Below are 72,089 nucleotides of genomic sequence, written 5' to 3'. Positions count from 1 at the left end.
TGAAGAACAAGGTCATGTTTTTTGTACTGCATCTTAGGAAATTTCCCTCACTGTGCATCCTACACAGCAATACCGGGCAGAATCTTCAGGCTTCAAGCTATTCAGTTGCAGGGACACCTGGCTTTTTGAGGTGTCTCTTGTGATGGTGATGCGGTTTTTGAGTGCACTATTATAGTGAGTGCTCCCACTGCTCCAGATACCTCCAGTCCACTCCAGGCCCTTTCCCAGGGGCTGACGGATCCAGTGCATGTTGTAGCTTGTTAGAGAGAATCCAGACACTGTACACATCAATTGCAGAGTGTCTCCTGGCCTCTTAAAGCCATCACCAGTCTCTGTGATTGCATTCTGGGGGGAAATATCTGTAACAGAAGGAAAGATGAGAAGAATAAAAATAGGAAATGTGTTACAGAGGAAAATGTCAGATGGCCCACTTGAAGAGGAAAAGGAAGGTGTTCTCACATGCAGGGTAGATCAATAAGAAGCTTAGCAGAAGGTTTGAGTGCATCACTTTAACAGAAAGCAAACACTCTCATAAACTTGAAGTGGATTTAAATTATGTCACAGACATCAAATACTGCACCCTCTACATGTGGCTTCCTTTTAATGAGGAAGAAACCAAGAAATCATTTGCATAATGTCACCAGTGCTGCAAATATGAGCAAAGGTACAAATGAGGACTTAAGCAGTAGATGTGATTGCAACCTCAGACCATCACCATAGGATAAGAACAAGAGGGGAATTGTACCTTTAGAAATAATAAAGAAAAACCACCAAGTCACTTAAATCAATGGAAATGTGCCTTATTCTTACGTGGTATAAAGTGTTGGTGCAAGGATATCAGATTTACCACCTGCTATACCATTAAAGAGAACTTTATGAAAATGTTCTTTAGGTAGCATATGACACCATCAAAACTTGCAAAGATTTATAAATTAAAGTCCAATCTGTGTTGGAACTGCAATAATGTGGAAGGGACAATGATTCATGTTTGGCTGAACTGTGAGAAGAACAAGAATTTCTGCGGTATTATACATGAAGAGTTAAAAGAGATGCTTAAAATCACCATAGAAAAGAAAGCAGAGGCGTATTTACTAGGTTTATTAGGGAAGGATATCCCACAGAAAAAGAGACGTGGGTGGCGCTGTGGGTTAAACCACAGAGCCTAGGGCTTGCCAATCAGAAGGTCGACGGTTCGAATCCCTGCAACGGGGTGAGCTCCCGTTGCTCAGTCCCAGCTCCTTCCCACCCAGCAGTTCAAAAGCACATCAAATGCAAGTAGATAAATAGGTACCGCTCCGGCAGGAAGGTAAACAGCGCTGCTCTGGTTTGCCAGAAGCAGCTTAGTCATGCTGGCCACATGACCCGGAAGCTGTACGCCGGCTCCCTCGGCCAATAAAGCGAGATGAGCGCCGCAACCCCAGAGTCAGCCATGACTGGACCTAATGGTCAGGGGTCCCTTTACCTTTACCTTTAAAGAAAAAGTGGGGCAAACCGTAAGTGTGGATAAACCCAGAGTGAAGGGGTCCCTTTACCTTTACCTATCCCACAGAAAAAGAAAACAATATTTTTATACACCACTGCACCCGCCAGAATAGTTCTCACCAGTAAATGGAAAGGTGAGACAATACACAGAAAAGAAAACTGGATATGTAAATTAAGCGAATTTATGGAATTGACTAAGTTATCAGCAGCCGTAAGGCTCCAGACAAATAAAAAATTAAGACTAGAATGGCAATGTTTCGAGGAGTACCGGTATATGGAAAAACACTGCTCTAAAAATAATATGTTGATATGCATGGACTAAGTATGTAAAGCATAAGCGAGAATAATAATTAGAAATGGTTATAAGAGATGTATTATCCAAAGAATAAAATGACTGTATTTAAATTTGAACTAAAGGAAGTCGAGTCATGGTGGAGGGAAGTCATGGGGGTATGTAGGTTTTATATCTACAGTGTATATGTATTTTCTTTTGTTTGATTTTGTATCAGTATTTGTTTGTTTGTTTTATTTTCATTTTCTGTATCATTTATTAAGGGGGAAAAACATGTTGGTGCAAGGAAAAATAGGTATATAAAAAGGAGAATGACTGGATGCCAGGATACAAGTTTGGGGCAAGTACACCAACAAAGATTTAGAGTCACAAAACATAAAGCAAAGTATGTAAATATAACCTGTTAGACATTTAAAATATGCCCTTTAAAGTGAGCTCCAAACCTTTTCTCTTCCCTAAGCATAAACGAGACCTAACATTTGGTAAGTTATAAATGGGGTCTACTGAATCGTAACCATTAAAATATTGGTGCTCTTCGCTTTTCAGATTCACCTTCACTGCTGGAGCTAGGCAGGGCAGAACAGGGAAATCTGCCCCGATTGTGTGGCCCGGGCAATGGACCCCTTCCCCCCCCTCCCCACGTTATGCTACTGGCACCTGGCCCTTCATTTTCCTGACCCCCCCTTCCCCTTCTTCTTCCAACCAATCCTGTGCTCCATCTTAAAGCTCTGAAGCTTCCCTTGCCTACGATTTTTGCCTTCTGGTACAGGTTCCCATGAAGGGACGCGGGTGGTGCTGTGGGTAAAAGCCTCAGCGCCTAGGGCTTGCCGATCGAAAGGTCGGCGGTTCGAATCCCGGCGGTGGGGTGCCCTCCTGCTGCTCGGTCCCAGCGCCTGCCAACCTAGCAGTTCGAAAGCACCCCCGGGTGCAAGTAGATAAATAGGGACCGCTTACTGGCGGGAAGGTAAACGGCGTTTCCGTGTGCTGCGCTGGCTCGCCAGATGCAGCTTTGTCATGCTGGCCACGTGACCCGGAAGTGTCTCCGGACAGCGCTGGCCCCCGGCCTCTTGAGTGAGATGGGTGCACCAACCCCAGAGTCTGTCAAGACTGGCCCGTACGGGCAGGGGTACCTTTACCTTTTACAGGTTCCCACAAACTACTACCCTCCTTTCCTGAATCAGGTCCCTAACCCCTGGTGCACACTTGTCAGTGTCCTGCCAATCCCAGACAGGGGAGGATTTGACATTGTTGACATTGACATTTTTCTTTACTAAGCAGCAGCAGTTGTAACTCTTTAACAGATGGATTTTGAAAACACATGGAAGAGGTATGCTGGCAATTCTATTTTTGCAGTTCAACATTTGCAAACAAAGACATCTGTTGAGCACAGAATGCTGCCTGGAATAACATCATGCATTTGCTTTTGACAGAGCAGATTATAGACAGCTTTGCACCCAGCTGCTGCAAGCAAACATGTGAATGACTTGTATTCTGTTTTCATGAAGCTGAGTTTTTGTATTGCCCCTTAGAACATTTTGCTCACTGTGTCCCTTGAACAGTAATACATTGCAGAATCTTCAGGCTTCAGGCTAGTCAGTTGCAGGAACACCTGGTTCTTTGAGGTGTCTCTTGTGATGGTGATCCGGTTTTGGAGGGCACTGCTATAGTAAGTGCTTCCACCACTCCAGATACCACCAGCCGATTCCAGTCCCTTTCCGAGTGGCTGACGGATCCAGTGTACTCCATAGCTTGTTAAAGAAAACCCAGACACTGTACAGGTCAGTCGCAATGTCTCTCCTGGTCTTTTCACGCCACCTCCAGACTCAGTAAGGGTAATCTGTGAGGAAATGTCTGTATATGAAGAGACAAAATGAAACATGGAATGACATGGAATGACACAGCAAAGCAATGGAAGAGTGGGGAGAGGATTTTTCTCTTACATGCTGGGAATAACATTAGGAAAATCATCAAGGGTTGCAGTTCCATGTTCAATGGCGTCATCTCCCAGGCCCTGAAGAAGAACTGAATCATATGAAGGACGTTGAATTCTGCATTGTCCGCAGAGGACTTCTTTTTATTGAAGGCCCCCCCAGGATGTAATTTGCATGGGGCGTCAGTGCTGTTATTATAAGCAGCAAGCAGAGGCACACATGCAGGAGGTGGGGTTGCCATGCCAAGAACAGCAGCCCCACATCTCCATCCAATTTCAAAGGCCTGTTTAAAGACAGAGAAGATTGGGAGATGGAAAGCGGCACCTTGCATATTTCATGGAGCGCACAATATAGAAGCATTATGGAATGGCCTCTAGAATGATACTCATTTACCTTGATTCCCTTAACAAAACCACATTCCCAAATCAAAGACTGGTATAACATACCTGCAAAGGAAACTGTCTTTTCATATATGATATGTGACTGTAAACATTTGCTAGGTTGCACCTTTGTTGTTTTGGTGACTTTACTGTATGCAACACCTTGATTAGCTGCATTAGTTAAATAATAATAATAATGATAATGATGATGATGATGATGATGATGATGATAATAATAATAATAATAATAATAATAATAATGATTTTTTACAAAGCAAAGAAACTGAAAGCAGCTATATTGAGGCCTTTCAAAAGAAACACTAGCCCTCACCATTTGCAGATTCCGAAAACCAAGGGAAAATTGGCAGCAAAAACTAAAGTTGCAATGCTTGCAGAAATCATTCTTTAATCAGTAACTTTTGGTTAATGTGCATTTCACATATTTGCAGTGCAACAAATTCCATCTGTTTCAGCAGTTTAAATATGTAAAAGCATGCATATTTTAAGACAAGGTTGAATACACAAACACACACACACACAACACAATAAAAGAAAGATAATTTATTATTAAGTTTTCTTTTAAAAATGCATATAAATGTGGGAATGAAATGGAAGCTTTCAGGAAAATATATAAAGAAACAAGTTTTTTTCAACAGTCGTATCTTTCATCCAGAAGAAATATCACCCCCATCTAAAAGGGATATCCTAGACAGCTTCTTCCTGTAGCAGATTTAAATTTCTCTCTTGGTAAACTCTACTGCCAACATCATGGAGTGTCAGCACCACCAACAGCAATTTTTTATCTGTGTTTAACATATTAGGAGGTTGTTCAGATGAGTTTATAGTACAATAATAGTCAGCTGAGAATGTAATGTCCTTGTGCAACAGTGACATGTTTAGAGAGAAATGAATCCCGGAGGTGTATTGAGCAGGTGGCTGAAGAGTCATGCTGACCAGTCTATGTTTGAAGTTCAACATTTGTAGATAATTTCCCTTGATTCTATTTACAGAACCACATTCCAAAATTAAAGACTGGTATAACATAGAAGCAAAAGCTATATTCCTTAGGAATTTAAGCAACAGTTCCTCAGGAAATCAATCTTTAATCAGCAACTTTTGCTTAATGTGTTTTTCACAGATTTGCTATGCAATAATTCCATCTGCTTCAGCGGTTTAAATGTGTAAAAACAAACATTTAAATACATATTTTGAGACAGACAAACACATACATAATAAAAGAAATATAATTTATCTTAAACCTCTTTTATAAACAAAGTCATATAAATGTGGGAATGAAATGGAAGCATTCAGGAAAATATATAAAGAAATAAGGTTATTTTAAGGTTGTCTTCTTCATCCATTAAAAATGTAACCTCTATCTAAAAGGGATATCCTAGATAGGTTCTTTCTTTGGCAAAATTAGATATATCTCCCCATTTTCTCTTGCAGGTGGTATTAGGCCTTTGGACTCCATTGCCCAAAGTCATGAAGCGTAAGCACCACCAACAGTAATCTTTTCTCTGTGCTTACATTGTAGGAGGCTGTTCAGATGACTTTTAGCACTGTAATACCCAGCTGAGAATGTAATGTGTCAATGTAATGTGATCCCAAAGGTATATGGATCAGATGGCCAAGATTAGCTCTAGCTGTGTTTACTTTTCACACTTGACATAGTTTGAAAACAGTTTGGAGAGTTGTGGTGACCAATATGTTTGAACTTCAACATTTGTAGAGAATTAATTTGTTAAAGAACCATTTGTGTGGCATCATACTGTGCTTTTGTGGTTGAGTGGCAACACAGAATGGAACATGGCCTTGCTCACAGCTGCTGCCCACAAACCCATGATTGACTTATATCTTGCTTCCAGGAAGCTGAGTTTTTGTACTGCCTCTGAGAACGTTTTGCTCACTGTGTCCCTGGAACAGTAATACATGGCAGAGTCTTCAGGCTTCAGGCTAGTCAGTTGCAGGAACACCTGGTTTTTTGAGGTGTCTCTAGTGATGGTGATCCGGTTTTGGAGGCCACTGTTATAGTTAGTGCTTCCACCACTCCAAATAACCCCAGCCCACTCCAGTCCCTTTCCGAGTGGCTGACGGATCCAGGATACTCCATAGCTTGTTACAGAAAATCCAGACACCGCACAGCTCAGTCGCAATGTCTCTCCTGGTCTTTTCACGCCACCTCCAGACTCAGTAAGGGTAATCTGTGAGGAAATGTCTGTATATGGAGAAGAAAAATGAAACATGAAATGGAATGGAATGACACAGCAAAGCAATGGATTGTCTACAAGAGTGGGGAGAGGATTTTTCACTTACATGCTGGGAAGAACATAAGGAAAGTCATCAAGGATTGCAGTTTCATGATCAATTCCATTATCTCCCAGGACCTGAAGAAGACCTGAATTACACGAAGGACCTTGAATTCTGCATCCTCTGCAGAGGACTTCTTTTTAATGAAGGTCCCCCAGGACCTAATTTGCATGGGGCCATCAGTGTTGTTATTATAAGCGGCAACCAGAGGCACACATACAGGAGGTGGAGATATCATGACAAGAACAGCAGCCCCACATCTCCCTCCAATTTCAAAGGCCTGTTTAAAGACAGAAGATTGGGAGAGGGAAAGCAGCAGATTTCATGGAGTACACAATATAAATGCAATATGGAAAGTCTTGCAGAATGATACTCATTTCCTTTGATTCCCTTAACAAAACCACATTCCGAAATTAAAGACATCTCACCAGCAAATGAAACTGTCTTTTCCTATGTGATATGTGACTGTAAACATTTGCTGGATTGCACTTTATTCTTCTGGTAGCTTTACTGTATGCAACACCTTGATTAGCTGCATTAGTTGAATAATAATAATAAATGATTTTTTACAAAGCAAAGGAAACTAAAAGCAGCTATGATGAAGCTTTTCAAAATAAATAATAGCCCTCACCATTTGCATTTCTTGAAAACCAGGAGAACATTGGTAAGAAAAACTTAAGTTGCCGTGCCTGTGGAAATCATTCTTTAATCAGTAACTTTTGGTTAATGTGCATTTCACATATTTGCTGTGCAACAAATTCCATCTGTTTCAGTGGTTTCAATATGTAAAAGCATACATATTTTAAGACAAAGGTTGAATACACACACACACACACACACACACACACAATAAAAGAGATATAATAAAATTATACACAATAAAAGCAAGATAATTTATTATTAAGTTTTCTTTAAAAAATGCATATAAATGTGGGAATGAAATGGAAGCTTTCAGGAAAATATATAAAGAAACAAGTTTTTTTCAACGGTCGTATTTTTCATCCACAAGAAATATCACACCCATCTAAAAGGGATATCCTAGACAGCTTCTTCCTGTGGCAGAATTAGATTTCTCTCTTGGTTTTCTCGACTGCCAACATCATGGATTGTGAGCACCACCAACAGCAAATTTTTATCTGTGTTTACATATTAGGAGGCTGTTTAGATAAGTTTATCAAACAGTAATATCCAGCTGAGAATATAATGTCTTTGTGCAACAGTCACATGTTTGGAGAGAAATGAATCCCAAAGGTATATTGATCAGTTGGCAAAATTAGCTCTAGCTCTGATTCCTTTCCACTGTTGACATAGTTTGAAAACAATCTGAATAGTTGCGCTGAGTAGTCTATGTTTGAAGTTCAACATTTGTAGAAAATTGTTTCTGTTTTGGAACAATTGGTGTGTGGCATGATATTGTGCATTTGTGGATAAGGGGAAACACAGGGTGAAATATGGCCTTGCTTCCAGCTGCAGCTCACAAACCCACGATTGACTTATATCTTGCTTTCAGGAAGCAGAGTTTTTGAAAAAGTTTTGCTCACTGTGGTCCTTGAACAGGAATACATTGCTGAGTCTTCAGGTTTCAGGCTAGTCAGTTGCAGGAACACCTGGTTTTTTGAGGTGTCTCTTGTGATGGTGATCCGGTTTTGGAGGGCACTGTTATAGTAAGTGTTTCCACCACTCCAGATACCTCCAACCCAAAATAATACCTTTCCTGGAGGCTCACGGATCCAGTGTACTCCATCACTTGTTAAAGAAAACCCAGACACCATACAGGTAAGTCACAATGTCTCTCCTGTTCTTTTCACACCACCTCCAGACTCAGTAAGGGTAATCTGTGAGGAAATGTCTGTATATGGAGAGATAAAATGAAACTTGAAATGGAATGGAATGGCACAGCAAAGCTGTGAACTGTCTACAGGAGTGGGGAGAGGATTTTTCTCTTACATGCTGGGAAGAACATCAGGAAAATCATCAAGGGTTGCATTTCCATTATCAATGGCATCATCTCCCAGGACCTGAAGAAGACCTGAGTTACATGAAGGACCTTGAATTCTGCATCCTCTGCAGAGGACTTCTTTTTAATGAAGGTTCCCCATGACCTGATTTGCATGGGGCCATCAGTGTTGTTATTATAAGTGGCAAGCAGAGGCATACATGCAGGAGGTGTGATTATCATGCCAAGAACAGCAATCCCACATCTTCCTTGCAATTTCACTGGCCCATTTAAAGACAGAGAAGATTGGGAGAGGGGAAGCAGCACTTTGCAGATTTCATGGAGCACTCAATATAAATGCAATATGGGAAAGTCTTGCAGAATGATACTCATTTCCTTTGATTCCATTAACAAAACCACATTCCAAATTTAAAGACATATCATCAGCAAAGAAAACTGTTCTTTCACATGTGATATGTGACTGTAAACATTTGCTCGGTTGCACCTTTGTCCTTTTGGTAGCTATACTGTATGCAACACGTTGCTTAACTGCATTAGTTGATTAATAATAAGAAAAAAAGGATTTCTTACAAAGCAAAGAAAACTAAAAGCAGCCCGCCGGGTCCCAGGACCACAGGCTTCTGCCACCTGTGGTTTTTCAAGATGGGTCTCCGCTTCGCCGCAGCGGACGACCCGTTTTCAGCGGAGCTTCCCTCTCCCGACTAGGAAAGGGCAGCCATTGCCCTTCGCGCCGCAAAAACTAAAGTTGCAATGCTTGCAGAAATCATTCTTTAATCAGTAACTTTTGGTTAATGTGCATTCCACATATTTGCTGTGCAACAAATTCCATCTTTTTCAGTGGTTTAAATATGTAAAAGCATACATATTTTAAGAAAAAGGTTGAATACACACACACACACACACACACACACACACACAAGCCAATAAAAGAAAGATAATTTATTATTAAGTTTTCTTTTAAAAATGCATATAAATGTGGGAATGAAACGGAAGCTTTCAGGAAAATATATAAAGAAACAAGTTTTTTTCAATGGTCATATTTTTCATCCACAAGAAATATCACCCCCATCTAAAAGGGATATCCTAAACAGCTTCTTCCTGTAGCAGATTTAAATTTCTCTCTTGGTAAACTCTACTGTCAACATCATGGAGTGTGAGCACCACCAACAGGAAATTTTTATCAGTGTTTACATATTAGGAGGCTGTTCAGATGAGTTTATAGCACAGCAATAGCCAGCTGAGAATGTAATGTCTTTGTGCAACAGTCACATGTTTAGAGGGAAATGAATCCCAAAGGTGTATTGAGCAGGTGGCTGAAGAGTCATGCTGACCAGTCTATGTGTGAAGTTCAACATTTGTAGAGAATTGATTCTGTTAAGGAACAATTGGTGCGGGGCATCATATTGTGCTTTTGTGGTTGAGGGGAAACACAGGATGAAATATGGCCTTGCTTCCGGCTGCTGCCCACAAACCCATGATTAACTTACATCTTGTTTTCAGGAAGCAAAGTTTTTTTACTGCCTCTGAGAAAGTTTTGCTCACTGTGTATCGTGAACAGTAATACATGGCAGAGGCTTCAGGCTAGTCAGCTGCACAAACACTTGGTTTTTGAGGTGTCTCTTGAGATGGTGCTCCGGTTTTGGAGGGCAGTGTTATAGTTAGTGCTTCCATTACCCCAGAGAACTCCAGCCCACTGCATTCCCTTTCCTGGATGCCAACGGATCCAGTGTACTCCAATGCTTGTTAAAGAAAACCCAGACACTGTACAGGTCAGTCACAATGTCTTTCCTCAATTATACCATATTGTTTAAGTTTGACATAATATAACTCTAGTCTTTCATCCTTTTTTTAGTCATTTTTGCATACTCTTTTTAACTTTGTCACTAATGCCATATTATTACTATTCCAATCCTCTTCCACCGACTCTTCTCCCAGGTCTCGATGCGCTTCGCAAGACGAATTTCCCTATGGGCTTGCTTCGCAAGATGAAAATGTCTTGCAAGTCTTGTGAATTTTTTCGCTCCCCCCCCCCTTTTTCTAAGCTGCTAAGCCGCTAATAGCCTCTTAGCCACTAAGCCGCTAAGCCTTTAATAGCCGCTAAGCCGCTAATCCACTAAGCCGCTAATAGGGTTGCTTCGCAAGACAAAAAAACCGCTAGACGAAGAGACTCACGGAACGGATTATTTTCGTCCTGCGAGGCACCACTGTATTCCCAGAAAAATATCTTTAAACGAACCATAAGGGCAGTGGCAACTAAAAACGATCTAAACTCTATGTGCAAATCTGCATGTGCCCCATTGTATTTTAAACTTAGAGAGGCCAATGAACACATATCTTATTTTAATGAATTGACTTTTGCACAACTTCAAAAAGCTTTTACAGAGCTATGACTAAATACAATAAGCTCTGCTTATAGAGATGGGAGATACAGAGGCATACCAAAAAACGAACGTGTTTGCATTAGGGGCTGTTCTGAAGTAGAGGACCTTATGTATTATATCTTGCACTGTCCGTTATATAATGATGCAAGAAAAAGATTTTTAGTACCTATAATGACAGGGTCCCCTGGCCAGAACCCCTTTGACATGATTTTATATCTCCTCGCAGACACAGATAAATATGTGACCTGGCGTGTAGCACTTTTTGCAACTGCTGCTAGGAAAATTAGAGCAAATTATATAGCCAAGGTAGCCATTAACTGTAAAGGAGATGAATTTATTTGATCCTATCTATCTACCTCAGGCTATGCTCTATTTTTGTCACCAAACTCTGTGAGTATAAATTGCACACTGTATTAATTGATATTGTTTTTAACATTAGTGACCATGTGATGATTTTAGCTTATGAATTTTATTGTTTAATGTTTTTTAGTTGTACATGGGGTATTTTTATAGCTCTGTTTAGAGTACGCAATGTTTTAATAATATAAATGTTTTAAGTCTTTTTTATCAATTCAGTATATTTTCTTTTAATTGTCAAATAATTCTGTGTACATTGCGGCAGCCTTTGGCTATGTGCAATAAAACTGACTGAGACTGAGGCATATGCATCCCTTGGTTGGGAAAGTGCGTTACTTTACAATTCAGAGAAATGTGAACCTTAAAATATGGCTGTGTAATGCACACTAAAGCAAATTACTTCCCCATCTCTGCCTGCACATCTCCAAGGCCACTGTTAGAGTGAACCTTCTTGTATTTCATTGATTCTGCCTTGTCCCACTGCATCTCCCACCCAGGTAGTACAACAGTGAAGAGGACGCTACTGCCTCCACTTCTCCTCATGGGCCACAAATGTACTTTGTACATATAATTCAGATATCTCCAGAAAGGTAGCAGTTGAAGGGAACACCCATGTCTACTGCATATCTATTGTATGTCAGAGCAGACATTGCAGGCTTGTGGATGTGCTGTCACAGCGCTGTCAATTAAAAAATGTACAGAGCAAGGAATTAACTTTTTTATTGTCAAAAGTACACCTACAAGTTAGGAAAAGGCATGTCCATTCGGCCTGCATCTCTCAGCTACTCCTAGGTGTGCAGCCGATGAAACAGATGCAGCAACAGAGAGGCCTCACTCCTAACCTCAGTTTATGTATCTTCCCCACCTGAGCTGCATGCAAGCAGGCAAAAACTGAGCCTGCAGGTAACCTGTTTCTGCTCCTGTATCTTCAAGCCTCTTCTGGTTCTGGGAAGAAGTGGAACAGGAGAGGTAGAGGCAGGAGAAGGAGGTATGGAAACCTTTGATTCTACACCAGCCTGACCAATCTCTCGCTCCTCCTTCACCTGTTCTTCACTCTCCAATCCTGCAGCTTCTCCTGTCTCTGACTCACATTTCCTGGCCATTGCAGGCTCTGTTGGATCACTGACCCTTCTTCCAAATCAGTCTCCAACCCCAGTTCTCCTGGTGCTCACTCATCCAACCACCACTCCTTGGTGTCCAGCCAGTCCCTGACATGCGCTAACATTCTGACCAAGTATAATACCAATGGACACCAGACACCAAAGTTCTCAGGTTAACTCATAAAAGTACATACCCAGTAATGTCAAGAACCAGGGGGAAACTCTCTGATGTTCTGCATATTAATTTCTTCTTTATACATTTGACAAAAGGTAGCTGGGATAAATAAGCATCAATTTTATAAAATTATTTCTCTGTTTGTGAACAGTTCATTAATGCCTCCTGGGGCTGAAAGAAAAAGCCTTGGAAGACTTCTATAGTTTCTCCCATGCCAATTAAGAACACTAATTAAGGTTTTAGAAGTTGTTGGGTGGTTGTTGTTGTTTTAAAAAAAGCAAAGTTAACTTAGGAAGTAGCAGGAATGGTTGACTCAGTATGAGGGAGCTTCCTAATTTCTCCTGCATCCCCACCCCTTGCCCAAAACTCCTTCAACATTTCTAATTTATAGAATTGTTTTTTACATGCATAGATCTCTTTTATTATTAAATTGCTTTGAGATGCTGCTTAGGAAGTGATTCGTGAATGAAACAAATAAAGCAAGCAGAACTATTTTGGCATTAAGTGGTATATAAACAAACCAATAATAAAACAACCCAATAATAAAAGAATCAATAGTGATGAGGGATTCTTTTTTCCTATCTCCTTGTTGCTTAGGAATTTAGGACAGGCTTCTGTCCACTTCATCACACAACACTTAAATAATGGTTGGAATTTGCTACCATAGCATGGAGTGATAACTAATAGCATAGACAGCACCAAAAGTGGATTACACATATTCATGGATGCAATGACTATCAGTGGCATTTTTAGTTATAATGGCTTCATGGAGCTTAAGTTGTTTTTGTTGCTGCTGTTGTTTAGTTTACTTACTCATGGAAATAAATCAAATTGACTTACAAACATATTACAAATACTAGAACCATTTTTCAATGGACACAATAAATACCGTATTTTTTGCTCTATAGGACTCACTTTTTCCCTCCTAAAAAGTAAGGGGAAATGTGTGTGCGTCTTATGGAGTGAATGCAGGCTGCGCAGCTATCCCAGAAGCCAGAACAGCAAGAGGGATTGCTGCTTTCACTGCGCAGCGATCCCTCTTGCTGTTCTGGCTTCTGAGATTCAGAATTTTTTTTTTTCTTGTTTTCCTCCTCCAAAAACTAGGTGCGTCTTGTGGTCTGGTGCATCTTATAGAGTGAAAAATACGGTACATAAATAAATACCCAGAACACAGGTGAAAGAGGCCACAAATGCTCACTGGAGAGAACATTCCACTATTGGGGAGACTGCTGAAAAGGTCATTCTCATATTGCCACCTCTGGGCCTCCCATGGAGAGGGGAGATGGAGTTGGGCCTCAAATGACAATTGCAGGGTTTGGTTTGGTTCGTGTGAGGAAAGGTACAGGGATCCTGAGGCATGGATGATGATGATGATGATGATGATATTTATATCTCACTTTTCCCACTGACAGGACTCAAGGCAGCTTATAGCTAAAACAAGAACCACTAGAAAAGCATAGAAAAGAGAAACAATGAAAATGTAATTAAACATTACAATAAAAACACCACAGTGCTAGCCCTTTCATTAAAAGCAGTCATTTCCCAAAGGCCTCTTGGAACAAGAAGGACAGCAAGGAGGGAGGCAGTCTAGCTTCTATAAGGGGGGAGCTTCAGAGTCTGAGGGCAGCCACTAAGAAGGTCCTTTCCTTCATCCTTTACAAATGAGTCTGTGAGGATGGTTGGACTGAAAGAAGGGCTCCCCTCCCCCCAAAAAAACAAAGCATTTCAAACCACACTATGCAAGAATCTGGAATTCTTGAATCCATGGGAGCCAACTCCTAGGGGCTGAGGTTCCTTCGCCCTCCCCCCAATAAAATACTTGAGAGGGCCCTCCCCCACCAAGTTGATGGGCATTGACATTCAAATGGTGTGTGTCTGTTGTGTCTTGTGAACGATTATGTGGGGCAGGGCTTACCTCACCCCCATATTTTATTCAAATTGCCCCCCCCCCCGCATGAATCTGATTATGTGGTAATTTGAACAGTAGATATTTAATAGACGGGAAAATATAAAAATACAATCAACCCCTCATAATAATTGTAATTTATTTATGTATTAAAACAGTATTATTATATTATACTAGAGTGTATTGTGGTTAAAGATCAGACAAAATATGTGTGTTTGTTTGTTTGTTTGTGTGTGTGTGTGTGTGTGTGTGTGTTCTTTATAGCTAAAATTATTTTGGCTTTTTCTGAGGAGAAAATAAGGAGGTCAGAAACAACCAGAGAAATAGTTATACAAAGCGATTGAGTTGGGCGGGGGGGGGGGAGAGAAGAGGAGAGGGTCATCCTGCAAGGCTTAAGGTTATAATCTGCATTTGGTATGTATGTGTTTGTATTTTTGTATTCATTTGTACTCTATTATGAAACTCAATAAAAATAATTAAACAACAGCTGAAGCAATTTGAATTGATTCCCAAAACTAATTGTTAAACAGTTTCATCAGAACGGGAGTTACATGCTCAGATCTTCTTTCCCTGGTGAGCAACCTGCCCACTGAATTCTGCAATAGCTGTGGCTTCTGAACTATATTGAAAGACAGCCCAACAACAGTAATGTAATGTTACTATGCTACCAGAGCATAGACCATTGAAGGTAGCTTGTCTGAAAATATTAGAGGGCTACTAGTTTCCATGTCTTAGATTGTGGGCTTCCCAAAAGCACCTGGCTGGATACCATGGGCTACAAGATGCTGAACTTAATGGACCTGTGCTGTGGCCCAACCAGTCTTTTCCTATACTTTAAATAATGATTTTTGGAAGTAGGATTGCAAAAGACCTTTATCTTGTCAGAGTCAACAATAGTTGTCTATGTGGGTCAATGAATGATAATATAGATTCATATGAAAGGCCCTAGGTGTCAAAGTATATTTAAAGCATATGACAAAATGTATTAAGGCAGAAATCCTAAAAAGAAAAATACTAAGATCTAAAAGCTATAGAAGTGGTTCAGGAGAAAGACAAAGTACATTAGAACCAGCATTATAAATATTAGGTTTTAAGTATGATGTTCTTCCTTGAGTAAAATCAGCTTATTTCTGGAGAGAGACGTTCTAAGGCAGCTGCTTCCTGTAGTAAAATTAATTCATTTCTCTAGTCCTTCTCTTAATTATGATTTCTGTTAGCAGCTCATTTTGTACACTTGCTTTTATTGTCACACTTGCTTTTAGTGTCCACACATTGTCAGAGTTTAACTCCAGAACCAACAGCATAAACAGCATCAATAGCAGCAGAAAAATAAAACTGGATCAATCTCAGAGACTGAGAGTCTTCAAGGGTAATTTGATACTAATGAAAGTATTCAAAAGACCTTACAGGATTTAAATGAGACAGCTTTCTCTTTAAGCAGTTGCCTGAAATGGAGAGAAGGTACATCAGAAGGACAATCCCAACAAATGGTGTCCTCATTCCATGAAATTCAGGGAATCCCAATAGAATGAACTCCGTGATCAATGTTACATTGGCTGCCTCCATTTCCTTGTTTTCCTCCTTAAAAAAATAAAAATAAAGTTTCAGCACAACTTCTCATAAGTACACAAGGAAACATATGTATACTGATATGCATTTTAGCAAACAGCGCATGAATTTATCACTAGGTGTTATGTTTAGTTACATAAAATGAATATTTCTTCACTTTCATGAGATGTATAGTTTTCTAGAGGTGGTTCATGAGGAAGTAGAAGGCAGCATCATAGGAGAATTCAGTGATTGATGTAACATTTCCTTCTTCCATTTCCTTCCTTCCTTCCTTAAAAGAACAATAAATTTAATAAAAACTGCTCATCACCACACTAGCAAACATATCTATAATAATATGTTTTGGTTAACCCATGGCTGAATATATAAATAGGTGCTACGTTCAGTTACGCTGTATGAATATTGTTCCTTTTTGCAATAAAAGCAATTAGGTAACAGCTCAGAATGAATAGGAGCAGTTTATTGTTTAGTTTTTATTTAACTTTATTGAATTGCAGCAACAAAAACCAAACAATATCACAAGGGGGAAAAAAGAAAAATAACAAATTACACAAAAGAAAAAAATAAAAAGCACACGCCAAAAAATACATAAAAATATGGACTTCCCTCCACCCATGTTTGACCTCCTTCCCTCAATCTTCTTTTATTTGTTGTGTTATTAGCATTACTTTGTTTTTGTTCCACTTACATCCATTTCCTCAATATTTCTACCCTGTAAACTTTACTCATTGCATATTGATATATTTATCCCAGAACAATGTTTTTTCCCCCATGTACTTGAATAGGAGCAGTTTAAATGAAACTCAGTTGGGACTGTGTCTTCTGCTGCATTGGGAGGACACCCTCCCCCCCCCCATTAGGAAAAATGGGGCAGTGCCCTACCAACCTCAGTCTGCCCTCTGCAATTCCCCCCCCTCATGCTGTCATACTTACATCCAGTCCAGAGGGTGACACTGCCTTTCAAATTCCTCCTCATTTGTCTCAGTGTTGCTCTTATAAAAACTCAACACAGACCAGGATGAGGACAAAACTAGAATTAGTTAGATGTGGCTCCACCTAGTGTTGGTCTTCCTGTCTTATGTCCTGTGGAATCCAGTGAGCACTGTTTTCCCATTAACTTGTAAAGGTAAATTCAAGAACAAGGGGGAAAGCATCATGTTCCACATATTCTTTTCTTTTGCAAGCATTTGCCTAAATCTAGATGAGAATACACGCACATGTACGCGCGCACACACAAATACATTGATGTGAATGTTAAAAGAAGAAGAAGCATAATGACAAATGAGTGTGTCACTGTAATAGTCCTAATGTAAAACATCATTCTTATGAATTCTCCTGCTCCCATCTCTACTTGTGAACTTTTCATCAATGCCACATGGGATTGCAAGAAAAAAGTCATCCAAGATTTTAATAGTTTCCCCCGTGCTAATTAAGAACACTAATTAAAGAGTCAGAAAGTTTTAAAAAAGGAAACAAGGGCAACTCATCAAGCAGCAAGAATGCTTTGTTATGTTTTTATGCATAAGATGAAAATGAAGCAGAGATTATATGTTCAAGGATTGTTGGTTGTCCCCTGAGATGGAGAGCCTCAGTTGACATCACCATGAGACCAAGTCCTTTTTGTCATTGGCCCAGTCCTGTGGAATGTTCTTGCAGTAGAGCTTCAGCAAGCAACTTCTATTTTAATTGTTAGAAACATTATTTTATTTTATTTTATTTTATTTTTTAATTTTATTTTATTTCGCTGTCAGGTTTACACAAATAATTTAGAAATACTAGCATTAGAAATTATTCACTCCACTGTTACAAAGCATTGTCAAACATAAACCCACTCATCAATTTTATGTTGGATTGCAGTGAAATCATCAAAAGTGACAGAAGAGCTAGTTCCTTTTCTGTCCTCATGAGGGGGAAAAACAGAAAGATTAACAGACTGTAGTTTCAGCTTTGCCATGAGCTGTTTGTATAGGTATTTAATAACATAACATAAGATCAATCAGGCCAAGAAAACATCCCTGGTTACAAAAATGCTAATTAAGAGACTACTTGAGGTAGAAAAGTTTTTTTAAGTACCACAAATTTTATCTGAAATTACACACACCAATTAATAATGCTAATTAATCTTTCAGAATGTCCCCCAAACACTGAGAACATTGAACTCCTTACAGAAGAGGCAACCCAGCCAGGTAAAAGGTAAAAGGTAAAGGACCCCTGGATGGTTAAGTCCAGTCAAAGGCAACTATGAGGTTGTGGCGCTCAGCTTGCTTTTCAGGCTGAAGAAGCCAGCATTTGCCCACAGACAGCTTTCCGGGTCATGTGGCCAGCTTGACTAAACTGCTTCTGATGCAATGGGAAACCAGAGCACATGGAAGTATCGTTTACCTTCCTGCCGCAGCAGTACCTACTTATTTACTTGCACTGGCCTGCTTTTGAACTGCGAGGTTGGCACGAGCTGGGATTGAGCAACAGGAGCCCACCCCGTCGCATGGATTCGAACCGCTGACCTTCCAATCAGCAAGCCCAAGAGGCTCAGTGGTTTAGACCACAGTGCCACCCATGTCCCCAAGCCAGGAGAATACACTGAGGAAAGGGAGATGGGATACAAGATTTGCCCATCCATGCAATGAACTCAAGACGCAAAGATTTGGATTGGGCTCCTTCTTCTGTTCAAGAGTTTGCTAAAGGCCAGCAGTCTGACAAGTGCAGACCAAAACACAAAACAGAAACAGAAAAGTGTCTGTTCTGCTGGGTGGATCAAGTGATTACCCACACAAAGATAAGGGCAGCGTTGTGACTTTTTGATTGCATGAATCTGGGCTTTTGAACAGGTCCAGGATCCTTTTCAAATGCATGTGCACCCACCAGATCAGTGGTGTGAGATTCTAGCCTTAGCACCTGACCAGCAGATGGAGTGATGGCACATAGCAATTTCTGGTTTCTGTATGGTTCCATTTCACTGTGGGCGCTGCAGTAATAGAGACGACTGTCTTCAACCACAAGCTTCCTTATCTCTAAGTAAACGGTGTTCAGTGCGTTATTCCGGGAGATGGTAAATCTTCCCCTCAGAGGCTGGTGCATGCCTGTTGCTTTGCCATCTGGACTGATCTCTCCAATCCACTGAATTCCCTGGTCCCCCATTTTCCGACTCCATTGCATCCAGTACTGATCCAAAGAGGAGGAACATTTGCAAGTCAGAGTCAAGGTCTCTTCTGGGCGTTTGATTTCTGAAACAGGCTGGATCAGGGAAATCTGGGACTGGGTAGCTGGAATCAGAAGGGTGGAAGCAATTTTTGATCATCAGACTGGCATCAAATATGTGTACATAGCATTTACATCTTGCCCACCGATTATGTCCGAATCATTGCCAAATCGTAGAAGGCCATTGTGCTCAAAGTCTGGTTTGAGCTTCCCAACACTTTATCTGATGGACTGCCGATATCTTGATGGCTGGAATATGACTGCATTTTACATTTCCACAAATAAAGGAACAGAATGGTGGAGAGAGGAAAGAAAAGTTTCTGGTGTTTGGGTAGAAAGGGACAGACAAGCATTAGAAGGCTACTCTGAATAACACCAAGGCAACCAAGTTATACACCTCATTTCCCAAAAAGAAATGTGCCATGCTGTTTCTGCCATCTCTGTATTCTATTTGGCGTATAGAAATACTCACCAAACAACAAGCTTATGAATATAGAGGATGTTAATAAAGTCTGCATGATAATGTGTTTATGGGCATAAGCAATTGATGAAAGCTATGTATTGGAGGGAACAATGTGCCAGAAGGTATTTGAGCAGGGGGGAAAGTACACTAGAGGAAGTATCATTTGCATGTGGATGCCTACAAGAAGATTCAGTTCACTGTTTCATATGCAGTTGTGTAGAGAATGGAAGACCAGTGAAAAATAAGAACCCAGCAGCAGATACGGATGGGCAAATCTATCATTTTAAGTTTCTCATTTGCCCGATCCAAAGTCCAATTCTCTACATTTCAACATCAGTTGGCAGGTTTGGTTGTTTTGGTGAAATTTCATCAGCATTTTAGTGCAAATTTCTCCTAAAATGCAATTTTGCCTAATCTTCATATCTTTGCAACACAGTTTTCTGTGTTATCATGCATTGGTGATGTTATTTTAACCAATGTGTGCATTTCTGTACATATTACGCATGTATGTATAGTTTAAAAGCTTTTGTACCCTGCTCTTTAGGCAAAATGTTACCCAGAGCAGCTTCTATACAATCAATTACTAGAGGAGAACTGCATTGCAAAATTCAAAGGCTAGTTGTTTTAATTCAACTATTGTTTCAGAAAGTGTGAATTAGGTAGTTCAACACTGTGTGATGATTTCCACTGTAGGGAGCTCAAAGCACACCATGGACACAATTTCTATCTGGAAAGCATGAAAAACAGCTAAGAGCAAAAGAACACTGTTTGTTTGTTTGTTTGTTTGTTTGTTTGTTTTAATTTTCTGTATGTGGTTGCACAAGTAACTTAATGGAAAATAAGAGCTTTGTTTTTCGAACATCAAATAATTTTAAAATATGCTTACTAGGCATTCCACACATATAGATACCTAGCCAAATCAACAAAGTGGAATCATAGACAAGACGTCCTTTGTGTTGCTTGGAGTCTGGGGACCTCTAATGACTATGGGAAGAAGTTGTAGAACTCATAACACAACAATGCATGGATGGGGTCTTCCAGATGACTTTAGACTCAAACTTCCATCAGCCACAACCAATAGGTCAGGAACGATGGGGGTTATAGACCAGCACATCTGGAGGGTCACAGATTCCCCACCCATGCAACAATGATTGGTACTTAATCCGAATCTTGACTTTTCCTCACACTCAAGAAACTAATCTACATTGATCAGTTAAAATGTTATCAATTTGTTATGAAAGTGTGACACCAGAGGGTGGTGTAGAGCAGTAAATGGAAAATTGCACATAACTATTTTTGAGCATTTTTACAGCTCTGTGTAGATGATGATGGGAAAAAATATTAATATCCCACCCTCCCTGGCTAGAACTGGGCTCAGGGCAGCTAACATCAAAATATATAATACATTAAGACATAAAATTCAGCAATTGACTGAAATACAGCTTAAAATCGAATTAATATCAAAATAAGATTAGATGGCTGCCCACAAATTATAACTATAACTATAGAGGTTGGGAACCTAAGTACTCACCAGGCTCAGCTATTTGTATGAGCTAGTGAGAAAAGTTAGAGAGGCCACTTATATGCAGGGCCTTGTAAAAGATCCAGCCAAGATCCAATTGGAGGTCCAAAAGGAATCTCCCTGCATCACCTTCTAATCAGCAACACTCTGGATTAGTATATTTTATTTTTGTGCCAAATATAAAATTGTGTTAAATCTCCCATCAGGGTGCCTAGTAGGCATCTTCTACCATGCATGACCTTGTTGGTTGTAGAGCAGGGAGTATGTATGTGTATATGTGCATACAGTGAAGATGTGCTCCATCCTTATAGTACACATGTGCTGTAGACCTTGACTGTGTTTATGCTTTGTAATTCTTTGATTTCTGCACCAAAAGTTTAGCAAGTTTTTTGCTTTGATTTGCTTTCTCTGCCACTGAGTTTCCCCCAGAGGGTTTTTGGCTGTCTGTGCATGTAGTCTTGCCCTGTGTGCCCCTTGCACAGTAATATACAGCTGTGTCTTCAGCTTTTAAATTGTTCAGCTGCAGATATGAAGTGCTGATGGAGATGTCCACACTGATGGTGACTCGACCTTCGAGAGACTCAGGATAGAATGTTTTGAAGTTACCCATCTGTGTACTACCGACCCACTCCAGTCCTTTTTCAGGGGCCTGTCTGACCCAAGAAATTGAGTACCTGGTAAATCTATATCCAGATGCCCTACAGGTGAGTTTCATTGATTCTCCAGGGCTTTTAATTTCATTAGCAGGTTGAAAAAATTGGATTTGAGACTGGACATCTGTGGATAAAAAAGAGAGAGATAATAATTCATTCATATACTCTGCTGTCTATGAGAATAATGTACTGACTGTTTCTTCCCATTCTGCCAAACTTGTCTTTTTATTTAATTTATTGTCTGAACTTAATAGAAGCTAGTAAACTGGTGCTCCTTTTTCCTTCAGTCTCTTTTGAGACTGACCAAACATGTGCAGTATACATTTCATAAATAAATAAATAAATAAATAAATAAATAAATAAATAAATGCAATATTTTTGCTGTAGCATTATCTAACCAAACAATCATTGTTTCTCCAGTATAAATAATAGTGTGGTAGATAAATACTTCCATGTATTTATCTAGCTTGACAACTGCCATGACCAAAAAGACCAGCAACATTTTGGTGTATATTTTGACCTAGGGCTCAAGCAGTAGGGAATTGAGGTTCCTCGTGTCCCATATAATATCTGTCATGTCTCTCTTCATTGTCTTCTTCGTTATGTATCACAACATTTTCAGAATCTTTGACTGACAAACCAAAAATATAATTTAGGACAGATCTTTCACTGGCCATCTCCCTTACCTGCTAATGCTGCTGCCCAGAAAAGAAGACACAGTGTAAAACTCATGGTTTCTGTTTTCAAAGGCAAGAGGATGGTGCCAACCTGCTGGCCCAAAGCTTTGCTTTAAAGGTTTCTAGGAAAGGAAACATAGATTTCTAATTTGCATATGGACATTAAAAGTAAAAGGTAAAGGTACCCCTGCCCGTATGGGCCAGTCTCGACAGACTCTGGGGTTGTGCGCCCATCTCACTCAAGAGGCCGGGGGCCAGCGCTGTCCGGAGACACTTCCGGGTCACATGGCCAGCGTGACAAAGCTGCATCTGGTGAGCCAGCGCAGCACACGGAAACACCGTTTACCTTCCCGCCAGTAAGCGGTCCCTATTTATCTACTTGCACCCGGGGGTGCTTTCGAACTGCTAGGTTGGCAGGCGCTGGGACCAAGCAGCGGGAGCGCACCCCGCCGCGGGGATTCGAACCACCGACCTTTCGATCGGCAAGCCCTAGGTGCTGAGGCTTTTACCCACAGCGCCACCCAGTGGCTTTAAAAAACAGCTTTCTGAGACGTTGTCTCTGAGCAATTGTATGTCCCATCTCTCCCCTGTGGAAGCTGGTATCTTTTGTTCTACATACTGTAATTTTTTGTTTCTATAATGATGGTTCTTGATTTTACAATTTTGTATGTTTTTAAACTTGAAATCATGTAGAGACCTCCCTGTCTTGTGTGAACAGCACATCTGATGAATTTAGCAATAATCAAACAATAATCATTTTGAGAGTCAGTTCTTCTAAATGGTAAGATACACATGAGGAATTTCCTCAACACAACACAAACACTCAAGATCGTCCATAGTGTTAGTTAGTTATTTGTGTGCATTTGTGTGCTGTTATGTGCATGTCATGATCCTGCTCTGGATGTAGTTGAGCAGATTTGCCATAAATTCTACCCATGTCAGGATGTTAAGAGCAGGAAGTAGTCAAGATAGATCAAAGACTATTTATGTATGCCACAGCAGCAGCGAGAACTTTAATGGCCCCAAAGTGGAAGTTACAGGAGGTACGTACGATTGTGGAGTGGCAAGCGAAGATGATGGACTTTGCAGAACTGGCCAGACTGATCTGCAGGATTCAAGATCAGGACGATCAAAAATTTCAAAGGGATTGGAGTAAATTTATTGTACAGTGGTACCTCGGGTTACATACGCTTCAGGTTTCATACACTTCAGGTTTCAGACTCTGCCAACCCATAAATAGTACCTCGGGTTAAGAACTTTGCTTCAGGATAAGAACAGAAATCGTGCTCTGGCGGTGTGGCGGCAGCAGGAGGCCCCATTTGCTAAAGTGGTGCTTCAGGTTAAGAACAGTTTCAGGTTAAAAACAGACCTCCAGAACGAATTAAGTACTTAACCCGAGGTACCGCTGTATATTTGAATAACAATTGCAAAAATCTGAAGACACTAGCAGGGTTGAAATAAATCCTGCAATGTGGACAATTGAAGTTAAAGAGCTAAATTGCAAGATTGGACTTGAAAGCAAAAAACCTGCTGAAGGGAAGCATGGAAGTCGCATGTTTGGCAGAGCTGAAAGTTTTTGTGTTTGCTATTATATTGTCGAAAATATTGTTTAAGCAGGAAAATAATAAAAGCATTTTTTTAAAAAGAGTAGGCAGTAGTCAGATTAGGCACTTTTTGGCATAGTTTCAAAATTTTCTGTGGAGTATTTATACTGGAGGAAACCATTGTGGCCAACTCCCACAGTGATAGATTTTCATTAATATGCATCTGGACAAATCTCAGAGGAACATCTCCTTGGGGATAATGTGGTGGTGGAGGAAGATTTATTTAGGCTAAAGAAAATGATTATTACAGGAAGCAAGGGTCCCCCCCCCAATTCAGATATTGGAAAACATGAAATGATTTAAATTATCTGCTCTACTAAAATGCTTGTAGCGTTGTCACTTGAACAGTTCAAGAATGAAGCACATCACTGCATTCAATGCAATGTTGTATACATGTATATAGGTGAGTGGCTTTTTGAGAGGCAATGTGGTGTTCAAAGGCAGAGAGGCAGATCTGGGCAAAGATCTCTTTTATGTTTGCTAATTAGAATGATGGCGTTGGAACCTGAATGGCTGGAACCCACTGAGGAACCTCAATGGTAATATATTTCAAATCCCTGCTGATGCAACAAATCTACTGCTACAACATCGCTAATAGGTGTCGACCCAGCTGCCACTTAAAAACCACTGGCAACGGACAGCCCACCATGTTCCAAGGCTTTCTGTTCAGCTCATACAGTCAGGAAGTTCTTTTTAATGCTTTGTTAGAATTCTTCTCACTTGAACCCATTGGTTTATGCCCAACCATTTGCAGCAACAGGAAACAAACTACCGTAACTCCATCATCTACCCCAGGCATCCCCAAACTCATCCCTTCAGATGTTTTGGGACTACAACTTCCATCAACCCTAGCTAACAGGACCAGTGGTCAGGGATGATGGGAACTGTAGTCCCAAAACATCTGGAGGGCCGAGTTTGGGGGTGCCTGATCTACCCTATCGCATTTACGCAAGCAGTTTGAGGAAGAGGTGACTATCTGTTCTGGAACAAACAAATACAAAAATTTAAAAATATGGCTAACCCTTTATGCTTATAAAGGTTTATAAACCCTTTATGCTTATTGCACATAACCAATGCAATAATTTAGAATGCCAGATCATTCCTTCCTTCAAGTTTCTTGAGCACTACCACCCACTACCCACTAGTGGTCATGGAATATGAGAACTCATGATATATCAGCAACTAGCTGAGCTTCTGGTGAGTGACAAAGTCTTTCTCATCCCAGTGGGTATATTAAGGTGATGTTTAGATTTATGCTCAGTGCCAGTTCCAGGAATCAAAGCAGTTGAATGGACACGTGTGAGGTATAATATTTCAGCCTATATGCTATTCCAGGCTGGTCAATACCAAATATTGTCTGCTGACGTAGGATATCAAATCTTCACTATCTAATTCACTATCAACATTTGGAGATGCATTTTTAGACTCTCTCTCTCTCTCTCTCTCTCTCTCTCACACACACACACACACACCCCTCTTTGAATTGTGAGTTTTCTTCTTCCAAATCAACAATTCTGTTTGCTAAACTACATTGGCAAGTGTATAAGTTTAGCAATCCCAGTTAGAGGAATAATAAAAAAGTGTACAAGAAAGAAATCCCTCCTAATGAGGTCTCTGGAGGATATTATTATTTGCTGCTGCTTCAAAACAAATTCATTGCTGGGGGGGGGGGACCACTGAAAACATAAGACACACATAAAATAACTCAGTTCCAAGATGACCTTCCTCATAATACTGATAACTGGTATTATTTATCATGTCCTCATAAAATCTGCACTGATTATCTTGCTGTCACTTACAATTTGAATATATCTTCTTTAGTGCCTTGAGTTTAAAGTTTTAGACTCAATTAAAGAAATGTTGGTGTGTCTTGTTTTTCATTTGTGATCTAAGGCAAACATCTTGCAGTTGAAGGTCTATAGGCTGTATGAATAGAATTATCCTGGCTGATCTTGGCCATTTCTTCATATCATTTATTTCATGTTCAGTAAGTACATTTTACCTACTATGCCTATGATGTAGTTTACTTGGAATGTTACCAGGATCTGACACTGCGGAGAGTTTGTCGTGCTGCAAATAAACCCTGACAGCAGGGAAGGCACAGAGAAATAATATATGCTTAATTTGAACATAATTTGACTTAGTTACAGGTTTAGTCACATCAGGGCAAAAGAACTTTTAGAAAACAGAGCAATTAGGGAGTGTGATTTTATATTTATCTTTTTTCATTTTAAAGCAGATTTCTTACACCACTGTTTCTGAAGATCAGTTTGGAAGTTTGTGGGTAGTGTCTGGAGATGGAAGGGTCTATCAATTACAGTTTCATTTTATTTCATTTCTCCCTCTCACTTTTTAGAATCTTAAATTCAGTTCTCCACATTATGCAGCAATACAATTTTGAAAACTCAGGAAATTCATCAACATTTTAGTGCAATTTTTCTTAATAAATACCTTTTTTGTACACTAATGTATGCCTTTTTTGCAAGTAATTTCCCCTAATAAAAAGGATTTTGTATGTTCTTCCCCACTAACATCTTATACACTTTTATACACATTTTATACACTTCCCCAATAAAATGCATTTTTATTAATATTGTTTGGTTGGATAACTGCATTGCAAAATTTAGATAAGTGTGAATTTGGATTGTTCTGATTGAAGATTGGAGATTTAAGCAAATTAAGTTCTGCTTTCTCCTAAAGTATGTTTATTCATCTGGATGGGGGTGGAGACCATACCATTTTCCCTTGCTTGTTATTGCTCCACCAGGGCTAGAAAAATATTAAGCAAACTTATTATTCTGATATGAGCTATAATAACCAAGCAGACATTGATGTGTCTATCTTGGTGGAAACCAGGAAGGTTAACTTGTGGTTGTACATTTGCTAGTGAAGGACCTTGCACAAGTTCGACATTCATTTAATTTCCCCAGACTGAACAAAATCAAAATCTAAATGTCTCTTACTCTTTATACATCATTCAAATCCTGCCTCAAAAATGAATTCACAGGGAACCTTCATCCTACTTGCAATACTCACTTTAAAGGGTTGTTGTATGGATTAGTGAGAATGTATGGAATGTAATTCCATGGATCTGTACTAGGAGCAGCTGGTATGGTGTTCTCTTCCCCCTCCTCCTTGTATAACATGCCTTTTGATTTAACATAGGGTACTTGAGCCTGTTCTGAAATTAAACTAGAAATCTAAGCAGGATGATGATATAGCTAGTTTGTTAAGTATAATCGTATAATTGACACCAAAAGGAGGAATGCATTTGTGCATTACTGCAGTCTTTAACGATTTTCCAAGGGGCTATATTAAGCTCTCCAAACTTCTAGATCAGTTGATAACTAACTATTGTTGTTCTCTGCTAGCTAGCATGTGAGTGTTTAACCTTAGATCAGGTAACAAAGATAACAGGTTGCAAATCTCCGTTTTGAAAGGGAGTTCCCAGCGAGTGTGGAAGTAACATTGATAATGAAGCTTACTCCAGAAGCACATAACCTCAGGTTGTAATGAAGGCTGCAATGGGGGAGAGATGGAGCTTTGACCTCAGTCCTGTTTAAAGTTATTTTTAAAATAATGAACCTGAACATCACAGAACTGTTTGGATGTATAATTTACTGTTGTTGTTTTTTTTGCTCTGTTTTGAAGAAAGTTATGCAGGTAAAGCTTTGAATCAAACTTTTGGGCCTGGGCAATCTTTAATTCCAGAAGGAGTCAGTTTTTATGCATTCAGTCCCTTCAAGCTGCACACTGCAAAGGTTTGCTGTCTTGTTGATCTTTCCCCCCATGCTCTTAGCAGGTATAGAAAGGAGTCAGGCAGATGAGTCTTCTTCAAGAAATGCCTCAAACAAATCAAACTGTCCTCACTGAGTTTATTCTCCAAGGATTTCCAGGTTCCGCAGAGCTGCAGAAGTATCTATTTGTTCCCGTTCTGCTTATGTACATCCTCACTGTCACAGGAAACATCCTGATTGTTTTCATCATCATCTATGATCACCATCTCCACAACCCCATGTACTTCTTCCTAGGGAACTTCTCTTTCCTGGAGATCTTTTATGTCACCACGCTGTCGCCCAAGATGCTGGCCAATTTCTTGGCAGAGAGGAGGGCCATCTGCTTCTACTGTTGCATCACCCAAGCCTTTTTCCATTTCCTTCTTGGAGCTACTGAATTCTGCCTGCTTGCCTCAATGTCCTTTGACCGCTACATAGCCATCTGCAACCCACTGCATTACAGCATCATCATGAACAGCAAGCTTTGCCTGCAGTTAGCCTTGGGGTCTTGGCTGGGAGGTTTCTTCACTGTCATAGTGCAGACCATCTTGATCTGCCAACTCCCATTTTGTGGCCCCAACCTGATCAACCATTTCTATTGTGATGTGACCCCATTGCTGAGCTTGGCTTGCTCTGATACCCACCTGCTCGAGCAGATAGTGTTAGTGGGGTCGGCCCTTCTCCTGTTCAGCTCCTTCTTACTCACTGCCATCTCCTACATCTTCATCATCTCCACCATATTGCGCATCCCTTCTTCGTCGGGGCGACAGAAGGCTTTCTCAACCTGTGCCGCCCACCTGACGGTGGTGTCCATACAATATGGAACAGTGATGTTCATGTATGTGAAGCCCAAAGCAAACTCCTCTCTGGAGGTAAACAAAGTGGTATCTGTGCTGAATACAGTTATAACCCTGCTCCTCAACCCTTTCATCTACACCCTGAGGAACAAAGATGTCAAAGAAGCTTTGAGGAAGGCAGTGAATATTAAAAAAAAAATCCACTGAACTGATACGGAGTGACTTGATTTGATTGCCATTTATTGCCAAAGAGGATTAAAAATATATAAAGTTGGGAAACTGCTTGCCTCTATCTGTGTCAAAGAAATAAAAAAAAAAATTCACAATCGTAAGCAACACTTTCAGAAGGTCTAGGCATCTTTTGGTCTCAGAGGATGGTGGTCACCTTTGAAGGTGACTCGGAATTTACAACTAATCCAAAATGCAGCAGCTAGACTGGTGACTGGGAGTGGCCACTGAGACCACATAACACCAGGCCTGAAAGACCTATATTGGCTCCCAGTACATTTCCAAGAACAATTCAAAATGTTGGTGCTGACCTTTGAAGCCCTAAGCGCTGCTAATGTTCCTTTTGAAGAGCTGGGTCCTTGCAGAGTCCAGCTGGGTCCAGCAGGTGCTTGCAGAGGTGGAGGCAGCCAGGTACATTTGCCCCAGGTCTTGGAGGACTAAGCTGGCTAGGAGTGGGGGACAAGGGACTAGCTGCTTTTTTTGTTTGAGTTTATAATATTATTATAACAAGATTCCCGTGTCAGGTCTCAGACAAGCCAATGGTCATAGATAATGATAGAAATATATATATATATATTAAAAATGTCCAACTAAGTTTGTTCTTGGTATGAGCTTTTGTGTGTATGCACACTTCTTCAGATAGATAATGATGTCTGTAGTCTACCACATCTAGAGGGAACTGGAAGGCCAAGCCTTTCTTGGAAACAGGCACTGCAGGTAAACTCAACACAAACTAATTATTTAAATACAGTAGACAGGGTGTCCTATTTACTCTTCAGTCTCAAGGCCCACATTGCCTTTCTACTCTCATTCATCTCTACAGAAAGTTCCCTCTTCAAGTAGTTCCTCCACACCCAGGAACTAACTGTATACACAGGTACAATGTGTTGACTACTCTTTGCCTAAAAGATGGCAATTTATTCACATTTCTATACTTCTACTCTGACAAGGCACCTGAAGGCCCTAAACTATTAGAATCATAGAATTGTAGAATTGGAAGAGACCCTGAGGATCATCTGGCCCAAACCCCTGCAATGCAGGAATATGCAGCTGTCCCATACAGGGATTGAACCTGCAACCTTGATGTTATCAACACCACGCTCTAACCAACTGACTGGTTACAACCACTTGTATTTTGCTTTGTTTTTAAGGAAAGCATTGAAGACATTCATTCCTAAAGGATGATTCCAACAATGGTGATTTGCCATGAGACTTAAACAGATCTTCCGTGTTCATAGGCATTATCATTCTCTGGGCAACAAGAGAGGGGTTTTTTAATGCTGGTGGGGGCAAAGCACAAGGGAGAGCCGTTGTGTTCCTGCCTTGCACGTATGATCAAGGCAGGAAGCATCTGGTTAGCAGTTTTTGGAAGCAGGATGCCCCCCTTTTCTGCTGCTCTGATCTAGAGATGCCTTTTGTGGTCTTCCAGCTTTTACTCATCTCCCATCTAGTCCAGTACTCTGTTCTCACAGATGCCTATGGGAAGCCTGCAAGCTAGAAGGAGTGCAGCAGTACTCTGCCCTCTGCAGCAGTGGAGGCAGAACTCAGCCACCATGGCTAGTAGCTGCTGATAGCCTTTTCCTCCAATAATTTGTGTAAGCCCCTTATGAAGCCATCCACTGTTTCCTGTGCAACCAAGTTCCATATTTTAATAATGTGTTATGCATTCTCTGAGTATATGATGCTAGCAGTCCACCAGCAGCAGCTCCATAGCATTCAAACCCTCCGTCTTTGTCCAGGCACTTGCCAAGGAAAACACATCTTCAGTTCCCCAAAGTGCTTCTCTGCCTCTCTCAGGTGGTTTAATTTCCCTAGCGGGAATGGTTAGGACTGAAGTACTCTTTCTCATATATTTAAACTGCTCTTGTAAACCTGCACCAAAGAACTTCATTGTGCTCTACAGGAAGCAGAATGCAAAAAGATATATGCCTGAAGTATTTGTTCTTTTTCTCCTCATTTCTGTGCTCATCTGCGCATATACAGGCATCAGAGCAAGAGGCAGACAGTGTTATAGTTTGATAGCATCTTCAGCTGCTATTGAGTAACATGCTGTATATTGCATATATTGTTTTTCTCATTATTATAAGTGCTTTGAAAATAGTGGATACTATACAAATACTAGAATATGTGACAATGTTTTCCAGGAAACAAGCAGAAAATGTTTACTCTGAGGACCAGTCGGGATGTGTAAAATTGTGAGTACCCTCTTTCTTTTTCAATCATATGATAATGTGTGGTTTATTTTTCTACGTCAATCAAGTGCCATTTGTTAATGAACCAACAAGAAGAAGAAGAAGAAGAAGAATTTGGATTTGATATCCCGCCTTTCACTCCCCTTCAGGAGTCTCAAAGCGGCTAACAATCTCCTTTCCCTTCCTCCCCCACAACAAACACTCTGTGAGGTGAGTGGGGCTGAGAGACTTCAAAGAAGTGTGACTGGCCCAAGGTCACCCAGCAGCTGCATGTGGAGGAGCGGGGAAGCGAACCCAGTTCCCCAGATTACGTGACTACCGCTCTTAACCACTACACCACACTGGCTCTACAAGGTGGTTGCAGCACAATGGGGTGGGTGGTGAACCAGTGACCCATATTTTCATTGATTGTACAAAGTTATTGGTCAACTGCAAAAGCTTTACTCAATTGATAGTCCTACCATGCCACTTAAGGAACTGAGTGGCAATGTTCGAAAATCTTAGAGCAGAAAACAAAAGGAATTAAGTATATGCTTTAGTTCATCTCCGTCTATTACTGTGATTTTTATGTGTGAATGTTTTGAGGTTCTAAACAGCACCGTGTCTTCAGAGCCACAATCTCACACCTATTATTATTATTATTATTATTATTATTATTATTATTATTATTAAAGTATACACTTACTCCAGATCATTAAATGATTATTTTTTTTACAGAGCCATATAGGGTTTTCTGTCCAAATTGCAAAACTAAATCTGAAATGCAATTTGCAATCTGGATTTGACCTTTTTTTATTTTCAGTCCAAATCTGACATTTTAAATTTTAATTTCTAAATCCCTAAAGTTCACTTTAAAGTGAAATCATATAGTTCAATTATCTACATGTGTGGAGGTGTAAAGAACGTATTGAGAATTAAGAGTTTTGTTCTCCTTAGAAGGAAGGCTAAAGAGGTATAGAGAGACAGGGCTTATGATCATAGATTTATAGAATTGTAGTATTGGAAGGAACCTGAAGGGTTATTAGTGCAACACCCAGCAAGGCAGGAATCCTGACTCTTTTCCAGAGAATGTAATTATTTCTTTGTGCTGTATATATGGATAGTTACAGAGGACAATTTTTCTTTGGAGACTAATAGCATGGGAGGATATTGCCATTGCATCTGCTTATGAGCCTTATGAGCTATTGGCCTTTAAGATCTGTGAATTGGGTATGTGCCAATAGATAGAATCTAGGGATAGGGAAGCAACCCAATTCAGTTCATGTTAAAATGCAAGCTTACTACAATTTCTGAAACAGTACATGACCCAAAACACAGCCGTCCTTTATAATCTGTGTTTCTCCCAATTTAGCAATGCCATTCTCCAGTCAAGTAAAACATACAATAATGCATATAGTGGGGAGAAGTGAGCATGAAAATTTATATCTTTAAAAAGCATGCAAAATTGGTTTTGAAATGTGAAGAGGCTAGATAAATGAGAAACAGAGAGAACCAGAAATTGACAGATTCACCCATCCCTAATAGAATCACCTTCTAGATAGAACATCTCTCTGACCCGGTTTTGTAACTCTTTCCTATGTTTTAATGCAGGTGATGATGGAAAACCAAACAGTTGTGGTCGAATTTATTTTACTGGGCTTCCCCAGCATCCAAAAGGTGCGAATTCTAGTGTTTGTGGGTGTCTTGGTGATCTACACCTTGACTGTCACTGGGAATATTGTCATCGTGGCCACTGTAGTCCATGACACCACTCTACATAAGCCAATGTACTTCTTCCTTGGAAACCTTTCATTCTTAGGAATCATCTATGTGACCGCGACCATACCCAAACTGCTGGCCAACTTACTTTCAATCAAGAAATCAATCAGCCTAGCTGGTTGCAAAGCTCAAGCATTCTCCCATTTTTTCCTGGGGGCCACCGAATTCTTCCTTCTCACCGCCATGGCGTATGATCGCTACATGGCTATTTGCCACCCTCTCCACTACCATGCCATCATGAGCAGTAAGGTTTGTGTTCAGCTGGCTTGTGGCTCTTGGCTTGGTGGCTTGATGACAGTCTTGGTGCAGACGATTCTAGTGTTCCGCCTGCCTTTCTGTGGCCCCAATATCATCAATCACTTCTACTGCGACGTTGGACCATTGCTGAAGCTGGCTTGCACCGACACTCGCCCCATAGAGTGGATCGTCTTCATCGTGGCCACCATTGTGGTCTTCTGCAATTCCCTGATGACGGTGGTTTCGTACATCTTCATCATCTCCACCGTGATGAGAATCCCGTCAGCCTCTGGGAGGCAGAAAGCTTTCTCCACTTGCATTGCTCACTTGATGGTTGTCATCATGCTGTATGGGGCAATCATCTTTATCTACGTCAGGCCAAGCGGACATGCCTCTTTGGGTTGGAACAAGCTGGTATCCCTCCTAAACACCCTAGTCACTCCACTGCTGAACCCTTTCATATATACACTCAGGAACAAGGAAGTGAAAGATGCCCTGAAAAAGGGATTCACCAGGAATAAAGTATTTGAGGACAACAAATGGTAAATGAAAGGAGGATTATGCACAATGTGGATGGGATTGGGTCTAGTGGAACTTTTCACTGGGAAATGTACAGAACTCAGAAATCACATCTGATCAACCCAGATACTTGTGCTATTTTCCCCAGGTATGCCTGAGAAATGGGACATTAGATCTTAGCACCTTCATATACATACCCACTGTGACTATGAACTCAGTTAGGTGGCATTGGGCAACTCACGCATAGCTCACCATGGTCCCTTTTCATGAAATGCGGACTTACTTTATAGAGATGTTTCGAAACTGGGTGAGAAATTAAAGATGTTGGGAGCTGACAGAATAAATTTGTGGCAGAAGCGTAAGGAATAGTTTGAATTTTCATGTACAGTTGGATATATATTTTTAAAAAAAGAAATCATCAAATTGTGTTGGATTGTCAAATTATTGTTGCATTCTTTGGAAGATGAATGGAAAGAATGGCCTACAAAGATCACATAACGCATTTTTTACGTCTTTATTGATAGATTATGTCACACACAAAGCATATACGACTGTGGGCAAATTCAACTTTGGCTTTCTTATTGTGAATGATTATTTACTTTTGTGCTATGGTTGTTTTCATGCATTTTTTACAACTTTTTTTTAAGTGAAATAAATAAAATAGAACATATTAGGTTGAATTCTTTTCCATAAAATGACATGAATAAGGGAAGATCTGTGTGACAGGAGATGCCTGGAAGTTGTCACCTCCTAAATCTTATCTAGAAGGAGAGGTATAAATGTTTCCAGAGAGGGATTGCTCTTTATCAAGGGAAAGACAACTGGAATGATCACCAAAACCAGATGTAACAGTAAGGACTATAACTTTAAGGAATTGTGCTTGAGCTAGATTCTCTCTCCTCCCTCCCCTTTCCTGTTTCCTTATGTGTCGTGTCTTTTTAGTTTGTGAACCTAATGGAGGAACCATCTTAGAACTTACTCTGCAACCTGCTCTGAAAACATTTTTTAAAACTAAAGGGTAGGGTGTAAATGCTGTAAATGAATAAAATAAAAAATGCAAATCTTTTATAGAATGTTGCAGTTTCCCCCTGCCCTAAGGGTGTGTTTGTGTGAATGTGACAGTTGTAACATAGCCATAGGATGGCCCTGGCAAGGCTTCAGTGTTGGATATGATGACTTGTGTAGTCTAATGTGGTCAGGGGATATTTGGGCAGGTTTGCCACAAGTCAATTCCAAAGTATTAAATGATGCTTCTCTAATTCATGATGTGTATATTGCAGCAAGAAAACTAGAAAACTAGAAAATGTGTGCATTTGTGTATTTCCTGATTAGTAATAAAGATCTACAAGATCAGATCAGAATTCACCAGGTGATTCCTAAAAGCTAATAGCAATAAGGATGTCAGACAATTATATCAGAGGTGTTTGATGGTGCCTGCCTTAACTTATGAAATACTTCACACTATGGGAACATCTGAATGGGTTTTTAGTCCTCATCCTGTAAATAGAGCATATAGGCAAAGATTAGCAAAAATTGGAAGCTAATGAGATTGCAAAGAAAGTCCTCTAATCCTCTAAAGTATTTTAGCTGCTTTGGGGTTTTTTTTTCTTTTATGAAATAAATAAGGTAAAAAAAATAAATCATCAAAAGAGTTAATTGTGTATGGAGTACTTTGGATGAGTTTGTTTTCTTCTTCAAAAGAGTTGATCCTTCACAGATAACATGCCCTTGTTGATTAATTTCTGCATTAATTTTCTGCTTTGTGGAACAGAGAAAGTCTTCACTATATTTCCATCTTGGAGACTTATGCTATTGAAAAAGCTCTGAGAGCTAGAAATCTTCCACAAATTGGGCCCTTGATGATTATGAAAGCTCTTAAGGTTTTTAAATCTCTTGGGTTTGAGAAGAATCTGAAATTGCACTAAGATGCACTTGACAGTTCCAAAACCACTGAGAGTGGTTGTTTGTATCTGAATGGACAATCTGAAGAGAAAGAAGTGACTTAGACAAGAAAGCAACTCTTAAACTCAATATGTGGTAATTACTGACTAACTGGAGATAACTTATCCGTACTTCAAAATAAATAAATAAATAAAGATCCTTAGTTACTTTTAGAGTGGAGATTATTTCCAATGAAAGCTCTTCTCCCCTCAAAGTTACCTGGATGTTTTGCTTCAGATTTAATTGGTAGAGCCAACTAACAACAAACAAACAAACAAACAAACAAACAAACAAACAAACAAACACTTAAAACTTCAATCAACATATCCTTAGAATTTCAGTCCCACACCAATATTCTGATGTTTGGTTCATGTTACTAAGTGAAGTCTTCAAGTAGTTTTAACACTGAGAGTTACTCATCTTCTATTATTTCATGCTCTAAAGTGATGACATTTATTTTAAATCTGTTTTTATATTTTTGCATGATCTGGAAAACCTTTTAGACCTGAACAGTGCAGTGCAAATGTATGCAAACTGATTAAAGAATATGTGTGTTTGTGCGACCCAAATTCTTCAGTTGTTGTTTGTTGTTGGGTAGAATTATGGGACAACATAATTTGTTGAAAGATCCTTATTAAATCACGAAAGTGACACTTTTATTTAGTCATGACCTATGGATTGTTTTTATAAAAAGAAACAACAGCTCTGAAAACTAAACCTTATTGCTACTAATTAACTCAGGGGCTGGGGGATGGAAATAGCATTGGTGGAAAAGCTCCCTTTCTCTCTGGTCCCACCATGCCCCTAAAATGCCCCCTTTCATTAGGGTTGCCATATTTCAAAAAGTGAAAATCTGGACACAAATTCACTGCAGCGATTTCTGACCGAACACTGCTTCCATAAGTCTTCTATTTTATCCAGGTGGAAATTTCCATCAGTAATTATTTTTCTATTCTTTGTTCTTTCTTCATCTAAATCATCTCACTCAACAAACAGGTGCTTTCCGGATGTTTTGCACTACAACTTTCAACAGCCCCAGTCAGCATGGCTGATGATCAGGGATAATGGGAGACATAGCCAAGGGGACCAGATCTGGGAAAGCTGTTCTAAAGTATTAGTTGGCCTTTATTAAGGAAGTCTTGAAATTCCCCAAATGGGTATTCGGCAGATGAGTAAGCCACCTTCCCATTTGCCTTTCTCATGTGAGTTCAATCTGCAGAAAACTTTCTACCTGTTAATGAAACTTGTTAATAGCCATTGGAGAACCCTGCATTATTGGAAGTTTGCCATGTCCCTTGAGAAACATGAAGACTCCTGTGTTCCAAGACATACTTAATAAAATGTATTTTAAGTCCCATGTTCAGAGATTTGGACAAGTGCTTCTTGTTAGAAAGTGGACAAATGGAACAATTAATTGCTTGGAAGACAAAAGTGAGCAAATAACCCCCAATCAAAGCTGTCCTTGATAGAAGAGAATGTATATTCTGGATAAGTTGTCAAGAAGGACAGCTTGTTACAAACTGACTGAACAAACGGTAACATTCAAACATTTTAGGAAAAACCTGCATTTGAATCATTTATCCCCATCCAAAACGTCTCTAAAAACAGAAAATGGAAGATGTACAGCAAAAACACTTAGGGGTGAGTGGAATCGCAATTTTTTAAGTGTGGCTAATTTTACAAAATGTCAGTGTGGAAGCCCATTTGAAATTTGCTGAAGGTTGCCTTTTAGTGTTTTGGTTATCAATTCTTTTTCCATTTATTTGTTCGTTAATGGCTGGTTGCATTGTATTTTTTCTTCTTTTGCAGCACATTTCTTCTCCTAATTCAAAAACATGAGGAATTTCCCATTATTAAAATAATCCACCTAACAGTAAGTAGTGATATTTTCAGTGTATGCAAATCATGTGAATATTTCACTAACACGAAAAGTGTCAGAGAACTTCAAAACTTTTGGTGTAAATTCAATGTTGTGGCCTTAACCCCAAATATCTCCTTAATTGCTGAAAATGTCTTTTTAACTTCCCTTGTGTCTACAAGAGTTTTTAACAAGTAACCTAGACTCAGGTTACTCTCCACCACCCAGCATTACCAATAGCCAGAAGTTATCACTTTATTTGGTCTACAGATCATAAACGTCAAATATGGTTGTAAAAGGGACATTCCCCACCACTGTTTTAAGGCGTTGTAAATTATATAACTGGATATTTATTATTTGTGTACTTACTAAATTTATATCCTGTACTTCCAAAGCAAACCATAAGGTATCCATAAGCAACAAATTTGCTTAAAATGTTCTTAATTATTTGGTTAACAGTCTCTTTTTCTTTCTTTCTTTCTTTCTTTCTTTCTTTCTTTCTTTCTTTCTTTCTCTTCTATGTTTCCCTAGTCAAAAAGTCTGCTGTCTAAATATGAAAACAATAACATCTCAAGCTGCTGCATCTTTGAAAGTCCAATAAATCTACAATTTTGCTTGATATATACTGCTGGTACTTCCAAGGAAGCTTTCCTTCATGAGTTCATTTGTTCATTCTTTCCCTTCTTTCTAAGGCTCCTTTCGAGATTTAATTAAAATGAATCACATTGAATCGATTTTAGAAGTTCTACTGCTATTTTGATCATCCTCCATTTAAATGACTTTTAACTGGTGGTTCATAGTTAGATTATTATTTTTTATAATAATAAAGAACTTCCACTACAGATATGCCATTACCACCCACCCACCACCCAGAATCCCTAGGCAGTCTAATTCTATATAAGCTTGTTGCGTGCATCCATCTATCACTGTGTTAGCTGCACCAAAGTGAGCTCCATGGAGCACAAGTTTAGGCAGTGTGTATGGAGGTCCTGGACTGCCCAGATGACAAGACCCCCTTCTCAGCCTCACTGATGTGGTCCAAAGGAAAGCAGAGTGATACGTTTGGTACCAGATGCCTGCACAAGTTGCCAGAAGATGATGTACAAGGTGCCACCCAACCATTTTAGGGACTCCACTCTGGGTTTATGTGGTGTTTTCTCCTTAGTATTTTCTGCTCCTGAAGATATCCTGCAAGGCAATGGGGGTTTAGGATCAGAGTTGTCCTTCTCCTCAATGGGAACTCAGGGTCCTTCTTATACATGGACATTTGGGATGTCCTCCAAGACACACCTGAGGATTATTTGATGGTAATTTCCAGTGATGAATACATCAACAGTGACTGAATTTATCCTTCTGGGGTTTCCTTTACTACCTGATCTTCACAGAATCTTCTTCGTTGTGGGTTTATTCATGTATATCGTAGCCATCATTGGGAATGGCTGCATCCCCATCATTGTGGCCTTCATACCAAGGCTTCAGACACCAATGTACATCTTCTTGAGCAACCTTGCCTTTCTGGAGATGTGCTACACCACTACAGTTGTACCTAAGTTGCTGCAGGCCCTTTTAGAAACACGGACCACTATTTGCTTCTATTGTTGTATGGCCCAGAACTTCTTCCACTTCACGCTGGGAACTACGGAGCTTTTTATCATCACAGCTATGTCATTTGACCGCTATTTAGCCATATGCAAGCCACTTCGGTACCCGATGATTATGACCAACAATGTTTGTATTCAAATGTCCCTGGCCACCTGGTACGGGGGATTTATTATTATGATTTTTCAGCTACCCATCTTGTGGACGTTGCCGTTCTGCAGTTCTAATGTCATTGACCACTTCTACTGTGATTTTGGCCCCATGCTAAGCATAGCTTGTGCCGATACCACCCCCAGTCAGTTGCTGGAACTGTTGAGCTCCATCCTATTTATTCTCTCAACCTTCTCTTTAAACATTCTGTCATATGTCTTTATTATCTCAACCATACTTCGCATACCCTCTGCTTTAGGGCGCAAGAAGGCATTCTCCACCTGTGTGTCTCATCTGATTGTGGTGTCTATTTTGTACGGTGCTCTCATCTTTGTGTATGTGAGGCCCAGTGTCCTACACCCATCCCCAGGAACTAGGGTTGTAGCAGTCTTGAACACTATCCTCACCCCAATGTTGAATCCTTTCATATATACCATAAGGAACACAGAAGTGAAAGAGGCTGTCAGGAGTGCAGTCCATAAAAAGAGGTGGACCCTGAAAGAAGGCATTTAAAATGCATTCCAAAGGGAAGAATTGGTGAAGTTCAGATTACTGATGGAATTATGCATATGGATTACTCCTCATTCCCATTTCTCTCATTAATCTCAATGAGAAGTGAGGTTCAAATCAAATACCTTTTTTGGCATCACAGTATAAAACATTTAAAATCACTGGGATAATTAAAAGGACAAGGGTGAAGCTGTTGAAGATCATAAGAAATATATATATATATATATATATTTAAAAAAAATGTCCAGTAGCACCTTAGAGAAGAAGAAGAAGAGAAGAAGAGTTTGGATTTGATATCCCACCTTTCACTCCCCTTCAGGAGTCTCAAAGCGGCTAACATTCTCCCTTTCCCTTCCTCCCCCACAACAAACACTCTGTGAGGTGAGTGGGGCTGAGAGACTTCAAAGAAGTGTGACTGGCCCAAGGTCACCCAGCAGCTGCATGTGGAGGAGCGGAGACGCGAACCCGGTTCCCCAGATTACGAGACTACCGCTCTTAACCACTACACCACACTGGCTCTTAAGTTTGTTCTTGGTATAAGCTTTCATGTGCATGCAAACTTCTTCAGGTATCTATATTGGCTGCCTCAGACCAACATGACTACCTACATGAATCGAAGATCATAAGGTGACACTGTGATCGTGTGCACTTATACATTCTGCTTCACCCTGTCTGTTCCTTGAAAGGATGGTTCATTAGGAACCCTTTCAGGTAAAATTATGGCTAAAAAGGAAGCTACTAAAGCAGTGGTATCTTTGTCCCGATCTGCCAGGAAAAACCTTGTTTGGCTTCTTCTTTGAGTTATAGGCCGGAGCGCCAACATTTTGCTCAGCATCAGTTGGCAAGGTCTACTGAGTAGAGAGCAATCTAAAAGAATATGTTCCGCTGATGGAGTATGTGATAATCTGCCTTTGGTCACTGCAGAAGGGAAAGCAAGTGAGGTTTTTCCTCCTAGCTCTGCTAAAAATACAAACAAAGCCTGAAAAGTATATGTGTTGTTACAAATATTTTTATATGAATGACATTATGTATACTGTATATTACACACGCACACACTATAAAAACAGCACAAAAATTATATACAACAATATCTATAGCTATATGAAAAAATTAGGCATCAATATGTTTATTCAGTTATGAATAATAAATATAGCACAGCATATTATTGTATTATGTGTGTAACATATTGATTTTTGTGTATAACTTGCCATATAATTAGTCTTAAGGGGTGGGTGAGTATTTAAAAATGACAATGCAGAAGTATTTTGGGTGCAAGTGGACACTTGATATTAAGAAATGGTCCAAGACAAGCAAAGCTTGATAGAGTCGGAGCCACCGAATGCCATGAGTAAATTCATTTTGAATAGATTTGCCTCCACTCTTATGCAAATTGAGAAAGAATCAGACTAGTGGCTTATACACACCTCCTTTTGCTTTGCCACCTCTCCCCTGGGGAAACCCTATTTTTTTAGTGCTAAATTGGAATAAACAACAATAGGGTTTTCTGCAGATTGCAGATAGCACTAAAGAACAGATTTTTCCAGGGGAGAGCAATTGGGACAAAGGCAAAACTGTTCAGACCCATGCCTAGAAAGAGGCAAACTGCTTGGACAAGGCACACAACAAAAAGAAGAGTAGATAAGCCCTAACATTAGAACTATTGTGGGAGAGGGAGGGAATAGGGACACTAGAAACAGAACCCTACGGAAAGGAGGAAAGTGCCTTACACTAAATCAGGCCATCTAGCTCACAACTGTCTCCACTGACAGTAGCTCTCCAGGGTCGTCCTCCCAGCCCCAACTGGGTTAACCTAGAGTTTTGTGGGGAATCATTCCAAAAAGTGGTGATGTGTAGGAGATACCCCAGGGCAAAGGAGTAATAATAGGCTGCCAATGGGCATCACAGCTGAGACTGAAAGGCAGGTTCAGTTGAGTGGTGGCGGGGGCACCAGATGTATAGAGGGAAGAGAGATAATCTTTATAAAAAATATTAATCATGCAAGAGAGCAAGAATTCACAGAATAGAATCACATGTACTCTGATGCTGAAGAAAGGAGCATGAAACTTTAACCAAGTGAATTAAAGCTGGAGCTTGGAATAATAATAATAATAATAATAATAATAATAATAATAATAAATTATTTATACCCCGCCCATCTGGCTGGGTTTCCCCAGCCACTCTGGGCGGCTTCCAACAAAATATTAAAATGCAATAATCTATTAAACATTAAAAGCTTCCCTAAACAGGGCTGCCTTCAGATATCTTCTAAAAGAGAGGAAAAAGCAACAGATGCACACACACACACACACACAACAGAGCATATGTGTGTCAGAAGAACATAAAAGAGAAATTTGTAGAAACCCAAGGGAAAAAAATATAAGAAAACAGAGCGGATTAAAAAATGGCTCCTTCCATTTGCAGAAGGGCTCTGCTGAATAATAATCCAAAGCATCTGAAGGACATCCATTTGGGGATCACTGTCCTAGAGGAAGGGTTGTTTACCTTTAAAGAAGTCATTCTCACTGGAATTAATGTATAACTATACCAAGATTTCTGTGGGGAAAAGGGAATGGAGGTGAATGGAAAGGGCAGAAATATCACACTATAGCGATATTAATGCCTATGGCCTTAAGCAATCAATAGGTTCTTGGGGGTGCAATATCCCATGAGAAATTCTTGGAAAGTGAACAAATAGGGCATTTGGAATATTGAATACAATAACGATCCCTCCAGAAGTCATGTTTATCAAGAGGACTCTGCATCCAGCTAAGAGACAGAGCAGAATAGACACCAGATTTCTTTTGTAGTTGAATGAGACTCAACAAGCTTTTGACCTCTGGGGTATTGTGGATTAAGGCAAAGCATCTTCACTGTGTTGTCATTTTCACTACAGAATTTTAGCAAAAGGTAAGACTATGTCTTTTTCAAGCAGGATGCTGGCTGCCAAGCATGCTGTCTGTCTTTTTTTAATGCCGTCCCTTTCTGTTCAGCTTTCTAGCAGGTGCTTTCCTTTCACATTGCTTTCTCCTTATTTATTTGCCTCTCCTATTTCTTGCTCCCTTTTCCATTTTTTCCATTTCCCCCCTTTCTTCCCCTTTTCGATCTTCTCCCCTCTTTCTACCTCCTCTCTCTTCCCCCCATTTTGTTGTGATCTTCTCATTTCCTTCCTTCCATTCTGATCAACAGCCTCAAATTCTTGTGGGTTTTGCCTCCAACCAAGCTGATATAGGCAGAGTACAAGGTATATGTGAGAGAGGAAGAGAGAGAGAGTAGGATATGCAGAATAATAATATGCAAATTTTCTCTTAAGACCCACATAGTTCAATGAAGTTTACTCTAAACCAAAATTACAGTAGAAGGAAGGAAGGGGAGGAGGGCGGGGAGATAGATAAAGGGGTGAATTGAATTAGCAATCTTAAAGATGCAACAATACAGTAATGGGTTGGGGGTGACATTCAGGCTTTGCATTTCCACTGGCACTGTTTCCATCAACTACCTCCCTAATATTACTTTTAAAGCAGTCATGAACAAATCTGATTGATTTAAATACTTTATTGTGGGCTGGGGCGTATTTTGGCCATTCCTAAATTTGACTATACGTTAACTGAAAAGCTCCAGTTGATACAACAACATTTATCTTTCACTGTAGAAAAGCGAGAACATCCTGATGAATAGAAGTTCACTCCAAAATATCTGAATACGTATTTGTTTGTTTTTTCCTACACCCCCAGTTTCCATGCCAGTTGTTCTGAAGAAGGCTTCTTTGTGGATTTTAAAAATATTGGATATCTTCAGAGCCATACTAGTGGATTATTTGGGCTGTGTGCATTTGTGTGTTTGCTAACATGGAGGTGATGAATGCATCGATAGTGACTGAATTTATTCTGCTGGGCATCCCTTTTCTGCATGAATTACATGGAGTGTTTTTTGTAATTGGTTTATTCATGTACATCATAGCCATTGTAGGCAATGGGTTCATCCTCATCATTGTAACCGTTGAGCCAAGACTTCAAACCCCAATGTACATTTTCCTGTGCAATCTTGCATTTCTGGAAATCTGCTACACAACAACCGTTGTACCAAAAATGCTGCAAACACTTTTGCAGAAAAAGACTGCTATTAGTTTTGCTTGCTGTATGGCCCAGGGATTTTTCCACTTCATCCTGGGCAGCACAGAGCTTTTCATCCTCACAGCTATGGCTTTTGACCGCTATTTGGCCATATGCAGGCCACTTCAGTACCCAATGATTATGACAAAGCATGTTTGCATTCAGATGTCTTTTGCCACCTGGTATGTAGCATTCATAATTATGTTTCTTCAGTCCATCGTTGTGTGGAGGCTGCCTTTCTGTGGGTCCAACATTGTTGACCATTTCTACTGTGATATCGGTCCCATCTTAAGCCTAGCCTGTACAGATACCCACTTGATTGAATCTCTGGGACTGTTGAGCTCCATCCTGATTGTCATCATGACCTTGATCCTCACTGTAGTGTCTTACATCTTCATCATCTCCACCATCCTCCACATACCTTCAGCCACAGGGCGTAAGAAGGCGTTCTCCACTTGCACGTCTCACCTGATTGTAGTGTCCATGCTGTATGGAGCCCTTGTCTTCATGTATGTGAGACCCAACATTCATTCCTCATCTCGTCTAACAAGGGTAGTGGCGGTACTGAACACTACCCTCACTCCAATGCTGAATCCTTTCATATACACAATCAGGAACACAGAGGTCAAAGAGGCAGTCCGGAGCGCAATACACAAGAGAAGAGAATTTCTCAAGTGTGACTTTTAAAAATATATATTCCAAACTATGCACATTTATGGTGTGGTGGTTGCAGATTTATGCTTGCTTTTTAATTTTGTGTCTATATAAAGCCTATTATTAATAAATCAACAAAATACAAGGTTGGTGGGCAACTTTCCTGATGTGAGATTTCAAACACTGAGACACATTTATGCAGAGCCATCATTTCAGGTTTCAGGTTTTGGGTGGATTGGGGCAAAGCTTTTTCTATGTCCACTTACAAAATTCTCAGCAAGGCACTCTGAGCATATATTCAAGATTTGATTGTAACCCCCATCCCCCAAAAAAACTCACCTACCGTTTAATATCTGCTGTAGTTACTCTTTAGCACCTTATAATAAGATTGGAGAGTTAGAGTAGCAATACTCATTAGGTAGTCACTCTTCTTTAAAGCAAAGTTCTGTTTTTGACTCATTTATCTTGTGCAAAAATAAGACAGTTTAATAGTACAATGCTACATATGTCAACTCAAAACTAAGAACCATTGTTTCCAATTTAACTTATTCTGATGCAAGTGTGTCTTAGGGGGAGTGAAGCAGTCCAAGACCCTTGAGCCAAACTGGGTAGCCTCCAAATTAGCCCAAGCTGAATTGAGCTATTCTATCAATCTTCAAAATGGCTTCTGAATGGAGTCTTCTGATTAGCACAGAATAGATAGTCATGTTCTCCAGTGGCCTCCTTATCCCTCCCATTTATGCTTAAAAAATGATTCCACCATACGTTTTTCCCAAGTGAAAGTCACCAGCTGTCCTCAGTAACATCTGTCATTATTTTCAGCAGTGTGATTTTAGATAACAGAAGGAAGAATATCCTGACCAATGGAAGGAGCATTCACACCTAATTTGAGACCCAGCTGAGACAAAATGGAGGACTTACAGTGGTGTATCTCAGGCTGAGCTGAGGAATTTCAGTCAGTGTAGCCATGGCTGAGCTCAAACTCAACCAGAGACCAACCTCTGCTTATCCCAGTGAATCTTTTTATTATTATTATTATTATTTTTTTACAAATTTTCTTTTACAAATTAATCAACATAACCATATTCTCCAATTTCCAATTTTTTGACTTCCACCAGCTCCTCCATCAATCCTCATATTTTATATTTGTTACGCATTTCCTTCGTAGTATATTGCCAGTTAATAATATCCTTTCATCTCTTTTTCTTTTTACAATACCCTTTAACATCACAAAGCCTCTTTGAAACTGACTAGCGTTGTCTGTTCATCACATATATTTTCCAGATAATTCGTAAACTTTCTCCAATCCTCAGTGAACTTGTGATATTTCTGGTATCTAATTTTCCCAGTCATTTTGTCCAATTCTGCATAGTCCATAAGTTTCATTCTCCACTCTTCCACTGTCGGTAATTCCTCTTGTTTCCATTTTTGGGCCATTAAAATTCTTGCCGCAGTCACTGCATATTGAAAAAGTTTGTAATCACTTCTATTAATCTCTCTTCCTGTAATTCCTAACAAAAAGGCTTATGGTTTCTTTACAAATGTGTATTTAAACACATTCTTCAACTCTTTATATATCATTTCCCAGAAACCCTTAAGCTTCTTACATTCCCACCACATATGGAAAAAAGATCCTTCCTTTTCTTTACATTTCCAACACTTGTTACATGTTTTAAACATTTTTGCAAGCTTAACCGGGGTAATATACCATCTGTATACCATTTTCATAATATTTTCCTTTAATATCATACATGCAGTGAATTTCATATTTTCATTCCATACTTTTTCCCAATCAACTAATTGTATATTATAACCAAAATCTCTGGCCCAATGTGTCATAACCAATTTAATCTCTTCGTCCTTTGTTTGCCACTCCAATAACATTTTATACATTTTTGACATTATCTTACAATCATTATTTATTATCTCTGTTTGAAATTCCGACTCTCTTTCAATATATCCCCTCTCTTTAAGGTCCTTTTTGAACATTTCATTTGTTTGTAGGTAATGCAACCAGTCATATACATAGTCTTTAACTTGTTCATATGGCTTCATTTTCCATCCCCCCCCCTTTAATTACTATATCTCCATAGGTAATCCAATACCCTCTCATGTTTGTTTTCTTTACACTCATAACCTCTAATGGGGACAAGCAATGTGGTACTTTAGGTTCCAAAATATTTTGGTACCTATCCCATATTTCTATTAAGGGACCTCTAAAGATGTGATTCCCAAATATTTTGTGGACTTTCTTCTTCCCCAACCATAAATAGGCGTGCCATCCAAATCTGTTATCAAAACCTCCAAGGTCTAACAACTTATTGTTTTTTAGTGTTATCCAATCCTTTAACCAACAGAGACAAGATGCTTCATAATATAGTTTCAAGTCTGGCAGGGTGAAACCACCTCTTTCCTTCACATCAGTTAGAAGCTTAAGTTGTATTCTTGGCTTCTTGCCCTGCCAGATATATCTTGATATCGTTCTTTGCCACTCTCTGAAGGTCTTTGTCCCCTTAATTATTGGAATCATTTGAAACAAAAATAACATCTTTGGAAGCACACTCATTTTAATCGTTGAAATTCTGCCCCAAAGGGATAGTTTCATCCTACCCCAAACTTCAAGGTCTTTCTTAATTCCCTTCCACATCGGTATGTAGTTATTTTGATATAAATCAGTATTTTTTGGGGTTAACCATATTCCCAAATACTTTACCTTCTTAGCCACCTCCATCTCTGTTTCTTTTTGCATTTCTTCTATTGAACTCTGATCCATATTCTTCACCATTATTTTGGTTTTCCTCTTATTTAACATAAACCCGGCCACCTTGCCAAATTGGTCAATTTCCTTTAAAACCTCATTTAAGGTCATCAGCAAAGGCTTTTTACTTTATATTCATTTTGACCTACTGTGACCCCCTGTATTAGTGCATTTCGTCTGATTGAACTCAAAAGGACCTCCAGGACCGTTATAAATAACAATGGTGAGAGAGGGCATCCCTGTCTTGTACCTTTCTTTATCTTCACTTCTTCTGTAAGTACATTATTTACAATCAATTTCGCTCTTTGCTCTGATTAGATTGCCTTTATACCATTAAAAAAATCCTTCCCCACTTCCATCATTTCTAAATTTTTTAGCATAAATTCCCATGATATATTATCAAACGCTTTCTCTGCATCTACAAACATTAAAATGGCTTATTTCTCATTCCTGGCAGTCAGATATTCCAAAATATTTATTATATTCCTCACGTTGTCTTTCATTTGCCTGCCAGGAAGGAAACCCGCCTGATCTTCATGAATAAATTCTTGCAATATCTTTTTTAATCTTTTTGCTAAAATACCCGAAAAGATCTTGTAGTCTGTGTTCAACAAAGAGATCGGTCTGTAATTCTTTACTTGTGTAAGAGCCTGAATCTTGCTTCGGTATAAGTGAGATAAAGGCTTCTTTCCACGTTTCTGGTATATCCCGTTGTTTCTTATATTATTCATGACTTCTTTTAGTGGTACCGTCAAGGTATCCCTCAATTCTTTATAATAACTCACTGTAAAGCCATCCGGTCCTGGTGCCTTTCCTTTTTTCAACTCTTTTATAATTTCTATTATCTCCTCATTCTCAATTGGGGCATTCAGTCTGTCTTTCATTTCTGTCGGGATCTTTTGCACCTTTTTTTCTTTTAAAAATTTTCTTCATATTGTTTTTTTCTCGTTTTGCATACAAATGATTATAAAAGTCCAAGAATCCCTTTCTAATACCTTTTGGGTTTTCTATCTCTTCTCCATCCACAATAATTTTATTAATTGTACTTTGTTCTTTTCTTTTCTTGATTTGCCATGCAAGCCATTTACCAGATTTGTTAGCGAATTCAAAATTTCTTTGTCTTAACTTTTTGACATTCCATTCCACCTCTTTATTAATGATCATTGCAAACTGCGTTTGTAGGGCTTTAATATTTTGTTTTATTCTGACATTATTCGGTTTTTTAATTAGCTTTTGTTCATTGTCCATTATTTGTTTTAGAATTTCCTTCTTTCCTTTCTCTCTGTTCTTATTTTTAATCGCATTCCATTGAATGAAGAATCCTCTCATTACCGCCTTGCTTGCATCCCAAACTGTACTCATCTTTGTACCTTTGTTCATATTATCTGAAAAATACTCCATCAACTTTTTCCGTGCTTCTTGTATAATTTTTTCATCATCCAAAAGGTAATCATTCAATCTCCATCTAAATGATCTTTCTTCATAGTTTGTATGGGTCTCTTCGTTTCATCAACCTAACCGGAATGTCTTTAAAGATGATTATATAACTCCCATCAATATTCAGTCTCTTCTCTCTGTTTTTTTGAAGTATTAAATTTCTCATGTCTTTATCCTTAAAAGTAATCAGGCAATCTCCCAGTACTTTCCTTGATTTAGTTGTTCTTACTCTCATCCTAAAAGCATTCTGGACAGTTCTCTCCACTTCTTCTTTTTGTAGATCCAACCATTGAGCAATCTCCGTTATTAATTTATCTCTGATGTTTTCCCCTTGTACCTCTGGAACTGCTCTCAGTCTAAGATTCACTTCCCGCTGTCTCAATTCGTTCATGGAGATTGCATCCCATATCTCCTCCTGTGACTTATTTACTTCCGATATTCCTGCTTTAATCTTCTCCTCCTCATGTCTTACTTCTTTCATCTCAGCCCTTGTCTTCTTTAATCCTTATTCTACAGATTGTGTTCTTTTAGAGACTTCTTTTATTTGACCTTTCAATTCTTTTACTGTATCATCCATTTTTTGGTCCATTTTCCCAATTCTCGTATCTACTTGTTCAATTCTAGTGTCTACATGCTCCAATTTGTCATCTAGATTTTTTTCACTTTGTTGTATTTCTGCAAACATTTTTAATATTTCTCCTTTAAAATCTGATTCAGGCTTTGAACCTCTTCTATCTCCCGGTGTTCCTCCCTCCCCACCTTTCTTCAGTAGATGAGACATTCTCACAAACCCTTTAACCTTCCCAACCAAATCACTTTACGTGAGTACAGTCCCACCACCACTTCCACCAAACTTGGGTGAGCCCAACCCCAATATACAATTGTATACTTAAATTCAAATTTTATAATTCAAATAATTCAAACAACTCTAATATTCAACAGTTTCTAACTGATCTTACATGGGTTCGCAGTTCCCACTTTACAATTCCAAAACTTTATGTAATCTTCGGCCCAATTCCAACCTTGAATATGGAAAAAAAATACAGCTGGACTCACGATTCCAATAAATAAAAAAAAAATCTTCTTGCCACCAATTAGGCTAATCCTTCCAAAAATAGTCAAGTTTGATATAGTCAAATTAATTATCAAATCGCTCCAATTATCCCCAGGGGGAAAAAGAGAAAAGCTTTCTTTAATTTTGACTTTTCTAAGTTCCAAATCTTCTGCCACCAATTAGGCTAATCCATCGTTTCTTTGTATACGACTTTAAACATTTATAATCCAAATCTTCTGTCACTTTAAAATGGACAAAGAGGAGTTCGCCAAACCAAAGAGAACCAAAGAGAAAAACAAGATGCAATTTGTCTTCTGCCCACTAGGGACAGAAAACCCCAAAACCTCCAACAGTTAGGATATTATTAAAAATATAAAAAGAGAAAAAAAAGAAAAAGAGAAAAAACTGATTTATAATCTAAATCCAAATTGTGGGTGACCATGTAAAAAGAAAAAATAATCCCATTACATATAAAATCCAAGAGGAGAAATCTTTTCCAAAATTTTGGCAGACACTGAACAAACAAAAGAACGACTAACAGTGAGCAATGGAGCCGGAAACTCCTCTTCCGTTGCACAGTTTTTATTTAAAAGTGACACCACGGTTTTATTTCTTTATCTCCACTTCTCAAGCTCCAAAGAGGACCTTTGTAGCGTCAATCTAAATTCCTCTGTCTCCCCTTCCAATTTAGGTCCCTCTTTAATCCATTTGTATCCTCTAAAAAGTTAGTTTTTAACCAGTCAAAAGGGGAGAAGAAACAATATCCGCTTGCGGCAACTTACTTTCACTTTTGGCAGCTTTGCTGTTTCAACGTGTTCAAACTGATTGCGGATAAAAGCCGGTCTCGTAATTACTAATTTTTCATCCGGTTTCTTTTCTTGGTTTTAATCTGCTTCTTTTAAACAAATTAAGTCCGAATTCCTTCTAATTCGAGAATTAAGAGCTCCCCTTGCAAGCTCGGGGCTTCGTTTCCTGGAGGTAGCTATGGCTTCCCTTCAGCCCGCTCGCCCTCCCCGCCGTTATCTTCGCTCCTTTAGGAGTTACCTGACGGCCGGGTGGTCTGCGTTTCAGCTGTCCGCGGGAACCAGAGTGTCAGAACACCCTTCTGACACTACTTCGGAGGGGTCACTGCACCCTGTGGCGCCCCTAAATCCTCCGAAAAACCCAGGATTCTCCACCAGGAAAAATCCCCGCTTGCGATCAGGTCGCTCCCAACCAGAAGTCCTCTTCCAAGACCCTTGAGCCAAACTGGGTAGCCTCCAAATTAGCCCAAGCTGAATTGAGCTATTCTATCAATCTTCAAATCTTCAAAAAAGGTTAAAGCCTCAGCGCCTAGGGCTTGCCGATCGAAAGGTCGGCGGTTCGAATCCCTGCGGCGGGGTGCGCTCCCGCTGCTCGGTCCCAGCGCCTGCCAACCTAGCAGTTCGAAAGCACCTCCGGGTGCAAGTAGATAAATAGGGACCGCTTACCAGCGGGAAAGTAAACGGCGTTTCCGTGTGCGGCTCTGGCTCGCCAGAGCAGCGATGTCACGCTGGCCACGTGACCCGGAAGTGTCTCCGGACAGCGCTGGCCCCTGGCCTCTTGAGTGAGATGGGTGCACAACCCCAGAGTCTGTCAAGACTGGCCCGTACGAGCAGGGGTACCTTTACCTTTACCTTTATCAATCTTCAAAATGGCTTCTGAATGGAGTCTTCTGATTAGCACAGAATAGATAGTCATGTTCTCCAGTGGCCTCCTTATCCCTCCCTTTTATGCTTAAAAAATGATTCCACCATACGTTTTTCCCAAGTGAAAGTCACCAGCTGCCCTCAGTAACATCTGTCATCATTTTCAGCAGTGTGATTTTAGATAACAGAAGGAAGAATATCCTGACCAATGGAAGGAGCATTCACACCTAATTTGAGACCCAGCTGAGACAAAACGGAGGACTTACAGTGGTGTATCTCAGGCTGAGCTGAGGAACTTCAGTCAGTGTAGCCATGGCTGAGCTCAAACTCAACCAGAGACCAACCTCTGCTTATCCCAGTGAATCTTAGGGTGTAGTCCTATGGCAAAATCTACCAAGATGAGCATCTTAGGATGCAGTGGCTCTCTGGCTCAGAAAATTTGTTCCCAGATCAGCTGCACTCAACCAGCATTCAGCTCCCAACCTTAGCTCAGCCCAAGATAAGCCATCACAACCTGTTCCTCCTGGCTCAGCCACACCTTTACCTGTCTGCAACCTGATGGGGTGGGAAAGTGCTTGTGGTCTGAGGAAGAAGGACAGCTTCTGGACCCAGGAGATTCCCTAGTGCTGCTTTGAAGGATGACCAACTAACTTCCTCCCAACTAATGGACATTTGCATGTCTCACTAGGTTGATTTAAAAAAGAAACAACAAAAATCAACCACACACTGCAAGCTTATTTCCCATGGAGATGATTTCTGTAGAGCTTCCTCATACCCTGTCAGACCACTTTCCCGTTGAGCTCAGTATTGCTTATTACCAGCAGCTATCCAGGGTTTCAAGCAAGGGTAGCCTTAACATAGACTTATCAGCCATATCATAAATGCTGATTTATGTATGCTTGAATCTGATTCTACTATGAAGTAGCTAATCATGCTTTGTCAAGGGTTGCTGAAAAAGACTGCATATGGAAATTGGAATCAACATTCCCTCTGGCACTTGTGGACACCGTAACACCCAGAGACATCTTCCTTGTAACTCACCGATGCCTCTTGCTCCTCCTGATATTTCCATTGCTGTTGATGCCTTTTTGTTTGTTGAGTGGGCATCCAATTATTATTATTTTTTGGTGGGGGAGTTCCTGATTTATTGTATGTTTAGGTATGGATGTGGGGACTTCATAGGTGTGTTTTTTTTTGTTTTTTTTTTCTGTTGTGGGGGGAACGATATTCCTGGAATCACTATTTTCTATTCTGTGAAAGGGATATTTTGTAGCACCCAAGACAGTTTCTTAGTTTTCCCAGTATGTCCCTGGGCCCCAAACATTTGGGAATCCCTGCATATATTCATGTGCTACAAATCTCAAATGGGGAGGGATGTCAGGGCAAGTCTAGGGCTGAACACACTTAAGATTCTTCCTTCAATCAGAAGCATGGCATTGCCAAGGAATATTAAGCAAAAAAAGCCCATCACAAATAATAAAACAACAACTTGCTTCTGCCCAAAGAATGGAGGATTGGCCATACTCCTTTCTGCCTCATTAGGTTGCAGTGAACCATTGTTGATTAGTAATTCATTATATTCCCTATTGTGGCTGAAGCCAAACAGGCATTAATTTTGAATTTCTTTGGCAGTCTTCACAACATTGGTTGTGGGCCTTTTTGCTAGCCATGAGGGCGTTTGTCATTCATAAAACTGAATGGAGCCATTTCCTTTTTATATACTGCATGTCTGCTCCTGATTACACTGTGTGCAACCCTGGAAAACCTACACATTGACCTGGGTCAGAACTTACACTCACTTGGTGTTTTAATTATTATTAAAAAACCCAACCCAGTGAAGCAGTAGCTAATTGTGCTTTATCTTGTAACATTATAATCCCCTGGGTTAAGTAAAACATAGATTCAGCTTTAATTAGCTGAAGTAATAACTATATTGCTTGATCAGTTACTTAAAACATTGCGAATCACTTGATGGGTTCTTCTTCTGAGGTCTTACACAAGTTTTCTTTGCCTTGGACATCTGAAAGATTCTTAAAGAAGAAGAAATGCTAAGTACAAAAAGGGATGTGAGTATTCTCTCCTGCTTTGTGGGTGATCCACATTAATTGTTGTCATTATATTAACTGAAATGCATTATATGGAACATGTGGCAGATTTAGGATGTTCTTCCTTTTAAACTTTATGTCTGACAGCTTGAGGGGGCTGAATATTCAGATAAATTTGGATTAAGTTTTAATGGTTTTAGATATTTAGCATTTCTTTAATTACATGTTTTCTTGTTTGCTACCCTGGGCTAATACTAATATTAACACTAATACTTCTTGTAATAAGCCATACAACCATACTGGTGCATCTAAAAGCTTTTTCCAGGATCCAACCCAATAAAACTTCAGATATTTTCAAGTTCGGGGAATGTCATTTACCTTCACAAGATGACATGAAAAACTATCAGCTGGATAGTTCATACAGTAGATTGCAAATGACTCCACTTAGCAAAAGGTTTCAGGCAAGTCATCTCCAAAGATTGTCATATTTATTGGATTTCAATTTTCCCAAAATGTTTCATTCAATGTTTCCCAAAAGATACAACTCCCACACCCTCCCACCTCAATATACATAACTTCTCCATATTCCCAACAAGGTTTTCAACTCAAAGAACCCAAAATGCAGGTTATCTTTCACTCTACTCACCATGGGCATTTTTAAATGGCAGGTAGGGTAGAATTCAACACACTATTACAAATGTTCAGTCTGTGCAAGCATATAAGTTTGCCAGATAAAATGACCCCTTCCTCTCTTGTGTGCTGTTCTGGGGGATGTCCGAACTGTTCCCAGAGTCAGTTTCAGACTGAGGCATAGTGGGGAGGACTCATGAGGAGAGGGGAGGGGAAAACAACCTATTGTGCTGGGCTCCCACTCACAAAATTCATTGGATGAATCCCACCATTAATGTTTTGATGTCACACTGCACATTTACTTCTTTTGAATATGACTGCCATAGATTGATTCATCCATTGAAAGCTCAAAAACTGTACCCTGGAATAAACTTGGATTACTATTTAGTTGGCTTTTTCTTAATTATTTACATGTGTTTTTTTTATCTTGTATCTTATTCTGTCAACCTTCTGAGATCTTGTGATGAAAGGTGCTATATAAATTTAATAAATATGGATTGCTCCTGCTAAAATCTACTGAGCTTAATCATGTCAGTGAACCCCGTGTCCATCTTCTTGCTCTCCCTCTGCGTTCTTGTAGGAGTACTTTTGTTAGTTTTAAAAATTGCCTAATCCTTTTGCTCGTTCATTTGTTCATTCACATGTTTTTCTTCCTAAGACATGAGTCAAATATGGCAAATGACACATCAGTGCATGAGTTCGTTCTTCTGGGCTTCCCAACTCTTCGGCGGTGGCACCTGTCACTGTTTGTACTCATCCTTGTCATATACATTCTCACCTTGGCAGGGAACGGCCTCATCATCATCATCGTGAGAGTCAGCAAGCAGCTCCAGACCCCAATGTATTTCTTCCTGAGCAATCTTTCTTTCCTTGAGATCTGGTACACAACCACTGTCATCCCTAAAATGCTGGAGACCTTCTTGATAGCCAGGACCACTATCTGCCTCCATTGTTGCGTGGTACAGTCCTTCTTCCACTTCTTCCTTGGCATCACTGAATTTCTCATCCTCTCCATCATGTCCTTTGATAGATACATTGCCATATGCAAACCTTTACATTACACCACAATTATGACCAAAAACCTCTGCTTACTGTTGACACTAGGTTCCTGGTCACTGGGATTTGTAGTTATCTTCAGTCAGGCAGCTTTGATACTGAAATTGCCATTTTGTGCTGGCAACATCATTGACCATTACTACTGCGACGTTGGCCCTATTTTGAAATTGGCCTGTGCAGACACCAGTCTCATTGAATTCCTTGGTTTGTTGGGGACAGCCAGCATAATCCCAAGTTCCTTTCTCTTCACTGTGGTCTCCTACATCTACATCATCTCAACCATTTTGAGGATTCCTTCCAGCAAGGGACGACAGAAAGCCTTCTCCACTTGCGCTTCCCATCTCACGGTGGTCACCATATTTTATGGAGCTGTTCTCTTCATGTACTTGAAGCCCACGGCACACTCCTCTGTCCACAGCAACAAAGTGGTCTCTGTTCTCAACACGGTATTAACCCCATTGCTGAACCCTTTCATATACACCATACGGAATAAAGAGGTGAAATCTGCCTTGTGGAAAGCTATAACAAAGTGAAGTGCCGCAGGGAGTACCTGGTGGCAGTATTGTGATATATTTTCCAGCTGTGGTACTGTATTTCCAGAATGATTTTAGTAGTAACATGTTTTACTTCTGTTTGCATGGTGTTTTCAGTGGGGATTGGACAGCTTTGCCTGCCCCCTTGTTATGGTCACAAGCACAAGATAAGATTGTGTCTGCCTTCCTTGAAATGGGACTGACTTTGAAATGACTGTTCTACTCAACCATCCTTTTCAAGAGAAGAGATGAGGGGAAAATTGAACTCTAGGACTTTCTGTATGGACTCTTTGCTTGAGATGAATGGTCTGAATCATGTGAATCATCTAGTAACCACACAATATACTTATGAGGGGTGGGGTGGTTGGTTATTGGGGAAATATGTGTATATTCTTGGTAAGAGAGTAGTCTCAGTACAGTGATACCTTGGTTCTCAAACGCCTTGGTTCTCAAACAGCTTGGAACCCCAACACTGCAAACCTGGAAGTAAGTGTTCCGGTTTGTGAACTTTTTTTGGAAGCTGAACATGCTCCATTTTGAGTGCCACACTTCCGTTTTGAGTGTTACACTGAGGTCTGTCTGTTTTTGCTATTTATTTTGTGTTTTTGTTTTTGCGGCTTTTTTGTTTTGTTTTTGTGACTATGCGGAACCCAGTTCAGCTACAGTTTGATTGATTGTGTAACTGCAGGACATTGTTTATTGCTTTCATTTTATGGATCAATGGTCTCGCTAGATAGTAAAATTCATGTTAAATTGCTTTTTAGGAGTTGTTTTTAAAAGTCTGGAATGGATTAAGTTTGAGAACCAAGGTACTACTGTATTGCCGCTTCAGTCATGGAATGCTCTCCCTAGGAACACTGACTCCACACTTGCATTAGTGCAGATTACATGACATCTGTTGAAATTCCCTTCCCAAAAGAACTATCAAAGATGGAGAAGACTTGTCCCCTTTTCGCCTTGCTGCCCACCCCACCCCACCCTTCGTGCATTAATGTTCACAGACTTGTACCTGGACACCAGGAATTGGTACTGAATGAAAATTTGTTCTAAAAACAGAAAAACTGTGTGTGTTTCCATATTAAGCTGGTTTGCTAAATCACATGCATGATGACTTACTATTTGCAGCTTTATCCCTTTTGTTTATGCACAAGAGGGTGATGCAAGCAGGATTTGTATATAGAGTAATGGAAATATTTTACTTATTTCATAAAATTTTCATGCTGTTTGATATTGTACTTTTTATAAGTGGGTGTTTGTTGTAAGGGCAGAGTTCACTTAAATAAATGAATATATTACCCTGGTCTCATAATCAAACCTCTCAACTTGGGGAGACCTAAAATAAATAGCAATAACCTTGCAATCTGCACTGAATTAAATTTTAGGGAGCTATCCTATGAAGAAAAAGTTGGCGAAAAGCAAACTGGTGTAAAGTTGGTGAAAAGCAAACTGGTGTATAAATTAAGAAGGTGTATAGTTGCATCAAATCCCAACCCTGTTCAGCCTCAGGGGTGCTGCTGCTGCTCCACCAGACAAAGGTAGAACAAGCCTTTAAAATAATGTTCAATGCCAGGTTGCCAGGTCACATGATCAAGCTAAACAGGTTGGGATCCAGCCTAAGCCACCCACCACCCTTTTGGTCCTGTCTCTGCTACACCCCCAGAAACCCTTTTTGCAGAATTTATAAGTAGTCAGGATGACAAGTTGTACCTGTGTATCTTCAACTGAACCTTCACCTGAACCTGGGTTGGGTACTTAAGACCAGCTCAAGCCAGCTGAGTCAAGAAGCAGCCAGCTAAGATGGAGATATGCTGCAACCAAACCAGTTCTTACTATAGGACCCCCGCCCCCAATGTCTTGTAAACAATTATGCACTAAGATGGAAATGTTTGCAATTCCTCTCCCTCTCTTTCTCCTCCTGGCAGCAATGAAGCAATACTTAATTGCAATTATATTGTGCCATTAAATCTCCTGGGCAAGTAAAATGGGTATTAGGCTCTAATTGCTTGAATTAATTGTATTGGTCTATCATTGGAAATGGATGGTTGGGTTCTTCTTCAGAGGTCTCACACAAGATTATTTTCATTTGGATAGGTCATGCAATATAGTCATTAATATGGAATTCTCTTCTTAAAAATGGAATTCTGTGACATTTGTCTTCCCTGCAAATGATGATAAATATTGTTTTGAAACGAAAGAAATCATTAGGGTATGGCCACAGCTATGAGTAAATTCCCACGGGCATTACAACTTCCCACAAAGATTGTATGGTGACCTGAAACTTGTGAATGCACAGTAAAGCATCATGTCCATAGCGTTTTGGTCTGGAGCATTTATTTCTGGGTGTCTATCAATCAGTTGTCACACATTATGTTGGCCATGTTATATTGGCCAAATGTCACTTGCCAGAAAACATTTCTCCCATAGATTTCCCCCAAAGATGTCTTAGGGACATCTACATGTCCACACAGTGAAAGATGTCAGGATCCCCAAGGATGTGCTCCACAGGGAGCTGGCTTCAGGCACCAGGCCCATTGGCAGACCAACTCTGTGTTACAAAGATCTCTGCAAAAGTGACATGAAGGCTGACAACATCAACCCTGCCATGTGTGATCTTTTGCAGAGAACCACAGTGCCTGGAGTCAGACAATCAGTGTCAGGAGTCCAGGATCCCAACTTGATAACACAGTAAGCGTAGGTAAGTAAAAGGAGGATTTATTGCAAAAACAAACAGATAGATCTGGACAGGTCTAACAAAGCCGCCAGCATTATCACTCAAGATGACCCTTCTGAAGACTTCTTCCGGTTCCTACAGAATATGTTGAACCGTCACTCCTTACGTCTCTTGTTTTGCTTCCTGTCTAGCAGCCTTCCCATTCGCCGGCTCTTTGGACTTCTTTGATCAGCTCCATCCTCTTCCTGTTCCACTAGGAGGTGGCTCATTCCTGACAGTCAGGTTGGGCATCCATAGCAGTGACCAGAGGAAGAATGACTGCTGTGAGAAGTGCAGAGAGAAGAAAACCTGCAGCAGCACAACCGGACACTTTCATCTGTCCCAGCTGCAATAAAACATGTCTCTCCCATATCACTCTCTACAGCCACAGCAGGCGCTGTAACCTTCCAGCAACTTGGCCTCACCCCTAAAGGCTCACTCATCCATTGTCTCTTGAAACAGACAGATGCCAGCTACAAACTATTATGGAAATAATCTTACAGGTGTTAAGTTAGTCGCTCATGGAATTACCCTGAAGTTTCATCTCATCTTTTTTAAAAAAGAAAACTTACTCAACATTAATTAGTTTTCTTAATTGGCTTGAGAAGATATGGGAAGTCTCCTTCTCTTGTGAGACAAAGAAGATACAAAATGTGGGAGGGGAAAGAATATGCTCACACAGTCTTAAGGAACAGAATTGAGATCTTGGCTGTTCCTTGTGGATATTGCTTCCTGACTACATGTGAAGGTGTACGAGGGTCTTGGGGGAATGTGTCTTTATAGACTGTGGATATATGAATGTCTTTGACATGATTCTCAGTAAAGCAGCACCTGGGTTGTGCCTTTTCGGAATGCACTTTTGTCAGAAGGGACGCGGGTGGTGCTGTGGTCTAAACCACTGAGCCTCTTGGGCTTGCCAATCTGAATGTTGGTGGTTCAAATCCCTGCAACGGAGTGAGTTCCCATTGCTCTGTCCCAGCTCCTGTCAACCTAGCAGTTCAAAAGCACACTAGTGTAAATAGATAAATAGGTTCCGCTGTGGTGGGAAGGTAAACGGCATTTCTGTGCACTCTGGCTTCCATCATTGGCTTCCGTCAAGGTGTTCCATTGTGCGAGTAGCAGTTTAGTTATGCTGGCCTCATGACCTGGAATACTGGCTCCCTCAGCCTGAAAGCAAGATGAGCACCGCAACCCCATAGTCACCTTTGACTGGACTTAACCATCTTGGGGTCCTTTACCTTTACTCTTTTTTTTTACCTTTGTCTGTATGCTTCTGAGGTGTTTTGTGAATGAATAGTCCTGCGTTTAATAATTTCATTCGAATGTCATGGGGACAATTCTCTCAGCTCACCTTCACTTTAAGTGAATTATCTGCATGCAGCTGACTGATGGATCAATTTTAAAGGTGGTTCATTATGTCCCCCACATACATAGCCCTCAAGGCTGCGGTGACCCCCTCTAAGCTCTCTGTTACAGAGATGGTTTAAGGTAGGTAAGAGAGAGAAAGGGGGGTGTATGCTAATAGGAAACTGCATTGTATCTCCAAGCTCTTCGCTGACTAGCACTGGCTCTCCAGGATTTTAGACAGGGGACAGCTCTACTGAAAAATGCTTGGGATTGGACTTTATACTTACTGCATGTAAAGAGATGCTCCACCACTGAGGTACAGTGGTACCTTGGGTTACATACGCTTCAGGTTACATACGCTTCAGGTTACAGACTCCGCTAACCCAGAAAAAGTACCTCGGGTTAAGAACTTTGCTTCAGGATGAGAACTTTGCTTCCTGTGCGGCGGCAGCAGGAGACACCATAAGCTAAAGTGGTGCTTCAGGTTAAGAACAGATTCAGGTTAAGAACAGACCTCTGGAATGAATTAAGTACTTAACCTGAGGTACCACATCCTGGTGAAATGTGATAGGTCATTCAGGAATTTCCAGTTCATGCAAAATAGTCCTTTCATTTGCAATGATTAGGAGACAGTTCTTTTTTCAAGGGAAGTCTCTTATGAAATTTGATTTTCTTTTCTATTGTCTACTGTTATTGTTCACAGTAGGGCTTGAAGGATTTTTCAATTTCAGCACTGAGGGTAGGGATGGATTCCTCCTCTCTCATTTTTCCCCCCAATCTGAAATTCAGTTCTTAACACTTCTGCAGAAATTTGTGGGTTAAAACTGCCATGAAAAATTGTCACTTTTCACCCTAGTTTCACCTATTCATTGCATTCTTGCATGCAGTTCTCACTAACATGCTCATATTTTTAAAGTAGTCCCCAATATAACACACTTTTTCCCTAATGTTGGATGGTATGAGCTTTTAAAGATGTTTCTATTACTGCTCTCTCTCCACCCCCAAACAGAAATTTAATTCCTGGAATTTAGAGTTCCTTAGGAAGAGGGATTGTGAGTTCAACCACTCTAAGCGCTATAGCTTTGTGAGGGGCATCGGGGTCTTCTAACAACTCCCAGAACTCTTAAAAAACCCAGAAACCTACAATTCAAAGGATTGGTTTTGCTTCTTTAACTGTGTAGTGCCAATGAGATCTGGGTTTCTTTAATGAATTACCTCATTGAGGACCAGGGAGACCCCTACCCCTGCCCAACCCGTCTCCCCAAAACAGTACTTCTGTCTTGTCAGAATTTAACCTCAATCTGTCAAACGCCATCCTCCAATAAGAATAAGAAAAATATTTATTTGCATTTTTCCACTTTCCCTTTTTCTTTATTTCCCTATCTTTTTTGTCTTTTTTGTTAATTTTTATAAGCTCTTCTTTTTCCCATTAGTAATAGATTTATAATAAGTGGATTAATAATACCTGTTTCTATGATCATGATTATTTAACAATATTTCAGTTTTCAGATTAGATAGCAACTTTTATAATGCAGTGATCAAATGACACTATTATACCAATGTGATTAAATGATGATACTGAAGCATAATTTTGAAGTTAAAAAAAAGATGAGTGGTCACTTTAATTTCTTCAATTGAATTCCTTTTGTTAATTATATATTGCAGGACAAAGTATTTACTATTACTTGAAAAATCTGGAAGTTTTACAAATCCAGTCGATATGCTTCTGTTCAGACAATACTGTGAATTTTGCAGAATTTTCTTTCTGGGGAGAATATAAAATACATCCCCCTTAACCAGGGTCGTTTGCCCTTTTTATATCAACTATTCCCATGAATAGTTAAATATAATACTGTTCCCATATATTATTGCTATGCTTTCAGGAAAGAAGGAAGGAGCGGTGGAGATGGCTAATGCAACATTTGTCACTGAGTTTATTCTTCTAGGATTTCCAGAAATTCAAGAAATGAACATGGCATTTTACACCATTCTCCTACTGATGTATCTTCTCTCCTTAACGGGACACAGCTTAATCATCTTAGTTGTTTTCATGGAGTCCATGCTCCATACTCCAATGTACTTCTTCCTTGTCAACTTCTCCACAGCTGAGATCTGCTCCACCACAGCTGAGATCCCGAAGATGCTGGTCAATGCCTTCTCGGGCAAAACCAACATTTCCTTTGCATGTTGCATGTTACAAGGTTTTGTTGTCTTCACAATGGGGTCTGTTGAATTCATCACTCTTACCCTCATGTCTTTTGACCGCTATGTAGCCATTTGCAAACCTTTGCTCTATAAAACCATTATGACCAACAACCTCTGCCTCTTCCTGACTTTGTTGGCTTGGGTTAGTGGATTTGTTATCATTTTCCCTCAATCAGCTGTAGTGTGGACTTTCCCATATTGTGGACAAAATGTCATTGATCATTATTTCTGTGATGTTGGGCCTGTTTTGAAATTGGCCTGTGCTGATACAACTTTGATGGAGCTGATAGGTCTCATTTATGGTGCTATTTTCATGTGGGGTTCCTTGGGTATCTCATTAATTTCTTATACATACATCATAGTCACCATCATTCAGATGTCTTCTGCCACAGGACGATCCAAGGCATTCTTCACATGTGCCTCTCATCTAACTGTTGTTATCATCTTCTACATGGCAGATATGTTTATGTACCTGAGACCTACAACCCAAGGTGACACCCGAGTCAACAAAGTGGTATCTCTTGTGCGCACAAGTCTCATTCCCATGTTGAACCCTTTCATCTACACAATCCGGAACAAAGACTTCAAAGCAGCCCTAAGGAAATCTGTGAGAAGGAAAATGGTGTTATAGCAATTCCCAGAATACTTGTGTGGAGATGGACCTCATGCCCTGAATGCCTGAGTTCTGCTCCACTGCCCAGTAGGGGAATTAAGATAAAGAAGTGGAACCCAGTTAGTCTTGCCACTGCCTTAGGGTTATCACAAATATAACACTATATCCTGCTTCCAGGATAAGCTGACCCTTTTTCATGTACCAAATTATGATGTTTGCATACATTTTGCTATTATTTCAGGATAAAGAGAGATGCTACGATCATCACTAAGTTTATTCTTCTGGGATTTAATGAATTTCATGGACTGAATAGGGTGCAGGGTGCAGGGTGCAGAGTTAAACTATTACACGACTTTTCCAGCAACTTTTTGTATTAAAGTGAAGGATCAAACTCACAAATTTGAATCTCCTAACAATCTTGAAACAATCTTTGTGCTGGCCATGACAAACAAAAGAAGGAAGTCTGCTGACTTACTACTACTACTAATAATAATAATAATAATTTGTAGCCTGTCCATCTGACTGGGTTGCCCCAGCCATTCTGGGTAGCTTCCAGCATATATAAAATCATAGTGAATAATTTATAGCAAGAATGAATGAATGAATGAATGAATAAATATCAATATATCATGTTCTGAACTTGCCCTGTATTGAAAGAATATCTACTTTTTCTTCTTCATCATCTCCTCTTCCAGGCATATTCCCAAGACATCTGGGCTCTGTGTCAAAATATAATTTTTATATATAAATTATTAGATGTTCAGCTACAAGTCTTTGGGCTTAACGCCAGGGGAATTGGGGCAATATGCCAACATCAATATTATTCCCTATTTCATACACAGTAGAACAATACTGATTTTTTTTTTTCTTGTGTGTGGACCGTCTTTCTTTTTTAGCTTACTTGGCTGACTGCAACAAATCCTAACATGTGTAATTAGTGAACTGTAATTTCATCAATATGAAGATAGAGTTATCACAAACCTATCTCATTCAGGAAGTCATTTGTTACTGTTGTTGTTTTTTCTCTTTTCTCTTATTTTATTATTTTTGATGGGTTCTTTTTTTACAAAAATGATATTTTATGTTTATGAAGAGATATTCAAAAATACATTTTATATTCAAATATAGAAAAGTTGACTGTTGGATTTTTGCCAAATTGTTTAAGTCAAACAATGAAGAGATATTGGAAGAATATTGATAAAAGGGTTAAAATAATTAAAAATAAATTTAAATATGAAAATAGTCTTAAATGCTGCTAAAATGTGTACAAGTGAATCAATTAGTGTTGTTGAATAGTTTAATCTTGTTCTTCGAAAAAGGTGCCTTGATAGTAATTAGCCGCTTAATTGGCATGGGATATCTCTGAAGTCTCCCAAGGCTTTTCCTTATTTTGGAAGCCTTAGGGTGTCAGCATGTTCCAAGGAAGAAAATAATTAAAAAAGCTTACAAAATCAAATGCACCAGAACTTTTGGGTCTTTCATAGCCAATGCTGTTTCTGGAACACGTGGAATACTACTAAGAAGGTATGTGAGAGTACTTCCTATATTGCAATGAAAAGGTGGCAACAGTTGTAGAATCGTAGACCCATATAGAATCATAGAATCTTAGATTTGGAAAGGACTAGTCCAATGCCCTGCAATGCAGGAACCTCAGCTAAAGTATCCCTGACAGATGGCCATCCAACCTCTGCTTAAAAAACTCCAGTGAAGGGGAGCTCATCACCTGCTGGTGCAGTCTCTTTCACTGTTGAACAGCTCTCACCATCAAAAAGTTCTTCCTGATTATTTTCTGTTCAGGTTTCATCTTAAGGTCTGCAACATGTAGGGCAATACAGCTAAAGCCATGGACATGATGAGTGATATAGGATAGATGATGATGATAGATGATAGATAGATAGATAGATAGATGATAGATAGACAGACAGACAGATAGATAGATAGATGATAGATAGATGATAGATAGATAGATAGACAGACAGACAGACAGACAGACAGATGATAGATAGACAGATAGATAGATAGATGATAGATAGATAGTTATAGATAGATGATAGATAGATAGATAGATAGATAGATAGATGATAGATAGACAGACAGACAGATAGATAGATAGATAGATAAATGATAGATAGATAGATGATAGTTAGATAGATAGATGATAGATAGATAGATGGATAGATAGATAGATAGATGATAGATAGATAGATGATAGATATAGATGATAGATAGATAGATGATAGATAGATAGATAGATGATAGATAGATGATAGATAGATATAGATAGATAGATAGATGATAGATAGATAGATGATAGATAGATAGATAGATGATAGATAGATGATAGATAGATATAGATAGATAGATAGATGATAGATAGATAGATAGATAGATAGATAGATGGATAGATAGATATAGATAGATAGATAGATAGATGATAGATAGATAGATAGATAGATGATATAGATAGATGATAGATAGATAGATAGATAGATGATAGTTAGATAGATGATAGATAGATAGATAGATAGATAGATGATAGATATAGATGATAGATAGATAGATGATAGATAGATAGATAGATGATAGATAGATGATAGATAGATATAGATAGATAGATAGATAGATGATAGATAGATGATAGATAGATGATAGATAGATATAGATAGATAGATAGATAGATAGATAGATAGATAGATGATAGATAGATAGATATAGATAGATAGATAGATGATAGATAGATAGATAGATGATATAGATAGATGATAGATAGATAGATAGATAGATAGATGATAGTTAGATGGATGATAGATAGATAGATAGATAGATAGATAGATAGATAGATATAGATGATAGATAGATAGATAGATAGATAGATAGATAGATGATAGATAGATAGATAGATAGATAGATAGATAGATGATAGAAGATGATAGATGATAGATAGATGATAGATAGATAGATAGATAGATAGATGATAGATAGATGATAAATAGATAGATAATAGATAGATAGATGAATGATAGAGTGGTACCTCTGGTTGCAAACGCCTCTGGTAGCACACGCTCCGGGTTAAGAGCTCCACAAACCTGGAAGGAGCCGCTCCTGGTTGCGAACTTTGCCCCGGGTTGCGAGCGGAAATCGCAGCAGGAGGTGCCATTAGCGAAAGTGCGCTTCATGTTATGAGTGGTTTCCGGTTATGAATGGACCTCCGAAATGGATTTTGTTCACAGCCAGAGGTACCACTCTAGATAAAAATATAATTTAAGCTGTTTCCCCCCTAATACATTTATAGCAATTGGCAGTGCTTTTTTTCCTGGGGCTACGCATACCCCTAAACATTTTGTGACTCTAAGTTTGGCCTCATTGAGCAGCATTTTTCAATATGAGTAGGAAAATGAGAGTACGCCTAAACATTTTTTTTTTTTAAAAAAAAAAAAGCACTGGCAATTGATCATTCCAAAGCAATGTATGCCAACTCCCCTTACATCCCTCCTTACAGTAAGCTCCTACTTACTCTTCCCACTCCATGCAATTACTAAGCTTGCTTTTCACCTTCTCAACCCCATTTTTGAAGCCACTTCTGTCTGCTATTCCACAGTCCCACTTTGCACTCCTGTTTTTACCTTCACACCCAGGTCAATGTCTCCACGTCCTCCTCCTCCTTGTATTTTCCAACAACCCTTGCATGAAACCACCCAATGGTATCCTCCTGCATCTCCTTCCTTCCTACTATTTACCTTTCACCAATGTTGAAGCCACCATTCCCTCTTTTTCTGTAGACCTTTTCTTGCCCCTTCTTTCATACTCACCCCATTCTCATGCCTTCTACTCCCCACTTTAAAAAATGCTTTGCACCCCCATTTCCACCTTCACCCCCTTTCCCTAACTCCTCTTTCTCCCTTTGCACACAAGACTACCCCACATTTCTATACCTCATTGTCTCTCCTATTTTGCAGTCCACTTTGTGCATGCAACACATGATGGTATATGCTTTTGTATCTTTAAGGTGACTATAACCTTAAGAACAAGCCTGTCTGTTCATTTGTTCTGGGTGCTGTACACATATGGGTGAAATATCTGTTCTTATTACATTTAATCTTGAAATGCTGCTACTTATTGCTGCTGTCAGCCAGTGTGGTGTAGTGGTTAAGAGCGGTGGACTCATAATCTGGTGAACTGGGTTCGCTTCCCTGCTCCACCACATGCAGCTGCTGGGTGACCTTGGGCTAGTCACACTTCTCTGAAGTCTCTCAGCCTCACTCACCTCACAGAGTGTTTGTTGTGGGGAAGGGAAGGAAAGGAGATTGTTAGCTGCTTTGAGACTCCGCTTTGAGACCCTTCTTCTTCTTCTTCTTCTTCTTCTTCTTCTTCTTCTTCTTCTTCTTCTTCTTCTGTCCCTGTTATGACTACTACTGCTGAAATTTATTACTTGCCCTTCACCCAAGGTCCCAGGCTGGGTTACAACAATTAAACACAATATGAATATGAATATTAAAAACATTTAAAATAAATTAAAATTACAGAAATACGATGGGTCCTAAAAATATGAATCTCAAGAATCAAAAATCAGGGTAAATAGGTGCATCTTCAGCATTAGCAGAAATCTGTATAATGAAGATGCCAGGCAGTCCTTCTAGGTCACCATCTCCTGAGAATCCAAGGGTGGTTGACTGACCAAGAGGCTAACCTGCACCACTCTTAGCACCCAACACAGTCGGCATGGAAGGAGGCAGTCTCTGAGATATTTGTGAAGACTGTCAGCATCGCCCTTGAGCCAGTGTACCAACTGGACTCATGCACTACAGCCCCGACTGGGCTAGGCGAGCTGGGTAGCACTGCCAGCGACCACCTTTTTCTCAGGAACAGGTCACAGTGCTGTGGACTCACAGCTTAGAGCTGAGAGCACCGGATTCGCTTCCACAATTATACAGTCGTTGCACAGCAGCGTTTTGCAGAGTCCTGCAGCGTATAAACCACTCGGAGAGCAGCTCTGTAAAGTATCCTCCTTTTATTCTATAACTACAACTATAATACAAAACTATATACAGAGCTAAATATTCTGAGCATAAATCAATGCTATACTCTGAGTGCCTGCAGCTGTTCTTAGCAGCAATCTTATCTATAAACACGATCTCTTGCACTCTCTCTCCGACACACTGACTGACTCTCTCTCACACAGAGATTCACTCACTTGACTAATTAAGTAGAGAGCAGTACATTGCTCCTCCTCTCTGTAGAGTCAGCAGAGACCTCAGGAGATTCTCAGGAGATTCTTGGGCATGGGAGGGGTGAAATCTCCTCATCCTCTCCCATTTCATCCAACCATTCAAGAATCTTTAACATAACTGCAATTTGCACACACACTCCAAAAGTCGTTCTCTGCTTACAACCTTGGTAACATATTTGCAGGTATCTCTCTCTCCCCTTATCTAAGACCCTTTATCACATCATTAAACAGTTACTTCAACCACTCTGTGTCTATTAGGAAAGAGTTAAAACATAAATCTCAACCTGTAGTTTACACAAAATACACATTGTGAATACACAAATGAATAAGCAGCTTCTGGAAAAATCTTCACACACATTTCTTCCTCTCAAATACAAATTGATATTTCTAATTAGGCAGATTTGAACAAACCATTTTCAGAACTCAAATACACGCTTTCCTTCTAATATCAGGTAAGGAAATAAATGCAGCGTTTTGTGCCATTACTCTCAGCATACTTCATGCTAGGTTTAAAAACCCCACCAGAGTTGCATGTGACCGCAGCCTTAGCGAACTCTTCAGAAAACCTTTTCGGTGGTACACCCTTGGTTGTTCTCTCGGATCTGCACAAAACTCTTTGATCCTTTTGTTCTGGTGCTTCCTCCTCTTTGGGAGAATGGGGAGCTAAAGTATATGAAGCTGCTAAGTCTGAGTCAGCGTCAGACTCACCTGAGGCTTTTGGGCTCTGATAATCTGTGCCATCATCTGGAACTACATTGGCATCAGGATTATCAATCACATCAGAACTGGCCTCCCTCTTAACTTTCTTTGCCCCTTTGGCACCATCATCACAAATGGGATGGCACTGAAAAACGCCAACTCTGTCCCATTGTGGATTGTCGTCAATGCTCCTGGTCAGCCTTATGGTTTTCGTGTCTGTGATCAGGACACGATAAGACCCTTTCTCATATCCTAGGAAAACACCTTGTTCTCCACGCTTACTCAGTTTGTCACCCTGCGGGGTGTGCACCCAAACCTCTGAACCAAAAATTTTAAAGTGTTTCACACATGGCTTCCTTCCATGAAGCATCTCATATGGGGTGCAATTTACTGCGGACTGGTACCTCCTGTTATACACGTGACAGAAAAACGAAAGAGCTTCAGCCCAAAAAGGATTGGGCAGCCCCGAATCATGTAACAGTGTTCTGATTCCTTGCTGCAGAGTCTGGTTCATTTTCTCACATAAACCATTCTGCCAGGGCGATCTGGGCGTGGCGGTCCTATGCTCAATGCCCTGTTCAGAAAGAAAAGCCTCAAACTCCTCTGAACAAAACTCTCCACCCCTGTCAGTGAAAAGACAACGTACATTCTCATTATGTACATTCCTGAGCCATTTACAAAACCAACTGGACTCATGCACTACAGCCCCGACTGGGCTAGGCGAGCTGGGTAGCACTGCCAGCGACCACCTTTTTCTCAGGAACAGGTCACAGTGCTGTGGACTCACAGCTTAGAGCTGAGAGCACCGGATTCGCTTCCACAATTATACAGTCGTTGCACAGCAGCGTTTTGCAGAGTCTTGCAGAGTATAAACCACTCGGAGTGCAGCTCTGTAAAGTATCCTCCTTTTATTCTATAACTACAACTATAATACAAAACTATATACAGAGCTAAATATTCTGAGCATAAATCAATGCTATACTCTGAGTGCCTGCAGCTGTTCTTAGCAGCAATCTTATCTATAAACACGATCTCTTGCACTCTCTCTCCGACACACTGACTGACTCTCTCTCTCACAGAGATTCACTCACTTGACTAATTAAGTAGAGAGCAGTACATTGCTCCTCCTCTCTGTAGAGTCAGCAGAGACCTCAGGAGATTCTCAGGAGATTCTTGGGCATGGGAGGGGTGAAATCTCCTCAAAGACCACACATAGCACCAAGAGTGAAATATGTTGTGCGGAGTTATTTTGGATTCTTTGGGGATTATGCATCCTTTGATTCTCTCACATAAGGCATCTGAAGATTGGAAGAGGGAAATTTTGTCTATCTGATACATGGCAGTTTGAGTAGAGCAGGGGTTGAGCAATACTGAGCAGAAAATTGCCATTTTAAACAGCAGAGGTTAGGATAGAAAAGGAATGGAGGAATACTGAGGAGATGATTTAACAGGGGTAACTAGCAGGGGTGAGTATAACAACACAAAAAAATAACATAACAAAGCCTTGACAAACCCTCCTTCTTGCTGTATGCGAAGCTTGCTTTAAACTGTCACTCATCTTGCCCCTGTGTCACCCACTTCTTGCTTTACTCAAACTTTTGCCATTGTATAAAATGCACACTTTTTTTTGCCTTTCAGCCCCCCCCCCCCCCCCATTATCACTGTTCTCAAACTTCTCCCCCTTCCATTCTCCAGCTCCCTCATGAGAAAGAGACAAGGATGTGGAGCACTCAAACATTACATAGTACTTTTCTCAAACCTCTGCCATACTTTAAAACCACAATTTTCCTCTCTGTTGTCTCCATTCCTGCATTACTCAAACTTCTGCCATTGTTTTAAACAAGCTGAACAATATAACACAACACGATGGCCAATAACAATGGCACTAAATACTATTTATAGACTAATACAAATGTTAAGAAATTACAACCAAAGTCTCTCTTTTTTAAAAAAAATAAATAAATCTTTTTATTGAGTTCTTTTTAAAACAAAACCATAGAAAGTAAATAAACCAAAAACATACAAACGGTCAAAAAGAAAAAGAGAGAGAGAGGAAAAAAAATACAAAACAGCACATACAGCAAGAAAAGACAAACGCAAAACAAATCAACATCAATTCATGACATAACAATGATTGACTTCCCTCCATCTCGGTTTTGGGCTATATAACCACAATATCTTTCTGCAGTGTAATTTTACAACATCAACACATCGCAGGCTTTAAGTTAGACCTACTGTGATTTTAAAATTTCCCAAATTTGCTTCTATGTATGTTATGAATTTGTTCCAATCGTTAATAAATTTTACCCTTTTTTGATGCCTGATTTTTTTAAAAAATATTTTTATTAAATTTTCACATTTTATGAAGACAAACATACACACACATAGACAAAGACAACACGTATAAAATTTCATAACCTTACTTTCCTAACCCCAGTTCTTGACCTCCCCCCACCCCCCCTTCATACATCCTAGTTCAGTTACATTAACTCAGCAAATTCATATCTCTCATCCTTTGCATATTATTATTGTGTATATATATATATATATATATATATATATATATATATATATTGGGGAAAAAACCATTTACTTGGCCAAATTTTACTTATCCAATTTTCTTATAAATGTTAAAGCCTTTTCTAAGGTCGACTCGAGTTCCTTCCACGAATTTCCCTTTAATCTTAAAAATAGGTCATAGTAATCAAACACAAAAGTCATAAAGATTTAAAAACAAGTTCTCCTTCCCCCCCCCCAGCCCCGGTTTCTGTCCCTTCCAAATGTCCCCACATCCATAACAACAGTTTTTAGCCTGGGTTCCTCACATCTGAGGCCTTTAAGTCCTTGTCAGTCTCTCTTTGCCGATCTTGTTGGTAGCCCTCCTCATTGGTCCTCAGGTTTCGGGGAAGTTCCAGCTCAGTCTCATCAGAATTTCTTCCATCCAAAGTACTTGACACCAGCTGCTGCAGAAGATCAACCAGTCCATACTCAAATAGGAAGCCCCAATCATATTTCTTATTTCTTTTAAATTCAGATATTCCAGACGTTCCAGGGGCTTCCTCCCTCCTCTTTCGCATCTTTCGCAGATTTGTAGTCCAAGGGTCTTCTTCTTTGTATTCTAACAATGTAGGCTTGTGGTTGGTAGTCTCCATCTGTACTAGTCCTTGCTCTCTCTCCCCCTGTTCCAAAGCTATCTCTTCTGATTCAGCTGCAGATTTTTCCCCAGTCAAGTCCATTGTACCTTCAGCAGAGTCCTTTATTTTAGAGTTCAAGGTTATGAGTTGTTTACTCATGACCGTAGTCTGCTCCTCCAGTTTTCCCACAAGAAAAAACATTCTTTCTAACTCTGCCTGTAATTTTCCATCTGCAGCCATTGCAATGTTTCAATGTTTCCCCTAGGGGGATTCTAGTTACTTAATAGTCTTTTCCAATAGTCCTTTACTTTGTTATTTCCCTACTTTATTTCCAACCACTTTAGTTCAAATATAACAAATTAAGTCCAAAAAGTGTTAAATAATAGAGTTTTTAACTTTCGCTGCCCGTTTGACAGCTCCTTTGACAGCTGTCAAACTCCTCGTTCCTTTTTCTCCAGCTCACATAAAGGACACCCCCGGGCCCGGGGAGGTTCAAATAAAATAAAATTCTAAAAATCCACTCTTACTCTCCAGCACACATCTTCTTCTGTCAAATTCATGCAAATATTATCTTTTACAGAACACCAAAGAAAGAACTCTCCACCTTAGTTCTCCAATCTTTGCTTTAAATTTTCTGTAGGCAGGGGGGGTGCGGACTTCCCTTTAGCACATCCCCCGATCGTGCCGAA

The 72,089-nt window shown here is 39.8% G+C and overlaps 6 protein-coding genes and 1 long non-coding RNA gene across 7 annotated transcripts; 6 read left to right on the top strand and 1 right to left on the bottom strand.

The window, feature by feature from the left end:
• Positions 1–6,005: 6,005 nt before the first annotated feature.
• On the bottom strand, positions 6,006–6,585 carry LOC307201783. Its single transcript, XR_013832758.1, has 2 exons — positions 6,402–6,585; positions 6,006–6,303 (listed from the first exon to the last, which is right to left on the bottom strand). It is a non-coding gene; the product is annotated as an uncharacterized lncRNA (long non-coding RNA).
• Positions 6,586–27,798: 21,213 nt separating this feature from the next.
• Positions 27,799–28,737, top strand: LOC307200522 (olfactory receptor 6X1-like; the record flags this gene model as incomplete). Its single annotated transcript, XM_079949062.1, has 1 exon — positions 27,799–28,737. One exon carries the CDS (start codon positions 27,799–27,801, stop codon positions 28,735–28,737), a length of 939 nt encoding a protein of 312 aa, XP_079805188.1.
• Positions 28,738–32,714: 3,977 nt separating this feature from the next.
• On the top strand, positions 32,715–33,491 carry LOC307200521 (olfactory receptor 6X1-like; the record flags this gene model as incomplete). Its single annotated transcript, XM_079949061.1, has 1 exon — positions 32,715–33,491. One exon carries the CDS (start codon positions 32,715–32,717, stop codon positions 33,489–33,491), a length of 777 nt encoding a protein of 258 aa, XP_079805187.1.
• Positions 33,492–38,583: 5,092 nt separating this feature from the next.
• LOC307202023 (olfactory receptor 6X1-like) lies at positions 38,584–39,644 on the top strand (the record flags this gene model as incomplete). Its single annotated transcript, XM_079951643.1, has 1 exon — positions 38,584–39,644. The coding sequence occupies one exon, from the start codon at positions 38,584–38,586 to the stop codon at positions 39,523–39,525; it is 942 nt and encodes a 313-aa protein (XP_079807769.1). The 3' UTR covers positions 39,526–39,644.
• Positions 39,645–43,359: 3,715 nt separating this feature from the next.
• LOC307200520 (olfactory receptor 6X1-like) lies at positions 43,360–44,318 on the top strand (the record flags this gene model as incomplete). Its single annotated transcript, XM_079949060.1, has 1 exon — positions 43,360–44,318. The coding sequence occupies exon 1, from the start codon at positions 43,368–43,370 to the stop codon at positions 44,316–44,318; it is 951 nt and encodes a 316-aa protein (XP_079805186.1). The 5' UTR covers positions 43,360–43,367.
• Positions 44,319–54,547: 10,229 nt separating this feature from the next.
• Positions 54,548–55,465, top strand: LOC307202041 (olfactory receptor 6X1-like; the record flags this gene model as incomplete). Its single annotated transcript, XM_079951661.1, has 1 exon — positions 54,548–55,465. The coding sequence occupies one exon, from the start codon at positions 54,548–54,550 to the stop codon at positions 55,463–55,465; it is 918 nt and encodes a 305-aa protein (XP_079807787.1).
• A 5,963-nt stretch (positions 55,466–61,428) lies between these two features.
• Positions 61,429–62,358, top strand: LOC307200518 (olfactory receptor 6X1-like; the record flags this gene model as incomplete). The annotated part of the gene is made up of 1 exon (XM_079949057.1): positions 61,429–62,358. One exon carries the CDS (start codon positions 61,429–61,431, stop codon positions 62,356–62,358), a length of 930 nt encoding a protein of 309 aa, XP_079805183.1.
• Positions 62,359–72,089: the final 9,731 nt, after the last annotated feature.

Source organism: Podarcis cretensis (assembly GCF_951804945.1).
Source record: "Podarcis cretensis genome assembly, chromosome: 13".
Taxonomy (NCBI): domain Eukaryota; kingdom Metazoa; phylum Chordata; class Lepidosauria; order Squamata; family Lacertidae; genus Podarcis; species Podarcis cretensis.
This window is presented reverse-complemented; position numbering and strand designations above follow the sequence as displayed.